The sequence below is a fragment of the Lepus europaeus genome, chromosome 5 (assembly GCF_033115175.1).
Source record: "Lepus europaeus isolate LE1 chromosome 5, mLepTim1.pri, whole genome shotgun sequence".
NCBI lineage: Eukaryota > Metazoa > Chordata > Mammalia > Lagomorpha > Leporidae > Lepus > Lepus europaeus.
This window is the reverse complement of record NC_084831.1, coordinates 114,457,772-114,529,860: the sequence shown is the minus strand read 5'-3', so window position 1 is coordinate 114,529,860 and position 72,089 is coordinate 114,457,772. Positions and strand designations below refer to the sequence as shown.

General features: G+C 42.0%; 2 protein-coding genes and 1 pseudogene across 2 annotated transcripts; 1 reads left to right on the top strand and 2 right to left on the bottom strand.

Moving 5' to 3' along the window:
- Positions 1–16,393: 16,393 nt before the first annotated feature.
- LOC133759185 (olfactory receptor 5V1-like) lies at positions 16,394–24,010 on the bottom strand. Its single transcript, XM_062190132.1, has 2 exons — positions 23,995–24,010; positions 16,394–17,325 (listed from the first exon to the last, which is right to left on the bottom strand). The coding sequence occupies exons 1-2, from the start codon at positions 24,008–24,010 to the stop codon at positions 16,394–16,396; spliced, it is 948 nt and encodes a 315-aa protein (XP_062046116.1).
- A 1,838-nt stretch (positions 24,011–25,848) lies between these two features.
- On the bottom strand, positions 25,849–58,024 carry LOC133759184 (olfactory receptor 5J3-like). Its single transcript, XM_062190130.1, is given in 6 exon segments — positions 25,849–26,744; positions 26,747–26,781; positions 29,208–29,351; positions 41,705–41,883; positions 57,512–57,642; positions 57,943–58,024. Coding segments are annotated over 6 exon segments (1,467 nt in total).
- On the top strand, positions 58,023–58,717 carry LOC133759183 (protein lin-28 homolog A-like; annotated as a pseudogene).
- The last annotated feature ends 13,372 nt before the right edge of the window (positions 58,718–72,089 follow it).

Below are 72,089 nucleotides of genomic sequence, written 5' to 3'. Positions count from 1 at the left end.
TAAATAAAGAGTTCAACAAATAGTATGAAGAAAAAAAAAAACACTGTTCCTCAACAGATGAAACATCTGTAAACAATCATCGAATCTCAAAATGTCAATTTCACTCCAAAGATTACTTTTTAGGTACTCTATTAGTTACTGCAGATCAGGGAAAAATATGGTATTTCTTTACTTGGAACTGGCTTATTTCACTAAGTATAATGGTTTTCAGTTGCATAAAACAGGATTTCATTTTTTACTGCTATATCGTATTCCATAGTATATACATACCATATTTTTTTATCTAGTCTTCAATTGATGGACACCTGAGTTGATTCCATATCTTAGCTATTGTGAATTTTATTTTTTTGTTTTTTTTTTAACTTTTATTTAATGAATATAAATTTCCAAAGTACAGCTTCTGGAGTACAATGGCTTCCCCCCCATAACTTCCCTCCCACCCGCAACCCTCCCCTTTCCTGCTCCCTCTACCCTTCCATTCACATCAAGATTCATTTTCAATTTTCTTTATATACAGAAGATCAATTTAGTATAGATTAAGTAAAGATTTCAACAGTTTGCACCCACACAGAAACACAAAGTGAAAAATACTGTTTGAGTACTAGTTATAGCATTAAATCACAATGTACAGCACATTAAGGACAGAGATCCCACATGAGGAGCAAGTGCACAGTGACTCCTGTTGTTGACCCAACAAATTGACACTCCTGTTTATGGCATCAGTAATCACCCTAGGCTCTTGTCATGAGTTGCCAAGGCTATGGAAACCTTTTGAGTTCACCGACTCCGATCATATTTAGACAAGGTTCTCTCCTCCATTCAGAGAGATGACCTTCTTTGATGACCTGTTCTTTCCACTGGGATCTCACTCGCAGAGATCTTTCATTTAGGTCATTTTTTTTTTTTGACAGAGTGTCCTGGCTTTCCATGCCTAAAATACTCTCATGGGCTTTTCAGCCATATCCGCATGCCTTAAGGGCTGATTCTGAGGACAGAGTGCTGTTTAGAACATTCGCCATTCTAGGAGTCTGCTGTGTATCTCGCTTCCCATGTGTGATCGTTCTCTCCCTTTTTTATACTATCAGTTAGTATTTGCATACACTAGTCTTGTTTATGTGATCCCTTTGACTCTTAGTCCTATCATTATGATCAATTGTGAACTGAAATTGATCACTTGGACTAGTGAGATGGCATTGGTACATGCCACCTTGATGGGATTGAATTGGAATCCCCTGGTATGTTTCTAACTCTACCGTTTGGGGCAAGTCAGCTTGAGCATGTCCCAAATTGCACATCTCTTCCCTCACTTATTCCCACTCTTATATTTAACAGGGATCACTTTTCAGTTAAGTTTCAACACTTAAGAATAACTGTGTATTATAGAATTCAACCAATAGTATTAAGTAGAACAAACAGAAAAAAATACTAAAAGGGATAAAGTATTAAGTTGTTCATCAACGGTCAGGGCAAGGGCTGAACAAGTCACCATTTCTCATAGTGTCCATTTCACTTCAACAGGTTTCTTTTTTGGTGCTCGGTTAGTTGTCACCGATCAGGGAAAACAGATATTTGTCTCTTTGGGACTGGCTTATTTCACTCAGCGTGATGTTTTCCAGATTCCTCCATCTTGTTGCAAATGACCTGATTTCATTGTTTTTGACTGCTGTATAGTATTCTATAGAGTATATGTCCCATAATTTCTTTATCCAGTCTACTGTTGATGGACATTTAGGTTGATTCCAGGTCTTAGCTATTGTGAGTTGAGCTGCAATAAACATTAACGTGCACATAGCTTTTATGTTTGCCAATTTAATTTCCCTTGGGTAAATTCCAAGGAGTGGGATGGCTGGGCTGTTTGGTAGGGTTATATTCAGGTTTCTGAGGAATGTCCAGACTGACTTCCATAGTGGCTTAACCAGTTTGCATTCCCACCAACAGTGGGTTAGTGTCCCTTTTTCCCCACATCTTCGCCAGCATCTATTGTTGGTAGATTTCTGAATGTGAGCCATTCTAACTGGGGTGAGGTGAAACTTCATTGTGGTTTTGATTTGCATTTCCCTGATTGCTAGTGATCTTGAACTTTTTTTTTCATGTGTCTGTTGGCCATTTGAATTTCCTTTTTTGAAAAATGTCGGCTGAGCTCTCTGCTGTGGCCAGGGAGTGCAGTGGAGGATGGCCCAAGTCCTTGGGCCCTGCACCCCATGGGAGACCAGGAGAAGCACCTGGCTCCTGCCATCAGATCAGTGCAGTGCGCCAGCTGCAGTGCGCCTACCGCGGCGGCCATTGGAGGGTGAACCAACAGCAAAAAGGAAGACCTTTCTCTCTGTCTCTCTCAATGTCCACTCTGCCTGTCAGAAAAGAAAAAAAGAAAAAGAAAAGAAAAAAGAAAAATATCGGCTGGCGCCGTGGCTTAACAGGCCAATCCTCCTCCTCGTGGTGCCGGCACACCGGGTTCTAGTCCCAGTCGGGGCGCCGGATTCTATCCTGGTTGCCCCTCTTCCAGGCCAGCTCTCTGCTATGGCCCGGGAAGGCAGTGGAGGATGGCCCAAGTGCTTAGGCCCTGCACCCACACGGGAGACCAGGAGAAGCACCTGGCTCCTGGCTTTGGATCATCGCAATGTGCCAGCCACAGCAGCCATTGAAGGGTGAACCAACGGCAAAAAGGAAGACCTTTCTCTCTGTCTCTTTCTCTCTCACTATCCACTTTGACTGTCAAAAAAAAATGCATTGAGGTCCTTGGCCCATCTGTTAAGTGGGTTGTTTGTTTTGTTGTTGTGGAGTTTCTTGATCTCATTGTAGATTCTGGTTATTAATCCTTTATCTGTAGCATAGTTTGCAAATATTTTTTCCTGTTATGTCAGTTGCCTCTTCACTTTCCTGACTGTTTCTTTCGCAGTACAGAAACTTCTCAATTTGGTGCAATCCCAAATGTTAATTTTTGCATTGATTGCCTGTGCCTCCAGGGTCTTTTCCAAGAAGTCTTTGCTAGTGCCGATGTCTTACAGGGTTTCTCCAATGTTCTCTAATAATCTGATGGTTTTGGGTCATAGATTTAGGTCTTTAATCCATGTTGAGTGGATTTTTGTGTAAGGTGTAAGGTAGGGGTCTTGCTTCATGCTTCTGCACGTGGAAATCCAATTTTCCCAGCACCATTTTTTGAATAGACTGTCCTTGGTCCAGGAATTGGTTTTAGATCCTTGATCAAATATAAGTTGGCTGTAGATGTTTGGATTGATTTCTGGTGTTTCTATTCTGTTCCATTGGTCTATCCATCTATTTTTGTACCAGTACCATGCTGTTTTGATTACAACTGCCCTGTAGTATGTCCTGAAATCTAGTATTGTGGTGCCTCCGGCTTTGTTTTTTTGTACAAGATTGCTTTGGCTATTCGAGGTCTTCTGTGTCTCCATATGAATTTCAGCATCATTTTTTCTAGGTCTGTGAAGAATGTCTTTGGTATCTTGATTGGTATCGCATTGAATCTATAAATTGCTTATGGGAGAATGGACATTTTGATGATGTTGATTCTTCCCATCCATGAGCATGGAAGATTTTTCCATTTTTTGGTATCCTCTTCTATTTCTTTCTTTAAGATTTTGTAATTCTCATCATAGAGATCTTTGATGTTCTTGGTTAAGTTAATCCAAGGTATTTGATTGTTTTTGTAGCTATTGTGAATGGGATTGATCTTAGCAGTTCTTTCTCAGCCGTGGTATTGCCTGTGTATGTATACAAAGGCTGTTGATTTTTATGCATTGATTTTATATTCTGCTGCTTTGCCAAACTCTTCTATGAGTTCCAGTAGTCTCTTAGTAGAGTTCTTTGGATCCCCTAAAGAAAGAATCATATCGTCTGCAAAGAGGGATAGTTTGAGTTCTTCCTTCCCAAATTGTATCCCTTTAATTTATTTTTCTTGCCTAATAGCTCTGGCTAAGACTTCCAGTACTATATTGAATAGCAGTGGTAGGCCAGCACCGCGGCTCACTAAGCTAATCCTCCACCTTGTGGCGCCGGCACACTGGTTTCTAGTCCCAGTCAGGGTGCCGGATTCTGTCCCAGTTGCCCCTCTTCCAGGACAGCTCTCTGCTGTGGCCAGGGAGTGCAGTGGAGGATGGCCCAAGTGCTTGGGCCCTGCACCCCATGGGAGACCAGGACAAGCACCTGGCTCCTGCCATCGGATCAGCACAGTGCGCCGGCCACAGCGCGCCAACCACGGCGGCCATTGGAGGGTGAACCAATGGTAAAGGAAGACCTTTCTCTCTGTTTCTCTCTCTCACTGTCCACTCTGCCTGTCAAAAAAAGAAAAAAAAAGAATAGCAGTGGTGAGAGTGGGCATCCCTGTCTGGTGCCAGATCTCAGTGGGAATGCTTCCAGCTTTTCCCCATTCAATAGGATGTTGGCCATGGGTTTTTCATAAATTGCTTTGATTGTATTGAGGAATGTTCCTTTTATACCCAATTTGCTTAGAGTATTCATCATGAAAGGGTGTTGAATTTTATCGAATGCTTTCTCTGTGTCTATTGAGAGAATCATATGGTTTTTCTTCTGCAGTCTGTTAATATGGTGTATCACATTGATTGATTTGCGAACGTTGAACCATCCCTGCATACCAGGGATAAATCCCACTTGGTCTGTGTGGATGATCTTTTTGATGTGTTTTTGCATTCTATTGGCCAGAATTTTATTGAGGATTTTTGTGTCTATATTCATCAGGGATCTTGGTCTGTAATTTTCTTTCAATGCTACATCTTTTTCAGGTTTAGGAATTAAGGTGATGCTGGCTTCATAGAAAGAATTTGGGAGGATTCCCTCTTTTTCAATTGTTCTGAATAGTTTGAGAAGAATTGGAGTTAATTCTTTAAATGTCTGGTAGAATTCAGCAGTGAATCCATCCTGTCCTGGGCTTTTCTTTGTTGGGAGGGACTTTGCTACTGTTTCAATTTCTGTCTCAGTTATGGGTCTGTTTAGGTTTTCTATGTCTTCCTGGTTCAGTTTAGGTAGGTTGTATGTGTCCAGGAATCTATCCATTTCTGATAGATTTTCCTGTTTGTTGGCATGCAATTCTTTGTAGCAATTTCTGATGACTCTTTTTATTTCTGTGGTGTCTGTTGTTACATTCCCTTTTTCATCTCTGATTTAATTGATTTGGGTCTTTTCTTTTTTAGTTAGTTGGGCCAATGGGGTGTCAATTTTGTTTATTTTTTCAAAAATCCAGCTCCTAGTTTGGCTGATTTTTTGTAATTTTTTTTATTCAATCCTGTTGATTTATTCTTTGATTTTAGTTATTTCTCTTCTCCTACTAGGTTTGGATCTGGTTTGCTGCAGTTTTTCTAGATCCTTGAGATACATTGATAGCTCCTTTATTTGGTGCCTTTCCAGTTTCTTGATGTAGGCTCCTATTGCTATAAACTTTCCTCTTAACACTGCTTTTGCTGTATCCCATAAGTTTTTATATTTTGTGTTGTTATTTTCACTTAGTTCCAGAAAGTTTTTGATTTCTCTTTTGATTTCTTCTATGACCCAGTGTTCATTTAGGAGCATGTTTTTAAGTCTCCATGTGTTTGCATATGCTCTAGGGATTCCTGAGTTGCTAATTTCCAGTTTCATACCATGGTAGTCTAAGAAGATGCTTTATACGATTTTGATTATTTTAAATTTGCTGAGACTTGCTTTATGGCCTAGTATGTGGTCAATCCTAGAGTAGGTTCCATGTACTGCTGAGAAGAATGCAAATTCTTTAAGTGTAGGATGAAAAGTTCTGTAGATATCTGTTAGATCCATTTGGGCTATAGTGTCAATTAAATCTGCTGTTTCCTTGTTGATCTTCTGTCCAGTATATCTGTCCATTGCTGAAAGTCGAATATTGAATTCCCCTAGTACTATTGTATTGGAGTCGAAGTCTCCTTTTAAGTTCGTTAACATATCTTTTAAATAAACTGGTTCCCTGTAAATAGGTGCATATACATTTATAATAGTTACATCTTCCTGTTGAATTGAACCCTTAATCATTATCTAGTGCCCTTCTTTGTCTCTCATAACAGTTTTTGTGTTAAAGTTTATTTTGTCTGATATTATGATGGCTACGCCAGCTCTTTTTTGGTTTCTGTTGGCATGGAATATCTTTTTCCAACCTTTCACTTTCAGTCTGAATAATCTTTGTTGGAAAGATGTGTTTCTTGTAAGCAACAAATAGATGTGTTTTGTTTTGTAATCCATTCAGCCAGTCTGTGTCTTTTAACTGGAGAATTGAGGCCATTAACTTTCAATGTGACTATTGATAAGTAGTGACTTTGCCCTGCCATTTTTCCAAAAATATTTTCAATATATGCTTCGAACTTCCTGTGATCTTTTACTGGGAGGTATTGATGGCCGTGTTTTTGTGTTTCTGTGTGTAACACATCTTTAAGTATCTTTTGTAGGGCTGGATGAGTGGTGACAAATTCTTTTAATTTCTGTTTGCTGTGAAAGGTCTTTATTTCACCTTCATTCACAAATGGAAGCTTTCCAGGATATAATATTCTGGGATGGCAGTTTTTTTCTCTTAGTACTTGGGCTATATTTCGCAATTCCCTCCTAGCCTGTAGGGTTTCTGATGAGAAGTCTGCTGTGAGTCTAATTGGAGATCCTCTGAGAGTAATCTGACGTTTCTCTCATGCACATTTTAGAATCTTTTCTTTATATTTAACTGTGGTGAGTTTGATTACAATGTATCATGGTGAGGATCTCTTTTGGTCATGTTTATTGAGGGTTCTGCATGCTTCCTGTACTTGGATGTCTCTTTCCTTCTCCAAACCCGGGAAGTTTTCTGTTCGTATCTCACTAAAAAGGCCTTCTAATCCTTTCTCTCTCTCCATGCCTTCAGGAACTCCTAGAACCCGAATGTTGGGTTTTTAAATAGTATCCTGTAGGTTCCCAACATTATTTTTTAGATTTCTAATTTCCTCTTCTTGTCTTTGATTTGACTGTATACTTTTCTGTGCTCTGTCTTCAAAGTCCGATATTCTCTCTTCTACCTCACTAATTCTGTTTTTAAGGCTCTCTAATGTGTTTTTCATTTTTCTATTGAATTCTTCATTTCATTTTGATTTCTCTTCAATATCTGAATTTCATGTTTACTAAATTCCTCATTTCATATTGATTTCTCCATAAGATTTCATTTTCATGAGCGCGATTTTCTGTCCTGTCCTGTATGGATTTCTATAGTTCATGCATTTGTTTTTGATAACTTCTAACTGTTCTTATCATAAATTTTTTGAAATCCGTATCTTGCATTTCTTTTTTTTTATTTTTGACAGGCAGAGTGGACAGTGAGAGAGAGAGATAGAGAGAAAGGTCTTCCTTTTTGCTGTTGGTTCACCCTCCAATGGCCGCCACAGTAGGCGCACTGCGGCCGGCGCACGGTGCTAATCCGATGGCAGGAGCCAGGTGCTTGTCCTGGTCTCCCATGGGGTGCAGGGCCCAAGCACTTGGGCCATCCTCCACTGCACTCCCTGGCCACAGCAGAGAGCTGGCCTGGAAGAGGGGCAACCGGGACAGGATCGGTGCCCTGACTGGGACTAGAACCTGGTGTGCCGCAAGGTGGAGGATTAGCCTATTGAGCCGCAGCACCAGCCCGTATCTTGCATTTCTTTTATCTAATCATCTTCATAATCATTTAGTGTCATTTTCATTTGGGGGTGTCATAATGTCTTTCTTGTTCTTGTTTCCTCATTTTTTGCGTTTGTTGTTTGGCATTGTGGAGATATTCTTTGGTTTCTTCTTCTTCTTCTTCTTCTTTTTTTTTTTTTATGGTGGTTTTCTCATTATATTATGTCTCCAGATTAAGTGGACTGTCTGCTTTTGTTGAATCTTTAGAGGCTGGTGATGGGTGTGGCCAGAGAGCTCTGTTCAGTTCTTCAGGGTTAATGGTGTGTCAAAGGTGACACACCCAGGTTTGGTGTGGGAAATCTTATCTCCTTTTTTTTATTCAGAAGGGAAATAATTACGCTCAGCTGAGCTCTTCTCCTTGATGGCAATCAGTGCCTGAGCACTAGCCCCATTGGGTATAGTATTCGTCTGCTCTGTCCCTAGGACCACACAAAGGATCTGTGCAGTCCTCAGTGTAAGGTCAAATTCCCCTTTAATGTCTCTCACCGGGTAGGCAAAGCCACTGAGTTTGTGGAGTCTCACACTGAGACTATTCACGTCTCAGCCACACCATGAGTTCTCCCACACACCTTCAGGTTTTTTTTCCCACATTACTGGTTCATAAGCGCCACATATTCACTAGGTCTTAGTCTCCTGTTATTACTCCCAGCCAGAGTCAAGTTTTTCTTTTTTTTTTTTTTTTTTTTTTTTTTTTTTTTTTTTTTTTTTTTATTTTTGACAGGCAGAGTGGACAGTGAGAGAGAGACAGAGAGAAAGGTCTTCCTTTTGCCGTTGGTTCACCCTCCAATGGCCGCCGCGGTAGCGCGCTGCGGCCAGCGCATCGCGCTGATCCGATGGCAGGAGCCAGGTGCTTCTCCTGGTCTCCCATGGGGTGCAGGGCCCAAGCACTTGGGCCATCCTCCACTGCACTCCCTGGCCACAGCAGAGAGCTGGCCTGGAAGAGGGGCAACCGGGACAGGATCGGTGCCCCGACCGGGACTAGAACCCGGTGTGCCGGCGCCGCAAGGCGGAGGATTAGCCTGTTAAGCCACGGCGCCGGCCCAGAGTCAAGTTTTTCTGTTTGGCTGAGGGTAAGTGCAGCCCTGAGCTGGTGCAGCTTTACATATGTCCAAAATGGCGCCTGCTCTATTGTCTTGCTTGCCTTTGTAAGGTGTGTGGAGAGAGAGAATCATGTCCTTACTGTCTCTTTTGTTTTTTTCTCTCCTCTAGTTATGCTGGTGTACTTTCCCTCACAGGGCTTTAAGCCTAGTTCCCTCTAGGCTCTTCCTGCCACTTTTCCGCCAGTGTCTCAGGCTGCTATGGTTTTGCCTCACCTCCATTTCCAGTGTTTGTGCAGGGGAGAAGATTCTCAGCAGCTGGGCTCCCGAGCCGTGGGCACCCATGTCCTCCATGTAGATCCACTGTGTCCCTCTAATTCTGGAAGAGTTCCCTCTGCAGTTTTTTCCCTAACTCTTCCCTGAGACTTCACTATCTCCACTTTTATTAAACTATCTTTCCTGGACTATCAGTGAGCTCCCTCTCTATTCTGCCATCTTGGAGCCACTCCTATTTCTTCTCTAATTTTAATTATTTCTTTCCTCTTACTAATTTTGAGTTCAGTTTGTTGCCATTTTTCTAGGTCTTTGAGATGCATTTATATCTCATTTATTTGGTACATTTCCAATTTCTTGGGGTATACACCATTTTCTATAAACTTCCCACTTTTTAAAATTTTGTTTAAGGAATACAACTTCATGCATTTAAAATATACAGATTTAGGAGCATGATGTTTCTTCCCCCCACCCCCCCACCCATACTCCTGCCTTTCTTTTTCCTCCCTCTTCATTTCCCATTATTATTTTTTACAGAGATCAATTTTCAGTTAACTTTTATAATCATGAGATTAACCCTACACTAAGTAGAGAGTTCACTGATTAGTATCAATTAAAAATGAAGAAAAAAACCCATCCAACCAACCAACCAAGTAAACAAGAAAACAAAATATTATTCCTCTACAGTCAAGGCAAGGGCTGTTCTAAGTCATGGCATCTCAACGTGTCAATTGTTTCACTCCTATAGATTGCATTTTAGGTACTCTATTAGTTACCACAGATAAGAGAGACCACAACGTATTTGTATTTTTGTGACTGGCTTATTTCCCTAAGTATAACGGTTTCCAGTTACATCCATTTTCTTGTAAATTACAGGATTTCATTTTTACTGCTGTATAGTATTCCATGGTGTATATATACCATAATTTCTTTATCTAGTCTTCAATTGATTGACATCTGGTTTGATTCCATATCTTAAAAATTGTAAATTGAGCTGCAATGAACATACGGGTATAGGTAACTCTTTCACATGCTGATTTCATTTCCTTTGGATAAATTTTCAGGCATGGGGTGGCTGGGTTATATGGTAGGTATATATTCATATTTCCGAGGTACCTCCATACTGTCTTCCACAGTGGCTGTACTAGTTTACATTCCCCCCAAAAGTGCATTAAGGTATCCTCCCCACATCCTCACTAGCATCTGTTGTTTGTTGACTTTGTATGAGGACCATTCTAACAGGGGTAAGGTGAAACCTCGTTGTGGTTCTGTTTTGCATTTCCCTGATGGCTAGTGATCCTGAACATTTTTTTCATGTGTCTATTGGCCATTTGAATTTCCTGTCTGTTCAAGTCCTTTGCCCATTTCTTGACTAGGTTGTTTGTTCTGTGGTTGTTTAGTTTCTAGAGTTCTTTATAGATTCTGGAAGTTAATCCTTTGTCAATTTCATAGGTTGCAAGTATTTTCTCCCATTTTGTCAATGGCCTCTTCACTTTGCTGAGTATTTCCTTTGCAGTGCAGAAACTTCTCAGTTTGATGTAATTCCATTTGTCAATTTTGACTTTGATTGCCTGTACTTCTGCGGTGTTTTCCAAGAAGTCTTTCCCTATGCTAGTGTCGTGCAGGGTTTCCCCAATGTTCTCTAGTAATTTGATGTTATTATGTCATAGATTTAGGTTTCTGATCCATTTTGAGTAGATTTTGTATAAGCTGTAAGGTAGGGGTGTTGTTTCATGCTTCTGCATGCACAGATCTAGTTTTCCCAGCACCATTTGTTAAAGAGAGTGTCTTGGCTCCAGGGGTTGATGTTTGCTCCTTTGTCAAAGATAAGTTTGTTGTAGATATGTGGATTGACTTTTGTACTTTCTATTCTACTCTATTAGTCTACAATCTGTTTTTGTGCCAGTTCCAGGCTGTTTTGATTGTAACTGCCCTGTATAATGTCTTGAGGTCAGTATTGTTATACCTCCAACATTGTTTTTATTGTTTAAGATTGCATTAGATATTTGGGGTCTTTTGTGTTTCCATATGAATTTTAGCATCATATTTCTATATCTGAGAAGAATGTTGTTGGTATTTTGATTGGGATTGAACTGAATCTATAAATTGCTTTTAGTAGTATGGAAGATGCTGATTCCACCAATCCATGAACATGGAAGATTTTTCCATTTTTAATGTTGTCTTCTTTCTTTAATGTTTTATAACTTTCATCATAGAGATTTTTTACTTCCTTGGTTAAGTTTATTCCCAGATATTTAAATTTCATTGTAGCTGTTGTGAATGGGATTGATCTTAGAAGTTCTTTCTCGGCTATGGCATTGTCTGTGTATACAAAAGCTATTGAATTTTGTGTGTTGATTTTATATCCTGCTACTTTACCAAACTCTTCTAAGAGTTCAAATTGTCTCTTTTTGGAGCATTTTGGATTCCCTACATATAGAATCATGTCATCAGCAAATAGGAATTGTTTGACTTCTTCCTTCCCTATGATTTCTTTTTCTTGCCTGATGACTCTGGCTAAAATTCCAGGACTATATTAAATATCAATGGTGAGAGGGGTATCCTTGTCTGGTTCCAGATCTTAATGGGAATGCCTCTAGTTTTTCCCATTCATGAAGATGCTGGCTATGGGCTTTTATAAATTGCTTTGGTTATGTTGAGAAATGTTCCTTCTATACCAAGTTTGCTTAAGGTTTACATCATAAAAGGATGTTGAATTTTGTCAAATGCTTTCTTTTCATCTATTGAGAAAATCTAATTGTTTTTGGTCTTCAGTTTGTTAATGTGTTTTATCATATTTATTAATTTTTGGATTTTGAACCATTCCTGCAAACCAGGGATAAATCCTGCTTGGTCTAAGTGAACGATCTTTTTGACGTGTTGCTGGATTCTGTTGGCTAGTATTTTGTTGAGGATCTTTGCATCTATGTTCATCAGGGGAATTCATCTATAGTTCTCTTTCTCTGTCCTATCTTTTTCTAGCCTAGGAATTAAGGTGATGCAGACTTCATAGAAGGAGTTTGAGAGGATTTCCTCCATTTTAATCATTTCAAATAGCTTGAAAAGAATTGGGATTAGTTCTTCTTTAAATGTCTGGTAGAATTCAGCAGTGAAACTGTTGGGACAGGACTTTTCTTTGTTGGAAGGGTCTTTATTACTGATTCAATCTCCATCTTGGTTATTGGTCTCTTTAGGTGTTTTGTGTCTTCATGATTCAATTTAGGTAGGTTGTATGTGTCTAGGAATCTATCTCTATCTTCTAGGTTTCCTGATTTGTTGGCATACAGTTCTTTATAATAATTCCTGATGATTCTTTTGATTGCTGTGGTGTCTGTTATGTTTCATTTTCCATCTCGATTTTGTTGATTTGGGTCTTCTCCCTCTTTTTTTGGTTAGTTGGGCCAATTGTGTGTCTATTTTGTTTATTTTTTCAAAAAACCAGCTCTCTTTTCATTGATCTTTTGTATTTTTATTTCAATTTTGTTTATTTCTTCCTTAATTTTAATTGTCTCTTTCCTCCTACTAAATTGGGCTTTGGTTTTTTGTTTTTCTAGAGCCTTAAGATGCATTGACAGCTCATTTATTTGGTGGCTTTCCAGTTTCTTGATGTAGGAACTAAACACTATAAATTTCCCTCTTAAACTCCACTTTTGCCTTTTCCTGTAAGTTTTGATATGTTGTATTATTGTATTCATCGTTTCCAGAAATTTTTTTTGACAGGTAGAGTTAGACAGTGAGAGAGAGAGACATAGAGAAAGGTCTTCCTTCCATTGGTTCACCCCCCAAGTGGCTACTATGGCCGGCGCACTGTGCCAATCTGAAGCCAGGAACCAGGTGCTTCTCCTGGTCTCCCATGCGGGTGCAGGGCCCAAGCACTTGGGCCATCCTCCACTGCCTTCCCGGGCCATAGCAGAGAGCAGGACTGGAAGAGGAGCAACTGGGACAGAACCAGTGCCCCAACCAGGACTAGAACCTGGAGTGCCGGTGCCGCAGGCAGAGGATTAGCCTAGAGAGCCACGGCGCCAGCCTCCAGAAATATTTTTTAAAGACTTATTATATTTATTTGAAGGAGTTACAGAGAGAGAGGTAGAGACAAATACACAGAGAAAGAAGTCTTCCATTCACTGGTTCACTCCCCAGTTGGCCACAATGGCCAGAGCTGAGCTGATCTGAAGCTAAGAGCCAGGAGATTCTTCTGGGTCTCCCACAAGGGTGCAGGGCCCCAAGGACTTGGACCATCCTCTGCTGCTTTCCCAGATGCATTAGCAGGGAGCTGATGGGAAGCAGAGCTTCTGGAACTCAAACTGGTGCCCATATAGGATGCCAGCCCTGCAGGCTGGGACTTTAACCTGATGCACCACAGGGCTGACACCTCCAGAAATTTTTTTATTTCTCTTGATTTTTTCTATATCCCACTGTTCATTCAGGAGCATGTTGTTCAGTCTCCATGTGTTTTCATATGGTCTAGGGATTATTGAGGTGTTAGTTTCCAGCTTCATACCATTGTGGTCAGAGAAAATGCATGGTATGATTTTGATTTTTTTGAATTTGCTGAGACTTGCTTTATGGCCTGGCATATGGTCTATCCTAGAGAAAGTTCCATGCACTGATGAGAAGAATGTGTATTCTGGAACTGTGGGGTGAAAAGTTCTGTAGATATCTGTTAGGTTCATTTGGTCCATAGTGTTGATTAGCTCTGTTGTTTCTTTGTTGATTTTCTGTCTAGTTGATCAGTCCATTGATAAAAGTGTGGTGCTGAAGTCCCCCAATACTATTGAATTATAGTCTATTTTTCCATTTAGATCCATTAGCATTTCTTCTCAGTGGGGAATGTGGATCTTTTCCTGTGATAAAAATCCCTGCATCATATGTGTGCATAATAGTCACTGGCTGTAGCCCTATTCATTTCACAATCATGTCTACTCCCGACTGATTTCTGGGCAAGTGCAAGAGTCTCTGCATCTGGTACTAATGTTGGAAATACTCCTTCCCCCCACCCATTGCTGAGTACATGCACCTGAGCTGTGGCAGGTGGCTCTGCTGACAAGATGGCGTCTGTTTCACCAGTTGCTGGGTGGGCATACAAGAACTATTGTAACTGCTACCTACTTTTGTCCAAAATGCCACTCGCCTTCTCTTAGCTGGTTGCCAGGCACCATTGTGGGAATGATGGGGAGAGAGAAATATGCCCCCCCCCATTTTTTTCTCTGGGTGAGTGGACACCCTGTTCACCTCAAAGCTCTAGACTGGACTCAAAGACAGTATAGTCCACTAGGCTCTCGCTCCAGCTGTATCACCCATGGCACAGGCCACTGCAATCTGATCTCACCTTGCTCTCCAAAGCTGGCGCTTTTTCTGGCTTAAGGCTGCCAAGATCATGTCTATATCCTTGCTCTTTGCTACATGTCTGCACAGACCCATGGCATCTATCCCCCTGCAGAATCCCCACTGCAGTTTTCCTTCCAACTCTCCCCTGAGGATGCACTTTCTCCATTTTGTATTACTATTTTCCCTACCCTGGAGCAAACTGCTGTATCCCTACTTCACCATCTTGGAATCCTCAGTTTTTATTTTATTTATTTATTTATTTATTTTTTTTTTTTGAGAGGCAGAGTTAGATAGTGAGAGGCAGAGACAGAGAAAGGTCTTCCTTCCATTGGTTCACCCCCCAGTGGCTGCTATGGCTGGTGCACCATACTGATCCGAAGGCAGGAGCCAGGTGCTTCTCCTGGTCTCCCGTGTGGGTGCAGGGCCCAAGAACCTGGGCCATCCTCCACTTCCTTCCCGGGCCACAGCAGAGAGCTGGACTGGAAGAGGAGAAACAGGGACAGAGTGCAGCGCCCCAACCGGGACTAAAACCCAGTGTGCCAGCACCGCAAGGCGGAGGATTAGCCTAGTGAGCTGTGGTGCTGGCCATCAATTTTTATTTTTGAAGTTATGGTTGCCTAAAGCCTTGAGACTGGCCTCCCTTTCCCATTAGGGAGAGACGGGCTAAGGGTGGGTGAGTACTTATATGGTTGAATTTCACACAGCATGAGGAGTTTCCCTTCAACTCGTGGACTCCACAAGTTGCATGCACTGCCAGTGGAACCCCAGCACTAACAGCATAGCTTCCACTTTAACTTGCAGCCACTCCTGGTTAGTGCTGCTCACCCAGAGGAGGTGCTTCCTTCTTTCCCCACCAGTACCCTTTGTCCTTCATCCCTTCTGGTTTCTAGTCCTGTCATTGCTCATCACCTCATGATGACACTGCTTACTGTAGAGTTAAAAGGAAAAAAAGCAACGCCATTGAATAGCTCTATAGGGCACAAATGGAGAGAAGGCTGTAAAATCATGCAGTATTTTACTCCATTAAAATTAAGATAGAAACATTAGAGAGTATCAACAGTTAAGTGTTTAAAGCTCATAATATCCATTAGCAACATAGGCTTTTCTGTATATGAAAGAGACACACAGAAATAGTGTTTATTAAAGAACTCAGGATCATTATCCCTCATGGAAATCTGGATGAAAATCACATTTAATATAGCACCACATACATACTAGGATAGCCACGACAAAAAGGACAGGCAGTAGTAAGTATTGGTGAGAATATGGAGAAATTAGAAATCATATTCACTGCTCATAGAAATGTAAAATGGTGCTACCACTTTGAAAACAGTCTGCTAGTTCTTCAAGCAAATTTTTCCATGTGATCCAACACTGCCACTCCTAGCTATGAACCCAAGATAAGCAAAATGTCATCCATCACTAATTAGCACAGGGATGTTCATAGAAACATTATTAATTGTAGTAAAAAGTAAAAATGACCAAAATGTCATTGGTGATAATTAGGTCGTATACATGTAAAAAAGAAAATTATTCAGCAGTAAGAAGGAATGATGGACTGGTATTTGCTGTAATATGGATGAATCTTGCAACATTGTGTGAAGTGAAAGCAAGCAAGCACAAGAGGCACATATTGAATTATTTCATTTCTATGAACTATTCAGAAAAAGGATAGCTATAGATAGAAATCAGACACAAGTTTTTCTCTAGTATATGAGAAGCACATAAATGGTGCTTATTTTTGACCTGGCAGTCATTAACCAGGAAATTCAGATCAATATTGCACTTCATGCCTCACATTACATATGCTGTGATAGAGTGGTTGTCTACAGCTGAAAAGTGGAGGGAGGTTGGATGAGACAGCTACAGCTACACAGTTTTTATGGTACAAGGTGACAAAAATGTTCTGAATTATCAGGACTGGAGAACTCTGGGCATGTGAAATCACCATGTGTGAAACGCTCAGCATAGGCGTAACCTTGGCCCTAGTGGGATGGGGCACAACACTTTTCAAGAGATGCTATAATTGCAGCTGGGATATTCTTGTTTTCCTCAAATTAAGGAATTTTCCAAATTGAAAAATACTATCTGTTTCTGATCTCACCAAATTATCCAATTAGCTTCCTCAGGGCACCCTTGACCTCCTTGTTCCTCAGGCTGTAGATGATGGGGTTCAACATGGGGGTCACAACACAGAAGAGCACAGAGACCAGGATGTCCATGTCCAGGGAGGAGCCTTCGCTGGGTTTGTCATAGTTGAAGTTGGCTGTTCCAAAGAAGACCACCACCACAGTGAGGTGGGATGCGCAGGTCGAGAAGGCCTTGCTCCTGCCCTGAGCAGAGGGAATCTGAAGGATGGCTGAGACGATGAGGATGTAGGACAGCGCCGTGAAGAGGCAGGGGCTCAGGCCGATGGTGGCGCTGGCCACGTGCAGCACAGACTCGTTGACAGAGGTGTCTGAGCAGGAGAGCTTCAGGAGCAAGGGGATGTCACAGAGGAAGTGGCTGATGTGGTTGGGCCCACACAGAGTGAGTGAGGCTGTCAGCACGGTGTGCGTCACAGAGTTCACCAGCCCACACATCCAGGATGCAGTCACCAAGCAAACACAGACCTTCGCATTCATGAGAACTGGGTATTGGAGAGGGCGGCAAATGGCCACGTAGCGGTCATAAGCCATAGCAGCCAACAGGACACCTTCGGTGCCAGCACATGTCACAAGGAAGAACATCTGGGAAAGGCAGCCCTCGTAGGAGATGGTCTTCTCTTCCTGGAAGAAGTTCACCAGCATGACTGGAACGGTGGTAGAAGTGTAGCACATGTCCAAGAAGCTCAAGTTGCTGAGGAAATAATACATTGGAGTATGGAGAGCAGGACTGAGCCTGGTGGCCATTATTATGAGCACATTCCCCAGGAGCGTTGTCAGGTACATGACCAGGAAGACCAGGAAGAATAGGCCCTGTAGATCAGAGTGGTTGGAAAATCCCAAGAAGATGAACTCGGTGACATATGTTTGATTGTTCATTTCAAATGGTGTCACAGCTATGAAACAAACCAGACAAAAAGGAAACTGTAATGAGAACATACTGAGGACACCCCCAGATGAGGTGATAAATCAATGTGAAATAATATTGGACAGAAAGTAGCCTTGGCAGCAGTGACCTGCAGGGCTGACTTCAAGGAGATCATGACTCCTCACTTAACAGACCTAGCCAGCTGAGGCCCAGCCAACTCCCTCAAGTTTGCATAGCTGCTGATGTGTGAGAATAAACAGAGACTTGCTTAAAGCCAACAACGAGCCACTAACCCTTGCACTGCTGCAAGTTCATTTTTCTCTATCTCAGTAATAATTCCCACTCAAATATTCATCCTCCCCTCCTATTTTGGGTAAGTATCTAAATTTTTTATTGCAAAACAATAAAAAAGTGTAAAAGACTACAAAGAACTAAATATCTGCAGAATTAGAGCCAGTGCTCCTTTTAGTTTATTCATTATAGGTTTCTTATTTTATATAAATCTTGATACCCATTTATATCTGTAAAGCAGTAGAAGCACTGTTTAACAAATTGGAAAGGAAGATGCTAAATTTTTAAAAAGATTTTATTTATTTGAGAGGTACAGTTACAGAGAATAGGAGCGACAAAGAGAAAGGCCTTCGATCTGCTGGTTCACTCCTTAAATGATCGCAATGGCCGGAGCTGGGCCAATTCGAAGCCAGGAGCCAAGAGCTTCTTCTGGGTCTCCCACCTAGATAGCAGGGGCCCAAGCACTTGGACTACCTTGTGCTATTTTCCCAGGCCTTAGCAGAGAGCTGGATCAGAAGAGGAGTAGCCAGGACACGAATCAGCGCTCATATGGGATGTTGGCACCACCTACTACACCACAGCACTGGCCCCAAGAAGAGGCTAAGTTATCTTTATTCAGACATAACATAATCCTATGTCTAGAAAACACCAAATTATCTGTAAAAACGTTATTAAAGCTAATAAAAAATTCAGCCAAATTTCTCAAAAATCAATTGTTTCTATGCACTAGCAACAGTGACCCCAAACGTTAAGAAATAAATTCCATTTATAGTACATTAAAGAAGTAAGCATTTAAAATTAATCTTACTAAGGCAGTGAAAAACATATGCACTGAAAACTACAGAACATGACTGAAAGAAATGAAAGAAAACCTAAATAAATGGAAAATATCCTGTGTTCTTTGTGAGAAATACCGACATTGTTAGGATATCAATACCAAGAAAAAGCAGCTACAGATTCAGTTCAATCCCTAATATCTCCAGCAGCATTTTCACAAAACAATGGAAAAGCCTATCCTCAAATCCATACGGAATTCCAAGGTATCCCAACGAGTCAAAACAGTCTTCAAAAAGAATAGAGTTGGAGTACTAGCCCTTCCTGACTTTGAAAGTTACTCTAAAGCATCGGTATTTAAAGGAGCACTAGAGGAATAGGCATTTGATGCAGTTGTTAAGTTACTGTTGGGATGCCCACATCCCATGGTGGAGTGCTTGCCTCTGTTTTCCAGCTTTCTGCTGATGTGTGCTCTGTGAGGTAGTGAGTGATGGCTCAGTAGCTGGGCTTCTGCCTCCCACTGGGAGACCTAGACAGTGTTCCCAGCTCCTGGCTCCAGCCATTGTGGACATTTAGGGGAGTGAATCAGCAGATAGGAGCTCACTTGCACTTGTTTGCTCCCTCCCCTCCCCTCCTGTACTAACGATTAACACTATCTCTGCTTCCTATTTTTCCTATTTTTGAGCACATCCTAATTGCCAGGCACTCTCTATGGATTAGCCCATTCATTCTCAAAGCAGTGTGTAAGTAAGTGCTTTGACCAGTCCTGTTTTGCCAGTAAGGAAGCTGAGGCTTCCAGGCTTATTCTGGCAGTCTGAATTCAGAGCCTCCTCCCTCTCCATTACACTGTGTGAGTGCTCACTGCTACTTATTTGCTTCATTCCAAGTATTTCTTGGTAATTTATTTGGCCAATTTGTCAAATTCACCTTGAAATAAAATCTTAACCATGGGCATAATGGGCCTGATATACACTCTTCCATGATGGCTTTGCAACTTCTGTTTCACTAACTGAATTTAAGCTGGATAAATAAGAGTTTTGCAGTCATGTGCCACATATGTTTTGGTCTATAGCAGGCCTCATATGCTACAAAAGTCCATGATATTATAACAGAGCTGAAAAATTCCTATCACCCAGTGACATCGAAGTCACGGTAATCTCATAGCCCAGGGCATTCTCATGTGCTTGTGGGGATGCTGCTGTACCTACTGTATTGCCAACTGTAGAAATGTGTAGCATTACATCAATTGTGAACTGAAATTGATCACTTGGACTAGTGAGATGGCATTGGTACATGCCACCTTGATGGGATTGTATTGGAATCCCCTGGCACATTTCTAACTCCACCATTTGGGGCAAGTCCGATTGAGCATGTCCTAAATTGTACACCTCCTTCCTCTCTTTTTCCACTTTTATATTTAACAGGGATCACTTTTCAGTTAAAATTTAAACACCTAAGAATAATTGTGTGTTAATTACAGAGTTCAACCACTAGTACTAGAACCACAATAACAACAACAACAACAAATACTAAAAAGGATAAAGAATTACATTGTACATCTAGAGTCAGGACAAAAGCTGATTAGGTCATTGTTTCTTATAGTGTCCATTTCACTTCAACAGGTTTCCCCTTTGGTGCTCAGTTGTCACCGATCAGGGAAAACAAATGATATTTGTCTCTTTGGGACTGGCTTAATTCACTCAGCATGATGTTTTCCAGATTCCTCCATCTTGTTGCAAATGACCGGGTTTCATTGTTTCTTACTGCTGTATAGTATTCTATGGAGTACATGTCCCATAATTTCTTTATCCAGTCTACTGTTGATGGGCATTTGGGTTGGTTCCAGGTCTTAGCTATTGTGAAATCACATAATACATAAAACTGGATAATGAACAGCTATGATACAGGTTTGAGTATTTATTATTTTTAATCATTTTTTGTGCTCTCCTTTTCAAAACGTTTTGCTGTAAAGCATATGCTGTTTATGCAAAGAGGTGATACATCTTGTGTTTACTGCATCTCTTGATTGCATCAAGAAGCCACATCGAGAGATTGACCTAAACCATCTAGGTTTATGTAAGGACACGCTATGATGCCTCCATGAAAAAAAATTACCTGACGCCTAATGAGGTACTTCTCAGTATATAGCCCCATTGTTAAGCAACCCACGAGATCCCGTCACTGGAGATGCTCAAACAAGGTTAGGTCTCTGACCCAAATCTCATGTGACTATCATTTGAATTAGTGCCTAGAGTTTCTTTCAGCCCTAAGATTCTGTTGTTCTGTCAAAGTCATTACACGGGAGAAATCAGCATTATTAAGACTGTGGAAGTGTCTTGTAAACATGGTATAAGACGGAAAAGCTTCTTTGGTGGCATATTTTGTCAGAGACAGAGAGCTATGTTCCATATTTTACTTGTTAACCTTTTACATTTTAGTAAAATTTTTATTTTGAAATGCTTGCAGATTCATAGGAAGTTACAAAGAAATGTACAAGGAGTTCTCATTATTCTTAAATATTTTATGAGATTTTAAACTTAAAAATAGCACATGCTCACTGAAAAATTTAAGTGAGTCAAAGGCATGTCAAATGAGAATGAAGTATCCTCACCTTCATACCACAGTTCAGCCCAACACCACTGGCACTGCGTGATAGGAACTTTTCAGCTCCATTATAATCTCAGTTACATATGTGGCCTGCTGTAGACCAAAACATTTTGCATTGCTTGACTGCAAAATGCTTGCTTATCCAGCTTAAATTCAGTCAGTGAAACAAGAAGTTGCAAGGCTATCAACAAAGGAACAGTTTGGTGTGTGTCCTGATTTGCAATTTATTTATATGCATTTATGATTGACAAATAAAAGGCAGCTTAAAAACATCCCAATCCTTTCCATCGCTTCAAAGACCTCTCCAGAAGGCCTGTGGTTTTTGATAATAGTAGCCCTCATATAACACTTGGCTGTTTATTGAGTACTGTAATCATGATATCCCAGACACTATGCAAGGTGTTTGAGCATAGACTAACTATCATGAACCTGTTACAGTTTATACAGTTTATTGGGATTTGCAAACAAGGAAACTGATACTCAAGGTTGCACAACTACTATTACCAGTTGCTGGAATTTAATCCAGGACATTGACTTGAAGGCCACAGCCTTTCTGTGTCAGTCTCCTGCAAAGAACAACCTGTGGATACTAAATAGATGAAAAGAAATGGCCAAGAAGGGAAAATATCTAATTTTTAAACAATTTTGAAATTCAATCAACTCAGCATAAAGAATTCGACAAAGCCAAAAATGTTACTGGTAACATCAGTCCAGCCAGTTTCATGGATTTATAATTTTAAAGCACAGTTAAATGATTGACCATTTGACTTTTCCACCCATTGTCCCTACCTGTGAGCAGCACCCACAGCAAAACATCTAGCATTCGCCTCTGCCTCAAACATGACCACGTTTGAGAAGTGAGGGGGTCTGTAGGGACTTCACAGAGCATTGCATGCCTTCCCCAGCCTATGCCATGGGCAGCTGGGAGCCGCTGTCAAACACTGGTCCCCCTCTCAGAACATGCATGTCAGAGTGGAGAAGGACTGGCCTCCCATGACCCCTCCATGAGAGGGCGCCTCAGGTCATGATGCTGCATCACGGAGCCTGATAGCCCACGGGCAGCCCATCTCCCTGCCCATGGAGGTAAACGGGGAACCAAGGCTTGGACCACATACACTGCTCACTAGCAGTACGGGTTGAAGTCATAGAACAGGAAATACACAAAATGCAGTGCTTCATTCCGAACCGCAGAGAAGGGAAAGTTTGAGAAGGGACATCTCGGCTAACCTCTGGGGACATTTCTGTTCAGCAGTTTAGATGCAAACACCTTACAGACCTGAGAAGAGGAACAGTTAGTAAAGGCACGAGTGGGGCGCCCTGGCCCCTTGGCCTGTGGGGCACTCGGTGTATATATACCTCCCTCATAATAGAGTGGTTCCAAAGGAAACTGCCAGCATTGGCTCAGTTCCCAACCTGGGAACGGTAGCTCTACTTCTGTCTTTAGTATCAGTAAATCATCTCAAAAGGAGAATGAGAATGAAATGATTTACGAATAACCTCAAATCTGCATCACTTCTTTTTAAAAATATTTATTCTTATTTATTGGAAAGAGAGAGTGACAGGAGAGGGACCTGCCATCTGCTGACTCACTCCCCCAATGTCTGCAACAGCGGGGGCAACACCAGGCAAAAGCCAGGAACCTGGAACTCAATATGGATCTCCCACGTGGGTGTCAGGGACTCAAGTAGTTGAGACATTACCTGCTGCCTCCCCAGTTGTGTTAGTGAGAAGCTGGATCAGAAGCAGAGGGGCCAGGACCCAAATTGGCAATCCTATGTGGGAGGTGGGCTGCAAATGGCAGCTTACCCTGCAGTACCACAACACTCTTGCACCTCTATGGTATTTCTTCAAAAAGGGACCAAGGGAAGTCAGTCACTTACAAGCTTCAAAGCTTTGTTAGGGTTGACAAGTTGCTTGCAACAGACTTATAAAGATGAGAACTTCTAGCTGGGTGAACATAAAAGTTTCCAAATACAAGTGTTTTGCAAATTTAATTACCTTTTATTTAAGCAAATTTTTTGTGTGCCCCTACTGTCATTCTATAAAGTTTAAAGAAGAAATGTGATTATATGTATTCCCTTTGAAAATTATTGCTGCTGTCCTGCTTGTCCAAATTAGGAATAATACTTGTAGTGCATACTATTTATCTTGAACATATTCTCCCCTCCTGTTATCTCACTTCAAGAATTCAGGCACCCTTCAGGCTTTCAAGAAGATAATCTGTAAGGCCATTTCCATTCTGGTTTTATGATTACTATTTTAGGAATTGATATGCATAAAATTGTAATGAAAGTCTATGTCATGAAAATGGTAAAGAAAAATTTAACCATGTTTTTTTTTTAATACACTTTTAATGGGTAGGTATATCCTGTTACTGGGCAGAGATTTTTTCAGTTGTGAGGGTAAATGAGCTACTTACCATAGACTCCCACTGAAAGCCTTGGACTTCTGGCTTTGGGGGTGGAGCTTGCTGCTCTCCACACTAGCAGCTGAGCTATGGTGAAACTGGCTGTTGAGCTCCATGTGTCATATGGGGGACCTGCCTTCCCCATGACTGTCTGTGCTCTACGCACTTTTGCAGGAGGCAAAAATCCTCTTTGATCTCTCCACACCTCACTTTCCTAGGATGGCCATTTATAAATGCCTGTGGGCCAACCTTTTGGGAGTATCTATGTACTCTCTCTCTCTCTAAGCTGCTGTTCTGGGACTCCCCAGACTCAAACACAACTCACAGGCAACAGCCTGAATAGAAATTGGAAATGATGAGCAATTAATTCTCTCTTGGATTCATTAGGGTTGTCGCACTCCTATTTTCCCAGCATGCACTGAGGAGGTCAGCTTCCTGTCTCTTTTGGGACATTTATGAGTAAAGTTCATTACTGGATTTGTTGTTAAGAATTGTGGCTAGAGCCTGAAAGCTTTCTCTCTCCTCGCCATTAAGGAGGGAAGGGGTCTGTTCAAATGTAGGCTTATTTAGTTGGAGTCAACAACATATGAGGGCATTTTCCCCATTTGTTCTGCTCACCGTGGCCGTGGGCCATGGACCTAGACTATGCAGTTTGTACCTGGAACCACAGAACTGACCGCGAATCTGCTATCATAGCTTTAAGCCCCTGCTCCTTAGTACTGCTGCCCTGGATGTAATGCTACCTTCCTTCCTCAGTAGCACTCCCTATGCTTCCATGCCCCCTGATCTCTGGTTCTGAATTGCTCTTGACCTGGTGATGCCACTGCTTACTGTAGAGTTCAAAGGAGGAAAAGGACAGAGCCATCCGATAGCTCTGTGGCAGACAGATGGAAAGAAGGCTATAAGTTTGAAAACCTTGCAGTATTTTACTGTGCTAAAATTAAGATTAAAAACTTAAGTCTTGAAACCTCAAAAATCATTTTTGCAGGATGAAGTTTTACATATGTGAAGGAGAAGCACAGAAATGTTGCTTATTAAAGACTTTAGGGGCTGGCGCTGTGGCTCACTTGGTTAATCCTCCGCCTGCGGCGCTGGCATCCCATATGAGCGCCAGGTTCTAGTCCCGGTTGCTCCTCTTCCAGTCCAGCTCTCTGCTGTGGCCTGGGAAGGCAGTGGAGGATGGCCCAAGTGTTTGGGCTCCTGCACCCGCATGGGAGACCAGGAAGAAGAACCTGGCTCCTGGCTTCGGATCAGCACAGTGCCAGCCGTAGCAGCCATTTGGGGGGTGAACCAATGGAAGGAAGACCTTTCTCTCTGTCTTTCTCTCTCACTGTCTACAACTCTACCTGTCAAATAAAAAAAATAAAGACCTTAGGAGAATACAAATCAAAAACAATAAGATACACGTTACATTCTAGGATGACTTCATCCAAAAGTGGATAACAAGCATAGTGAGGATGTGGAGAAACAGGAAACCCCATTCACTGCCGGTAGTAATGTAAAATTATGCACTTGGAAACAATATGGCACTTCTTCAAAAGACCAAGCACAGAGTTACCATATGATCCAACCATTCCATTCCTATGTAAACACCCAAGAGAAGAAAATACAACTTCACCAAAAAGCATGTACAGATATTATTAGCAACATTATTTATAATAGCTAACAGTGGCAATAACTCATATGTTTATTAGCTGTGAAGAGACAATATGTGATACACTCATATAAGGGATTATTATTTATCATAAAAGGTGTAAAATACTGATACATGCTAAATATGTGTAAAGCAGGAAAACTTCATGGGGAAAAGCAAGACAGAACAGAAAAGACCACAAAGTATCTATTTCCACTGATGTTAAATGCCAAAGATTGACAATTTCTGAGGTAGAAAATAGATTAATAATTGCTTAGAGGGGCTGGCACTGTGGTGCAGCGAGTTAAAGCCCTGGCCTGAAGTGCTGGCATCCCATATGAGCGCTGGTTCGAGACCTGACTACTCCACTTCCGATCCAGCTCTCTGCTATGGCCTGGGATAGCAGTAGAAGATGACCCAAGTCCCTGGGCCCCTGCACCCACGTGGCTCCTGGCTGCAGATTGGCGCAGCTCCGGCTGTCGTGGCCATCTGGGGAGTGAACCAGTGGATGCAAGGCCTCTCTCTCTCTCTCTGTCTCTACCTCTCTCTGTAACTCTGTCTTTCAAATAAATAAAATAAATCTTTAAAAAAATAATTGCCTAGAGTTGAAGGCATTCATAAGAATGATAAGTGATTGCTCAGTGGATGTGTGTCTTCATGTTTGGGTGATGAAAATGTTCTAAATAATTGGCTCAGTGAAAAGAACACAATGCATGTGAGATTCCGATATGTGAAATGCTCAGCACAGGCATTGATCAGACTAGGGACCACACTTGTCAAAAGATACTATACAGAGAGTGAGCTCTGTTATAACTGCAGCTGGGATGTTCTTGTTTTCCTCAAATTAAGGAATTTTCCAGAACACTAAACATTATCCAGTTGCTGACCTCACTAGAGAACCCCTGTTTTCCAGTAAGCTTCCTCAGGGCACCCTTGACCTCCTTGTTCCTTAGGCTGTAGATGATGGGGTTCAACATCGGGGTCACAACACAGAAGAGCACAGAGACCAGGATGTCCATGTCCAGGGAGGAGCCTTCACGGGGCCTGGCATAGTTGAAGTTGGCTGTTCCAAAGAAGACCACCACCACAGTGAGGTGGGACGTGCAGGTCGAGAAGGCCTTGCTCCTGCCCTGAGCAGAGGGAATCTGAAGGATGGCTGAGACGATGCGGATGTAGGACAGCGCCGTGAAGAGGCAGGGGCTCAGGCCGATGGTGGCGCTGGCCACGTGCAGCACAGACTCGTTGACAGAGGTGTCTGAGCAGGAGAGCTTCAGGAGCAAGGGGATGTCACAGAGGAAGTGGCTGATGTGGTTGGGCCCACACAGAGTGAGTGAGGCTGTCAGCACGGTGTGCGTCACAGAGTTCACCAGCCCACACATCCAGGATGCAGTCACCAAGCAAACACAGACCTTCGCACTCATGAGAACTGGGTATTGGAGAGGGCGGCAAATGGCCACGTAGCGGTCATAAGCCATAGCAGCCAACAAGACACCTTCGGTGCCAGCACATGTCACAAGGAAGAACATCTGGGAAAGGCAGCCCTCGTAGGAGATGGTCTTCTCTTCCCGGAAGAAGTTCACCAGCATGACTGGAACGGTGGTAGAAGTGTAGCACATGTCCAAGAAGCTCAAGTTGCTAAGGAAATAATACATTGGAGTATGGAAAGTAGGACTGACCCTGGTCGAATTTCCCAGAAAAGTTATTAGATAAATGACCAAGAATACCAGGAAGAATGGCCTTTGTAATCACAATGGTTGGGAAAGCTAAGAAAATTAATTTAGTGGTGACCACAATTTGACTTTCCATTTCCTTGAATTCTTTCCAACTATAATGAAAGTTGAGAAATAAATAAAAGAAGTAGATAAGTGGAAAAACCTGGGAATAAGTGACTAACTCTTGCCCATGCTTTGTTTCTTGGATTAGGAGACAAATCTTCTAGGTAGTTACTCTTACCTCTATCTTGTGATGAAGATGCAGGACTATTCATGAGCTAGAAGGAGAATTCTGGGAATAAGGTGAGGGTTTCCTGGAACAGCACTGTCCCCTCTCTTCTTTCCCAATAAGGCTCTTTCCAGTCTGTCATGGTGATGTTGGAGGTGGGTCACAGCTAAAACTGCAGTGCTAATGTTATAATATGCCTAGAGTTAATTAAGGTAACAGTGTGGCTGACGAAATGGCTGCCTCTTCTGGGATACTTACCTAACCTGTAGTTTCTGAGTTGTTAATGATATGGAAAGTCCTTGAGACTTCAGGGTTCTGCTCACATCTAGCTGTCTGCTTACTCTAACATTCGCCCTGAAGGAATCTGGACCCTTAAATATTATAAGAGGAAGCAGAATGAGGGAGAGCCTTCTGTAACTTCCTTAGGCTGAGATGGAATGTAGGCCCTTCCTTTCCAAGGAGTCAAGATTGCCTTGCTGTCTGTTGAGCCAAGAGTCCCTTTCTGCTCAGGTGAGCGTTGGATTTGAATGAATGATAGGAGTCCTGGATCTAAGTCCCACAGGCAGATAGATACTGCCATCAGGCTATTTATTGATGATCATTGTGTGGTATCACCTCAGGGTCATCATATTGGTATGGATCTGTTGAAGCTTCTGTTATACTTATGTAGCCACTCAGCCTCCTTGTAAATGGCTTGAGTATTTACTTCAGCTTGACCTGAGGTATTAAACCAAGTGTAACAGGATGAGTTGATAACTACATAAACTCCTTGCTCAGCTAATAAAAAGCTTAGAGTTCTCCAATTATTCCATATTGGCTAAGGAATCCAAAAGATCTGAATTTTATCAGGGCCATTGACCATATTATGTGCAATGACTTCAGCAATTTTGTTAGCAAGTTTTAGGTGTGTTTGTGATATGTAAATCCTTCGCATGGTTCGAAGCTGCAGTAGTTTCAGTAGCCTTGGCCATCATGAATCCAAAGACTCTTTTTACTCTGGGGGAGAGGGAGTCTTGGTATCATTGAAAAGTGTGGTTTCTCTTGGAAAAAGTTATCCCAGTGTGCAATCACCCATAAAGTGGACATTGTCTATACACTGGTAAGCAAGAACCAATTCAGAGAAGAACATTGGTAAGGTAGAAGACCTTTTGCAGAGGGTTTATACAGAGCCAAGGGTGGCCTGAGGGAGTACAGAGAGCGGTTGGCTGAGACTTGTCATAGGTGGCTAAGATTCTAGAGGGAATGGAGTGCAGTTGCATTCGTGGGCCCCAATTCTGTGAGGGGGGTGCTTACATGTCTGGCTGGTGGTCTTCAAGATATAGATGGCTTTTCCTGAAAGGGATGTCCTCCTTTCTATCCTCTGTGGGAGTTTTTCTAGTTTCTCTCTGTTGTGGCTTCTTTTGGGGTCCTTTGACAAGTCTGGAAATGCATGAGTCAAATTGGGTTGACAATTAGAGAGCTGGAACAATGGTGGGTTATTATACTGCTTCAATAAGAAACTTGCAAAGTCTTCCATGTAGGGGATTGGTATTTGTAGAGAGGTCTGTGAAGGCCTGGAAAGAACCTATTTTTTCTGTATGGGTCTCATTTTAGCAAGGAGGGTATCCAAGATCATTACATGGGAGACTGGTGGTAGATTTATGGAAAGATTCTCTTTCTGGAGTGTTAAGTCTAAAACATAACCAGGAGCTTACAAAGGTTGGGCTTCCTAAATCTTAATTTAAATCAGGGTTTCATTTAAGGTCTTTGTTGTTTTATGTGAGTTGAGAGTGTATTCCAATAAGCTATCTACCCTGGATTGGATTTTTGGGTCTAGGATGGTTTATCCAGCAGGTGGTGAGGTTCTCCCTGTGTGCTATAGTACAGAAGACATTGACTGAAAGATTAAATCTCCATTAGTCTCCTTGTGCATAAATCAGGATCCCAAAATGTAGACTGTAAAGAGGAGCCCCATGGTGAGTTTTTCTTTAAAGTAAGCTGTTTAGGAAATATAAGAAGGGGGAAGTAAGTAGGAATGGGTATAGCTTTAAAGAAATCAAGTTAGGAGGGGCTTTCCTCTGGGAAAACAAATCAACACTAGGGCAAGAATTATGAGGGTTCCTACTAAGAGACAAACACCTAGAATGGGAGAAGCAATGATGCCGAAGGTGATGCTTAGTTAATCTGTTGTATTAACGTCTAGATTACAAATAGGCTAAATAAACAGCAGGGTGCAATAGCAATGTGATAGGGAGGCTAAATAAATGAGAGCTAAAGCATCACTTCTGTTAAGGAGTTGTTACTTATCTCGAAGTCTTTTTGAACAGAATCTTTAGTCCTTCCAATGGAGTCGAGGTGTGTGGACTTCTCTATGAAGTCCAATGGCTTTTCTTCAGGAAGGTCAGGGGAACCAAGCTTTACCCTGAAAAGGCGTACCCAGCCCGGGACTCCTTGGAGCTCAACTGCTCCCATCTTGTGTTCAGTTAGTCAGAAAATGATCCTTCCTGCCAGGTGTTAAGCAAAATTCTACAGAAACTGCTTGAGGTAGGGCCTCATGGGTATGTATTGGGATGATAAGATCTGATTCTAATAATCACATAGGCTTTCTGGACCTGCCCTCAATTAATAATACACTGGAGACAGTTATGGGTCTCAGAACCAGATAGAAAGTCCAAGGTGAGGGAAGGTTTTCCATAGGTCACTTCATCAGGCCCGAGTTATAATTTGTCCTTTGGGGGTGATTTTTGTTCTAAGGAAAGTTATAAGTAATAGTATTAACCAAGTTTCTGAGGTCTCTTGACAAAGTTTAGCTAGAGTCCTCTTATGATTGATTTGCCCTTTCAAACTTTCCTGAAGACCGAGGTATCCAAGCAGATGGGAGGGGATAAGTGATTCCCACTGCAAGGGCAACCTGTTGAGTGTACTTTGCTGTAAAGGATGGCCCATTATTACTTTATAAGGAAGTAGGAAGTCTAATATGAGGAATGATTTCCTTTAGAAGGGCTTTTGTTAGTTCCTGTGTCAGCTCAGTTCCAGTATAGAAGGCTGTTCTCCACCCATTAAAGGTATCTATAAAAACTATGAAGCACTTAAACGCATGTGAACAGTGTATTTGAGTAAGTCAGTTTGCTAGTCTTCCACTGGATGTGTTCCTCTTCTCTGAATTTGTTGATTTGTTGGAGTGAGGCAAGGGTCTAAGGTCTATCGCCAAGTTTTTTTTTTTCTTTTTGTTACAGAGGCCACATGCCCTGACTTGTTTGATAGCGTATTTTAGGACCTTTCCTTTATTTTTTTACATTATTATTTTAATTTATTTAATTCTTATGATAATCTTTAAAATTTTTTAAGGTATACAAATTTAATATATTTCCAATGTAAATATAGATTCAGGAGCATAGTGACATTTCTCACCCTACCCTCATGCTTCCACCCTTCTTCCTCCTCCCTCTCCTATCTCCATTCTTTTTTTTTTGTCTTTTTAAAAATTTTATTTATTGTTTTATTTGCTTGTATTTTTTAAAATTTATTTAAAAGACAGAATTACAGAGAGAGAGGTAGAAACAGAGAGAGAGGTCTTTCATCCACTGGTTCACTCCCCAGATGGCGATGGCTCAAGCTGCGCCAATCTGGAGCCAGGAGCCAGGAGCTTCCTCTGGGTCTCCCACGTGGGTGCAGGGACCCAAGGACTTGGGCCATTTTCCACTGCTTTCCCAGGCCATAGCAGAGAGCTGGATTGGAAGAGGAGCAGCCGGAACTAGAACTGGCACCCATATGGGGTGCTAGTGCTTCAGGCCAGGGGTTTAACCCACTGTGCCACAGTGCCAGCCCCTGCATGTATTTTGTAAATGCAACTTTAGGAACATATTAATTCCTGCCATGGTACCCACCCACCTCCTCTTCCCTCTCCTGTTCCCAGTTTTTACAAGCATCTATTTTCATTTAACTTTATACACAGAAGATTAAGTCTATTCTAAGTAAAGAGTTCAACACTTTGTATGAGAAAGAAAAAGAAGGACAAAAAGACAAAAAAATTAACAAAGAAAAAACTGTTCCTCAATAGTTTCCACAATGGCTGTTCAAAGTCATTGCATCTCAAAGGTGATTTTGCCTTTTTTTTTTTTAGCAACTTAATTATCTCCAAAGAAATAATAAAAGATGATGCATCTTAGACTTAATTATCACTTATAGGACATTAGAGTATCCTCCATTTAATACATTAAAATGAAGTAATTATTTGAGAACAAGTTCTACTTTTAAGTCTCATAATACAACTCTTTGAGGAAAGATGTCCTGCATGGGAAGTTGGTGCACAGTGATTCCTGTTGTTAATTTAACAATCAACACTCTTATATATGACATCAATGATCACCCATCGCTCTTGAAATGAGCTGCCTAGGCTAGGGAAGCCTTTTGGATCCACAAACTCCATCAGTATTTCGACAAGGCCTTAAGCAAAGTGGAAGTTCTCTCCTCCCCCCTCCTTTGATGACCACTTCTTTCCACTGGGGTCTCACCCACAGAGGTCCTTTATATAGGACACTTTTTTGCACAGTGTCTTAGTTTTCCATGCCTGAAATGCTCTCCTGAATGCCTTAAGGGCTGATGCAGAGGTAAGAGTGTTACTTAAGATGATTGTCATTCTGTGAGTCTGCTGTATGAACTGCTTCCCATGTTGGAGCATTCACTCCTTTCTAATCCTATCCATTATTATTACTGAATATTTGGTTCTATTTATATGATCACTTTAATACTTGATCCTATCTATATGATCACTTTAACAATTAATCCTATCCACATGATCTCCATAATACTGAAAATGCTATTTTTACTACCTAGCTTAATGGGATTTAGGGTCCCATGGCAGGTTTCCAAACTGTACCCTTAGAAGTAGGTCCATAGGAATGTATGCAGAACTGTACTGCTTTATGGTTATAAACTTCATACATTTCACAGTTACAACTTTAGGATCATAGTAATTCTTCCCACCATGCCTGCCCTCCTTCCAACACTCTCACCCCCTTCCTCTTACATCTCTTATTCACACTCTTTTTACTAAGATCTATTTTCATTTAACTTTAATATACATGTGGTTAATTATATGTTAGGAATTCATTGATTAGTATGAAAGAAAAAAAAAAGAAAAGTAAAATAAGATAAAAGAAAAGAAAAAAAACCTGTTCCTCAACAGTCAAGACCAGGGCTGTTCTAAGTCATTGCTTCTCAAAGTGACAATTTCACTTCTACAGGTTCTCTTTTAGATGCTCTATTAGTTATCACAGATCCCCATTCTTAATTTGTACAAAAGTCTATTGCCAGTTTACTTTGCACTCATAAGATTAAACCTACACTAAGAGTTCAACAAATAGCATGAATGAAAAAAGCACTGTTTGCCAGCACCACAGCTCACTAGGCTAATCCTCTGCCTTGCAGCGCTGGCACATCGGGTTCTAGTCCCAGTCGGGGCATCAGATTCTGTCCCGGTTGCCCCTCTTCCAGGCTAGCTCTCTGCTGTGGCCAGGGAGTGCAGTGGAGGATGGCCCAAGTGCTTGGGCCCTGCACCCCATGGGAGACGAGGAGAAGCACCTGGCTCCTGCCATCGGATCAGCGTGTTGTACCAGACGCAGCGCGCCTACCGCGGCGGCCATTGGAGGGTGAACCAATGGCAAAGGAAGACCTTTCTCTCTGTCTCTCTCTCTCTCTCACTATCCACTCTGCCTGTCAAAAAAAGAAAGAAAGAAAAAGAAAAAAGAAAAAAGCACCGTTACTCAACAGACAGGACAGCTACAAACAATCATTGAGTCTCAAAATGTCAATTTCACTCCTATAAATTACTCTATTAGTTACCACAGATCAGGGAAAATGTATGGTATTTGTCTTTTTGTGACTGGCTTATTTCATTAAGTATAATGGTTTCCAGTTGCATCCATTTTGTTGCAAAAGACAGGATTGCATTTTTTAAACATTTGGTAGTATTCCATAATGTATATACCCCATAATTTCTTTATTCAGTCTTCAGTTGATGGACTCTGGGTTGATTCCATATCTTAGCTATTGTGAATTGAGCTGCAATGAACGTGGGGGTACAGATCACTCTTTCATATGTTGATCTCATTTCATTTGGGTAAATTCCCAAAAGTGGAATAGTTGGCTCATATGGTAGGTCTATATTCAGATTTCTGAGGTATCTCCATACTGTCTTCAACAGTGATTGCACAAGTGTACATTCCCACCAACCATTGATAAGGATATCTTTCCCCCACATCTTTGCCAGCATTTATTGTTTGTTTACTTCAGTATGAGAGCCATTCTAACTGGGTGAAGTGAAACCTCATTGTGTTTTCGATTTGCATTTCCCTGATGACTAGTGATCCTGAGCACATTTTTCATGTGTCTATTGGCCATTTGAATTTCCTCTTTTGCAAAATGCCTGTTTAAGCCCTTTGCCTGTTTCTAATCTGGGTTGTTTGCTTGCTTGTTGTTGATTTTCTTAAGCTGTTTATAGACTCTGGATATTAATCCTTTATCAGTTGCATAGTTTGCAAATATCTTCTCCCATTCTGTCTGTTGCCTCTTCACTTTGCTGAGTGTTTCCTTTGCAGTGCAGAAGTCTTTCAGCTGGATTTGTCATTTTTGTCAATTTTGACTTTGATTGCCTGTGCTTCTGGGGTCTTTTCCAAGAAGTCTTTGCCTATGACAATGTCTTGCAGAATTTCCCAAAATTTTTCTAGTAATTTGATGGTATCTGATCATAGATTTAGGTCTTTGATCCACTTTGAGTGGGTTTTTGTGTAAGGTATAAGGTAGGGGTCTTGTTTCATACTTCTGCATGTGGAGATTTAGTTTTCCCAGTATCATTTGTTGAAGAGACTGCTTTGCTCCAGGGATTGATTTTAGATCCTTTGTCAAAGATTAGTTGGTTGCAGATGTGTGGGTTTCTTTCTGAAGTTTCTATTCTGTTCCATTGGTCTGCGCATCTGTTTTTGTGCCAGTACCAAGCTGTTTTGATTATAACTGCCCTGCAGTTGTATCTTGAAATCTTGCTTTGTTTTTGTTGTTTAATATTTCTTTAGCTATTCAGAGTCCCTTTGTTTCCATATGAATTTTAGCATTGATTTCTCTAGATCTGAAAAGAATGTCATTGATATTTTGATTGAGATATCATTGAATCTATAAATTGCTTTCAATAGTATGGGCATTTTGATGATATTAATTCTCCCAATGCACAGACATGGAAGACTTTTCCATATTTTTGGTGTCTTCTTCTATTTATTCTTTAACGTTTTTTAATTTTCATCATAGAGATATTTGATTTCTTCAGTTAGATTTATTCCAAGGTATTTAATTTGTTTTGTAGCTATGGTGAATGATATTGATCTTAGACATTCTTTCTTGCACTTGTCATTGTTTATGTATACAAGGGCTGTTGACTTTTGTGTGTTGATTTATATACTATTACTTTACTAAGCTTTTTTATGAGTTCCAATAGTCTTAGTGGAGTCTTTTGCTTCCCCTATATGTAGAATCATGTCATCTGCAAATAGAGATTATTTGACATCCTCCTTTTCAATTTGTAATTTTTTGATTTCTTTTTCTGGCCTAATGGCTCTGGCTCAAACTTCTAGGACTATATTAAATTGCAGTGGTGAGAGTGGGCATCATTTCCTGGTTCCAGATCTTAGTGTAATGCTTCTAACTATTCCCCATTCAATAAGGTGCTGTGTGTTTTTCATAAATTGCCTTGATTGTGTTGAGGAATGTTCCTTCTGTACACAATTTGATTAAGGTTTCCATCAGGAAATATGTGTAATTTGTCAAATGCTTTCTCTGCATCTATTGAGATAATCTTACTTTTTCTTCAGTTCCTTTATGTGATGTATCACATTTATTGGTTTGTGAATGTTGAACCATCTCTGCATACCAGGGATAAATCCCATTTGGTCCAGGCAAACAATCTTTCTGATGTGTTATTGGATTCAATTGCTTAATATTTTGTTGAGGATTTTTGGATCTATGTTCATTGGGGATATTGATCTATAGTTCTCTTTCTCTATTGTACCTTTTTTCTTGCTTAGGAATCAAGGTGATGCAGGCTTCATAAAAAGAGTTTTGGAGGCTTCCATCCTTTTCAATTGTTTTGAATCACTTAAGAAGAATTGGAATTAGTTTTTCTTTAAATGTCTGGTTGAATTCAGCTCTGAAGCCATTTGGTCCTGGGCTTTTCTTTGTTGGGATGGTTTTTATTAGTGGTTCAATTTCTGTCTTGGTTGTTGGTCTTTTTAGATTTTCTATGTCTTCATGACTCAATGTTGGTAGATTGTATCCCATAAATCTCCAGCACTGGTTTTAAGTTTTCTGTTTTCTTCTTGTGGTTTTTGGTCTTACTGTAGTATTTTCAAAGATTTATCTTCTAATTCAGATATTGTTTCTTCTGCCTTGTCAAGTCTGCTGTTAAGGCTCTCCACTGCATTTTTTATTTGATTTATTAATTTCATTATTTCTAATATTTCATTTTTATTTCTCTTCAAAATCTCAATTTCATGGGAAAATTTTTCATTCATGTCACATATGGTTTCCTTTAGTTTGTAGATTTGCTTCTGATTGCTTTTGAGTATTCCTATCATTTATTTTTTGAATTATATTTCTGAAATTTCATTGATCTCTTCATCTTCACATTCTAATATTAAAATGCTGTTGTGTCCTTTGGGGGAGGTTATGATGTCTTCCTTATTGTTGTTTCTTGAATTTCTGCTTTTATTTTTAAGCATTTGTGGAGTTAATTATTGTTTTTTCCCTCTGATGGTTTTTATCTTTGAGCTGTGCCTCTGTAGCTTAGTAGAATACCTGTGCTTTCAGTAAATACCAAGAGGTATATGGGGGTATGTTCAGTGAGCTCTAGTCAGTGCTCCAGGGTAGAGTGAGTATCCAGGGTAGCATCCAAGTTGGAGGTGGTGGCTTTCCTCATGAACAGAAAGGGAAGATGGTCATGTCTGTTGGTGTGATCACTCCATCACCTCCTCTTCTTCAAGCTGAGCTAGGCCCAGGTGTTAGACCCCAGTGCATTCAATGCTCATCTGTGCACATGATCTGCGCAGTCCTCCCTTTGAGCATGGTTCCAGCTGCTATGCGCTGCCCTGGTAACCAAGGTGTTCCAAGAGCATGGCTCTGCACCCAGAGCTTGCCCAGAACCCCAGCTATACCCTGTCCCCTCTAATGCAGTCACAGTGTTTTCACAGTTGCAGCACCCAGGTCTCCCATGGTTAAGGGGTGCAAGAGAGTCCACTCTCTCCCACTAGCCTGTCCTTTCCACAGATACTGAGGAGTTCCCAGAGCCACTGCCCTGTGTGTTTTGCCTGGCCAGGTGGAGTTCAGCTCCCCCAGCTAGACTCAGACTCAGTGGGGAACACAGATCATCCCCTTGGTGAAATTCCTGTGTCACACACATGCACTATACCCACCGGCTACAGCCCTACCCCTCTCACAATTGCACTGGGCAGGTACAAGAGACCCTGCGGCCTGTACTTTCCTTTGGTGGGGCTGGCTCTCCCTCCCTGCCTTTTGCTGTGTGGGCTAAGTGGAGCTGGTGTTTTTGCCCCGATCACTAGGTGGGGGCAGACCCCACAAGTTGTCTCAAACTGCTATGGTTTCCCCTGCTGACAGTCCCCTTTAGCTGCTGTGTGTGCATGGAAGAGCCGGAGCAGCTGCTCCTGTTTGTGTCCAAAATGGCTCCCACCTTTTCACAGCTAGCCACAGGGCACTGGTATGGAGGGAGAGATGTAGAGAGAGAGAGACATGCTGTTCCCTCTCCTCCCCACTCCCAGTCAGCTGTTGCCTAGCTTCCTTGAGGGTCCGGGATGGACTCAAACAAGGTGCAGTCTACTAGGCTCTCCTTCCAGCTATATCAACAGTAGTGAGGGCCAGTGAAATCTGACCTCCCCTCCCTAGCCAGTGGGAGCTGATGAGTTCTTTGTTGTGTTCGTTCTCTGTGCTCTATGCTCATTGCTGCATGTCTGTGCCTTCCCCTTAGCTCCAGGCCATTTCCACTGCTTTCATAAGACCTCCCAGTACAGTTTCCCCGGCAATTTTTCCCTGAGAGTGTACCTTCTCTACTTTTTTTCCTGCTAAGTTCACGGAGCCTAGAGCAGACCTCCCTGTCACTATTTCGCCATCTTGCTTCCCCCTCCTCCAACTCTGTTTTATTTTTAACTTTTATTTTTTTTTTTTTTTGACAGGCAGAGTGGATAGTGAGAGAGAGAGACAGAGAGAAAGGTCTTCCTTTTTGCCGTTGGTTCACCCTCCAATGGCCGCTGCGCCGATCCTAAGCCAGGAGCCAGGTGCTTCTCCTGGTCTCCCATGCGGATGCAGGGCCCAGGGACTTGGGCCATCCTCCACTGCCTTCCCAGGCCATAGCAGAGAGCTGGCCTGGAAGAGGAGCAACCGGGATAGAATCCGGCGCCCCAACCGGGGCTAAAACCCGGTGTGCCAGCGCCGCAAGGCAGAGGATTAGCCTGTTAAGCCACGGTGCCGGCCTTAACTTTTATTTAATGAATATAAATTTCCAAAGTATAGCTTATGGATTACAATGGCTTCCCCCCCATAACTTCCCTCCCACCCGCAACTCTCCCCTTTCCCACTCCCTCTCCCCTTCCATTCACATCAAGATTCATTTTCAATTCTCTTTATATACAGAAGATCAGTTTAGTATATATTAAGTAAAGATTTCAACAGTTTGCCCCCACATAGCAACACAAAGTGAAAAAAATACTGTTGGAGTACTAGTTATAGCATTAAATAACAGTGAACAGCACATTAAAGACAGAGATCCTACATGATATTTTTTAAAAATTAATTTTCTATGCAATTTCCAATGTAATACCAGGGTTTTTTTTTTCCATTTTCAATTATCTTTATATACAGAAGATCTAATTTCCTCGCCTTTTTTTTTTTTTTTTGGTCTGAATAAAAAATTCCAGTGATTTGTCTTCTAGCTCAAATATCCTTTTTTCTGACTCACCAAGTCTGTTGTTACAGCTTTCAGCTGCATTTTTTATTTGACCTATTGAATTCTTCATTTCTAATTTTTCATTTTGATTTCTTTTAAAATTTCAATTTCATGGGAAAATTTTTCATTCATGTCATATATGGATTTTTTTATTCATGAATATGCTTCTCATTGCTTCTGAGTAATCCTATGATTAATCTTGTGAATTCCATTTCAAGCATTTCATCAATCTCTTCATCTTCACATTCTAATATTGAAATATTGTTGTGTTCCTTTGGAGGGGATCATATTGTCTTCTTTACTCTTGTTACTTAAATTTCTTCATTTATTTTTAGACATTTGTGGAGATACTTGTTGGTTTTTCCCTCTGGCGGCTTTTATCTTTGAACTATGCATCTGTGGCTTAGTATAGTGTCTACTCTTTCAGTGAATATCCAGAGATGTGTGCTGGGTGTGGCCAGGGAACTTTGGTCAGTGCTCCAGGGTGGGGTGAGTATCCAGGGTGACACCCAAGTTGGGGGTGGTAGATATTCTGTTGTTAAAAGGAAGGGTGGGAGTATGGTCACCTCTGTTGGCATAACCACTCCCTTGCCTCCTGTCTTCCCAGGTTATCAATGCCTGGGTGTTAGCCCTCAGTGAATACAATACTGTGCAGTCCTCAGTGTGAGCATGGACCTTGCTACAGTGACTCACCCCAGGCAGTCAGGGAGCTCTGAGCATGTCAAGCCACACACACTGATTGCCCAGAGACTCAGCTACATCCTGAACCTCACAAGAAGTCACAGAGTTCCCAGTCTCATCACACAGGGCTCCCACAGTCATGGGGTGCAGAGGATCCTCTCTGCCCCACTGGACTATTCCATCCATGGAGAGGCTGAGATGTTTCCAGAGCCAACTGCCTGCAAGTACTCTGCCTAGGCAGTTTGAGCCCTGGAGCCTGTGAATGTTAACAGACTGGGGGCACCTCACAGTTCTACATGGGTGCCCACCCACCTATCAATCATACCAACCAGGCTCAGTCAGCGGCACAATAGCTGCCAGCCACAGCCCTACTTATTTCACAATCACGCCTTCTCCTCACTGTTTGCCAGGTGGGTATGTATAAGAGTCTCTGCAGCTGGCACTGATATTGGAATGGCTCCTCCTCCCTGCCCACTGCTGGGTGTGTGCACCCAACTTGCTGCAGGTGCCTCTGCTGAGAAGATGGCGTCTTATCTCTGCCAGTTGTTGGGCATGTGCACAAGAGCTGCTGCACCTGTTACCTACTTATATCCAAAATGGCATCTGCCTTCTCTCAGCTGGCTGCCAGACACTGTTGTAGGGGGATGTGGAGAGCGAAATGTGCCCATTTAGTTCCGCTGTGGTTCACAGGCACCCTGTTCCCTTCAGGGCTACAGACTGGACTCAGAGATAGTGAAGTCTTCTAGTCTTTCCCTGCAGCTCTATCACCAGTGGCATGGGCTGCTACAGTCTGACTCACCTTGCTCTCCGAAGCTGCACTTTCTGTGGCTCTAGGCTGCTGGGGTCGTGTGTTGTATCCATGCTCATTGCCACACGTCTGCACCTTCCACACAGATCTGCAGCATCTCTCCTCCTTCCGCAGGATCTCCACTACAGTTTCCTCTCCAAATGACCCGAGAATACACTTTTTAAAAAAAATTTTTTCCCCTATCCTGAAACAATCCACCCTTTCCTTATTCCACCATCTTGGAATCTCCAAGCCTTTTCTTTAGAAACCTTGGTTGTAAAAGAGGTCAAGGCCCCATCCCCCAGTAGGGTGAAACATGAATCCCTTGACGACTTTCCATCGGCAGTCCTGGAGGAGTGACGTCTGATCATTTAGTCACCATCTCCCATACTTTAATAGGAATCCTCTTGTTCTGGCTCATAACTGTTTCTTTGTAGTGTAGTGTGATGTGGTGTCTGATTAGAAATATCTAACTAAGGCAGAAATGCCCTTGGAAGGGGAATTTTTAAGGCTACCTTTTTGCCACCCTGTTGACAACATTTTTTACTTTGATGATGTATAATTCTCCTTTTTGGTGTGGCTGGCAATGGACCACAGCAACATCTATGGGTACCTAGATAACTTGCAAGATACTTGAAATCTCTGAGTCATGTCATATAGGGGAGTTTTGGGCCATCAGTAGTGCCCTTTCTTTCCAACTGGCTGCGTAGACGTGCAAAAACATGAAAGTACATGGAGTCAGTATAGGCAGTGATCTGTTTTCTTTTACCTAAAAGAGGGGCTCAAGTTAAAGCAATTCATGCAGCCTTTAGAGTTGAAGGGTAAAGGGGCAGGAATTGAGCCTCAGTTATCTGTTGGATGCTCACTATTGGGTATCAGCTATTTTGACACCTTCTTTGATAAAACTATTGCCATCAGTAAATCAGACTTCCTTGGAGTTTTTAAAGGGGGACTCTATTAAATCTGCTCTGCTGTTCTGTCAACACATAAGTGAATCAATTTATTCTCCTCCTTATTTGGCATGAGGGTTGCTGGATTCAGGATTTGGCAGACTTTTAAAGGTTACTCCTGGGGAAACTAGAGGGAGGGCTTGATATTTGGCCTGTTATCTTCCATCAGCCATCAGTGATCTTTTATCTCTAGAACTACTTACAGGTGGTGAGGTGTTTGGACCTCCATAGGTTAGCCTAGAGTAAGCTTAGAAGCTGCTTCTACCAGCAAGGCAGTAGCTGCTACTGTTCAGTGATGTTTTTGACAGCTGGCAGTGAGAGAATCCAGTTGTTTAGAGAAAGAGGCCACAGGTCAGGAAAGCTCTCCTAGTTTTGGGGTCAGTACCCAAAACCAACTCTTTGTCTTTCTGCCACATAGAGTGTGAAGGGATTTTCTAGATTAGGAAGGTATAATGTAGTTGTAGTTAAAGCTGGTTTGATTGTGTTCCAGTGCACTGCAACAGCTCAATGTCAGGCCCTTTATAACCTCACATAGGGGTTTTGCCAGGATTCCAAATCCTAAAATACAGAATCTACAAAAACTGGCCATTTGAAGGAGATCCTAAGCGGTTTCCTGGTGGCCAATCACTCATTTAAAATAGCCTCCCAAAAACGAGTATAGCTTCCCAGGATTAGAATATCTCCTAAACATTTGATCTCTTGTTGAGTGGTTTGGGACTTTGATGAAGAGACTCAATACTGTCTTCCAAGAAGTTTAATACCTGAATGGCATTTTTGAAGCCCTTTTGAAGGGAACCACAGCTAAGGCTGTCAGCAACATATTGTAGGATGGCTCCAGTCTGGAATTTAAGTTCTCTTAGCAACTTAGCAAGAGCATTTCCATAAAGATGAGGACAGTCTCTAAATCCTTGAGGAAAGGCTATTAAAATATATTCTTGTGTTATATTGGTGGATGGGTTTGTTCATTCAAAAGCAAATTGGTATTGGGAGTCTGGGTAAAGGGGAATGCAGAAGAAAGCATAGAAAGCATCCTTTAAGTCTAAGACCAAAGCAGGTGGTATCCTCAGGTATCCGGGCTAGGATAGTATAAGTGTTTGGAACAGTGGGGTAAAAGGGAATTAAAGCCTAATTTTGGACACAAGATTTTGACCGTATGATATTCTCCATTTGTTTTTAGGCAGAAAGAATGAGAATGTTACAAGGGATGGACTTGGTAGCAAAATCCCATTAGCAAGGAATTTATCATGTAGGGGTCAAATTCCCCATTTGGCCTTAGGTTTTAAGGGATATTGGCATTGATGGGGAAATTAGTGACATCTTTCAAAGGGATCTTGTTAGGGATAGCATGGGTGACTCACTCAGGAATGTCCTGATCCCAGACCTGAGTTTTTACTTCACACTGAACCTCCACAGGGAGGTTTTTGAGGCAAGGTGCTGTCTTGGCTAAAGGATTAGAAAATAACGAATTTCTGCCAAGCAGAGATGTCAGACATTCTGGCATCATCAGAAACTGGTGAGAGTCCAAAACATTTTCTATCTGACAGGCAAGATGAAATATCAGGAACAAGGCTTACCACAGATTCTCATCATGGTGGAACTTTCAGAGAACAAAGGTCCTGTGTGGGAAATCAAAACAGAAAAAGTGGCTGCCTCCCAGTGAAGAAATCAGTATTCTTACCTGCAGCATCCAAGGTCAGCCAGGGCTCCAGAGTGAGATAGTTATATGAGCCACCTAAGTTCCTAAGCCCCTTCAGCCCTCAGACAGGGACACAAGGGAACCAAGAGTCTTCTCTCTCCTTTGGAGTTGAAGGCAATTCTGTTTCCAGTGTCCCTCTTGTCATTGAGGACATGGGTGGGGTGACCCTTTTAAGTGAGAACATTCTTTGCACCAATGTCCTAGCTTCCCACATCTGAAACATCCTCCCTGGGTTTTCTTACCCACGTTGAAATGCCCTTCAGGGTGGCCGTGGGGTTTCAGGGCGCTGGTTACAGCAATTGCTATTGTGGGAGCATGTTGCTTGAACTGTTACTTCCTGCAGCCCCTTTCCCTTCATCTTGCCTCTGTTATTAAATACTCCCCAAAGCTATATCTCATATCTGTGCATGGGAGTTTAGGGTCAAACTACTTACTTTTGAAGTTTTCTCCAAATGTCTGGACTGACTGATGAAATAGGTACTGAGCAAGACCTGTCCCTCAGGAGTGCTGGGGTCCGTTAGTATGTTTCTTTAAGTCCACTCACTATGAGTTGTCCCTGTAATAGTGCTAGATTTTCTTCATTATAATGGGTCCACTTGCCAAATTTTGTCACAATTTATAGATTTGATAATATGTTTTTTCATGCCAGCCACCAGGCAGGGGACCGCATGTTGTCAACATCCTGAGTCATAATGACCTCTTTGATAGTTCCAGGTAAGGTCTGTTGTTGGAAACACTGTAGCTCCCACAGCATATTCGTCAAATTGCTGAGCTGCCAAGAATTCAGCATTGGCTTCAGCCTCAGCCCAGATTTACTATTTCTCCTCTGGGGTGCAACAGGAGGATACAACAATATGTAAGTCAGCCCAAGTTAGAATAAAAGCTGAAGTCAAGGTCTGAAATTCTTCATTTAAATGGGATCCTCTGAGTATCTCCCCAGCTTTTGTTCTCATTGGTTTAAATCAGTAATGGAGCAAAGGACTTGTACTCTTATTATCTTGGTGTCTTCATGGACTACTTCCTGCAAAGTGCAGAGTCTGTTTACATCTGTATGAGAGCAGGTGCCACTGAATGACCCCAGATGGACTGTTCTTTGGCAGATAATAGACTGAATTATTGGATGGAAGTTGGGGGCTGATGAGGTTGAACGAGAATAAGAACTTGAGAGAGCAGATTTATCATTCCCTATTGGAAATCCTGGCAACAAGGCAGGTTGAAGCTGAGGTGGTTGGACACTTGGTGGTGGAAGGTCACTTAATAACATGTCATTTATAAAATCCACTTATTGGGCCAGCGCCGTGGCTCAACAGGCTAATCCTCTGCCTTGCGGAACCGGCACACCGGGTTCTAGTCCCGGTTGGGGCGCCAAATTCTATCCCGGTTGCCCCTCTTCCAGGCCAGCTCTCTGCTATGGCCCGGGAAGGCAATGGAGGATGGCCCAAGTGCTTGGGCCCTGCACCCGCATGGGAGACCAGGAGAAGCACCTGGCTCCTGGCTTAGGATCAGCGCGATGCGCCGGCCGCAGCAGCCATTGGAGGGTGAACCAACGGCAAAGGAAGACCTTTCTCTCTGTCTCTCTCTCTCTCACTATCCACTTTGCCTGTCAAAAAAAAAAATCCACTTATTGTTCCTTGGAACCTGGTATCTCTAGAGGAGTGTGAACATAATAGAGCTAACAATGTCCCTTTGAGGGTTGGTTTTGGAAGAAAGCCATGAAGATATGCACATAGGGATTTTTGACTAGTTCTTCTATCTTTTACAGGGTCCCATTTATTGGCCAGGTTTCCCCATATTCTAATTTATGTTAAGGCTAAGAGATGTAAGAAAGAAAAGATAAGCTTTTTCTTTTGGAGGCTATCTGGGTCAAGAGTCCTACTTAGACAAAATGTAACCTAGGTTGGAATCTTTGAGGGTGAACAGGAATTCCCATATCAGGGTATTCAAAGAAAATCTTCTCACCCTGTAAAAAGAAACAGAGGAGGACTAAACCCTTGATTACTTCCCTCATGTAGGGTAGAAATAGCTATCAAATGGGTGTTCTCATTCAGGACACCCTCCCTGAGAGTGGCCAGTTCCTTGACATCCCAAAGGAAATGCTGCTTTCAATCCACATTATTGCACTCTGGGGGCCCTGGGGGTCTGTTATGCTGAGAGACCTGATAGGCACAATAACAGATTAATAAATCTGGAATGTCATGGTAGATCCCTCAGGACATGGCATCCATGTGGTTTCAGGCTCAGATTTGATCACATCTTATGGGTTCCCTACGACTCCTCAGAAGAGGGTCACTAAGGTGGGATCAATCTTTGAGATAAAAAAGATCTCTAAGTTAGATACTTTGGATTATCACCTCTAATTTTTTTTTCGAAGAAACCTTTTGTTTAAGGGATACAAATTTCTTAAGTACAACTTTAGGAATATAGTGATTCTTCCCACCATCTCTGCCCTCTTACCCACACTCACACCCTTTATCCTCCTCCCTCTCCCAATCCCAGTCCCATTCTCCATTAAGATTCATTTTTAATTAACTTTATACATAGATGACCAACTCTATACTAAGCAAAGATTTCAACAGTTTGTGCACACACACACACACAGTTTGAGAACAAATTTAGCAGTTAACTCTCATAATACAACTGATTGAAGACAGAGGTCCTGCATGGGAAGTTAGTGCACAGTGACTTCTGTTGTTAATTTAACAATTAACACTCTTATGGGTGATGTCAGTGATCAGCTGAGACTCTTGACATGAGCTGCCTAGGTTGCGGAAGCCTTTTGAATCCACAAACTCCGTCAGTATTTAGAGAAGGCCATAAGCAAAGTGGAAGTTCTCTCCTCCTTTCATAGAAAAGTACATCAATCTTTGATGGCCACTTTTTTTTTTTTGGACAGGCAGAGTGGACAGTGAGAGAGAGAGAGAGACAGAGAGAAAGGTCTTCCTTTGCCGTTGGTTCACCCCACAATGGCCGCAGTGGTCGGTGCATTGCAGCTGGCATACCGCGCTGATCCGAAGCACGGAGCCAGGTGCTTCTCCTGGTCTCCCATGCGGGTGCAGGGCCCAAGGACCTGGGCCATCCTCCACTGCACTCCCGGGTCACAGCAGAGAGCTGGACTAGAAGAGCAACTGGGACAGAATCCAGTGCCCCAATCAGGACTAGAACCCGGTGTGCCGGGGCTGCAGGCAGAGGATTAGCCTATTGAGCTGCGACTCCAACCACCACTTCTTTCTACTGGGGTCTCACAGAGATCCTTCATGTAGAACATTTTTTGGCATAGTTTCTTGGATTTCCATGACAAATGTTCTCTTGGTCTTTTCAGTCAGACCAGGAAGCCTTAAGAGCTGACTCTAAGGTCAGAGTGCTATTTAAAGTTATGGCCAGCTGGCGCCACGGCTCACTAGGCTAATCCTCCGCCTTGTGGCGCCGGCACACGGGGTTCTAGTCCCGGTTGGGGCGCCAGATTCTGTCCCGGTTGCCCCTCTTCCAGGCCAGCTCTCTGCTGTGGCCAGGGAGTGCAGTGGAGGATGGCCCAAATGCTTGGGCCCTGCACCCCATGGGAGACCAGGAGAAGTACCTGGCTCCTGCCATCGGAACAGCGTGAAGCGCAGGCTGCAGTGCGCCAGCCACGGCGGCCATTGGAGGGTGAACCAATGGCAAAGGAAGACCTTTCTCTCTGTCTCTCTCTCTCACTGTCCACTCTGCCTGTCAAAAAATTAAAAAAAAAAAGTTATGGCCATTCTATGAGTCTGTTGTGAGGAATGCATCCCATATTGAAACATTTTCTACTTTTTAATTCTGTTTACGATTATTACTAGACACTTGATCCTATTTATATGATCCATTTAACACTTAATCCTATCTATATGTTCACTTTAACACTTAATATGATCACTTTTACACTTAGATGTTAGATGGCATTTTTACTGCTCAGTTTAATGGGATTTGGGGGTCCCATTGCAAGTTTTAAAACTGTACCCTTAGAAGTAAGTCTGTAGGAATGTATGCAGAACTATATAGCTTTATAATTACAACTTCCTCCTCCATCTCTTATTCCCAACTCTTTTTTTTTTTACTGAGATCTATTTTCAATTGACTTTATACACAAGGTTAACTCAATGTTAAGAATTCGACAAATAGTATGAAGAGAAAAAATCTTCCTCAACAGTCAAGATGAGGGCTATTCAAGTCATTGCTTCTCAAAGTGTCAATTTCACTTCTGTACATTTCCTTTTAGGTGCTATATTAGTTATCACAGATCAGGGAGAACATATGGTATATGTCCCTTTGAGACTGGCTTATTTCACTAAGTATGATTTCCAGATTCACCCATTTTATTGCAAATTATCAGATTTCATTTTTTTACTGCTGTGTAGTATTCCATGGTATACATATCCCATAATTTCTTTATCCAATCTTTGGTTGATGGGCATTAAAGTTGATTCCATGTCTTAGCTATTGTGAATTAAGCTGCAATAAACATGCAGGTGAAGATAACTCTTTTGTTTACTGATTTCATTTCCCTTGGGTAAATTCCCAGGAGTGGGATGGCTGGGTCGTATGGTAGGTCTATATTCATATTTTTGAGGTATCTCCATACTGTCTTCCATAGTGGCTTTACCAGCTTCCATTGCCACCAACAGTGGATTAGATTATCTTTTGCCCATATCCTTGCCAGCATTTGTTGTTTGTTGATTTCTATATGAAAGCCATTCTAACTGGGGTGTGGTGAAACTTCACTGTGGTTTTGATTTGCATTACCTTGATGGCTAATGATCCTAAACATTTTTTCATGTGTCTGTTGGCCATTTAGATTTCCTCTTTTGAAAAATGTCTGTTTATGGGGCCAGCACTGTGGCGTAGAGAGTAAAGCTGCTGCCTACAGTGCTGGCATCCCATATGGGCACCGGTTCTAGTCCCGGCTGCTCCACTTCCAATTCAGCTCTCTGCTATGGCCTGGGAAAACAGTAGAAGATGGCCCAACTCCTTGGGCCTCTGCACCCACGTGGGAGACCCAGAAGAAGCTCCTGGCTCCTGGCTTTGGAGTGGCGCAGCTCCAGCTGTTGCAGCCAACTGGAGAGTGAACCAGTGGTTGGAAGACCTTTCTCTCTCTCTCTCTCTCTCTCTCTCTCTCTCTCTCTCTCTGTAACTCTGACTTTCAAATGCATAATTCTTTAAAAAAAAAAAGAAAAATGTCTGTTTAAGTACTTTGCCCATTTATTCACTGGGTTGGTTGTTTTGTTATTGTGGAGTTACTTGATCTCTTTATATATTCTGGTTATTAATCCTTTATCAGTTGCATAGTTTGCAAATAATTTTTCCCATTCTGTTGGTTGTCTCTTCACTTTCCTGAATGTTTCTTTTGCAGTACGGAAACTTCTCAATCTGATATAATCCCATTTGTCAAATTTGACTTTGATTGCCTGTGCCTCTGGAGTCTTTTTCAAGAACTCTTTGCCTGTGCCAATGTCTTGCAATATTTCCCCAATGTTCTCTAATAATTTGATGGTATCAGGTCATAGATTTTGGTCTTTAATCCATGTTGAGTGGATTTTTGTGTAAGTTGTAAGGTAGGTTCTTGCTTCATACTTCTGCATGTGGAAATCCAGTCCCAAGACTATACTGAATAGCAGTGGTGAGTGTGGGCACACTTGTCTGGGTCCAAATATCAATAAGGCGATGCTGGCTTCATTGAAAGAATTTGGGAGGAATCCCTCTCTTTGATTGTTTTGAATAACTTGAGAAGGATTGGAGTTAGTTGTACTTTAAATGTCTGGTAGAATTCAGCAGTGAAGTCCTGGGCTTTACTTCGTTGGGAGGGACTTTATTACTGACTCAATTTCTGTCTTGGTTATGGGTCTGTTTAGGTTTTCTATGATTTCCTGGTTCAATTTAGGTTGGTCATACGTGTCAAGGAATCTATCCATTTCTTCTAGGTTTCCCATTTTGGTGGTGTGCATCTTTTATAGTAATTTTGATGATTCATTTTGTTGCTGTGGTGTCTTGTTACATTTTCTGTTCCATCTCTGATTTTATTAATTTGGATCTTCTATATCCATTTTTAGTTAGTTGGGCCAGTTGTGTGTCAATTTTATTTTTTTCAAAAAACCAGCTCTTTGGTTTGCTGATCTTTTGTATTATTTTGGTTTCAACTTTGTTGATTTCTTCCCTAATTGTAATTATTTCTCTTCTCCTACTAGTTTTGGGTTTGGTTTGCTGTTGTTTTTCTAGATCCTTGAGATTCATGGATAACTTATTCATTTGGTGCCTTTTGATGTAGGCTCCAATTGCTATAAACTTTCCTCTTAACACTGCTTTTGCTGTATCCCATAAGTTTTGATATGTTGTATTGTCATCTTCATTTGTTTCCAGAAATTTTTTTATTTCTTCAATGACCCACTGTTCATTCAGGGGCATGTTGTTCATGTGTTTGCATATGTTCTGGGGATTCCTGAGTTGTTGATTACCAGTTTCACTCCATTGTGGTCCAAGAAGATACATGATATGATTTTGATTTTTTGGAATTTGCTGACTTGCTTTATGGCCCAATATTTGATGAATCTTAGAGAAAGTTCCATGCACTGGGGAGAAGAATGTGTATCCTGCAACTGTAGGATGAAAAGTTCTGTAGATATCCATTAGGTCCATTGGTCTATAGTGTCAATTAACTCTGCTGTTTCCTTGCTGAATTTCTGTCTGATTGATCTCTTCATTGCTGAAGGAAATATTAAAGTCCCCTATTACTAGTGTATTTGTATATGAGCCCATGTCTCCCTTTAGATCCCTCAGAATTTCTTTTTTTTTTTTTTTGATAGGCAGAGTGGACAGTGAGAGAGAAAGACAGAGAGAAAGGTCTTCCTTCTCCATTGGTTCACCCCCCAATGGCCACTGCGGCCAGCGCACAGCGTTGATCCAAAGCCAGGAGTCAGGTGCTTCTCCTGGTCTCCCATGGGGTGCAGGGCCCAAGCACTTGGGCCATCTTCCACTGCATTCCTGGGCCACAGCAGAGAACTGGACTGGAAGAGGAGCAACCGGGACAGAATCCAGCATCCAGCGCCTGGACCAGGACTAGAACCCAGTGTACCAGAGCCACAGGCGGAGGATTTGCCTATTGAGCCACGGTGCTGGCCCCTCAGAATTTCTTTAGAGATTTATTTTATTTATTTAAAAGTCAGAGTTACACAGAGAAGGAGAGGTTGACAGAAAAACAGAGGCCTTCCACCTGCTGGTTCACTCCCCAATTGGCTACAATGGCCGGAGCTGCACCGATCTGAAGCCAGGAGCTTCTTCCAGGTCTCCCACATGGGTGCAGTGACCCAAGGACTTGGGCCATCTTCCACTGCTTTCCCAGGCCTTAGAAAAGAGCTCTATCACATGTGGAGCAGCCGGGGCTCGAACTGGTGCCCATATGGGATGCTGGCACTATACCACAGCACCAGCCCCTCTCAGCATTTCTTTTAAATAGCCAAATGCCCTGTAATTTGGTGCATATATGTTTATAATAGTTACATCTTCCTGTTGAATTGATCCCTTAATCATTACACAGTGCCCTTCTTTGTCTCCTTTAACAGTTTTTGTGTTAGTGCCTATTATGTCTGATATTATGATGGCTACCCCAGCTCGTTTTTGGTTTTTGCTAGCATGGAGTATCTTTTTCCACCCTTTCATTTTCATTCCATGTGCCTTTTTGTTGGTGGGATGTGTTTTTGTAGGCAGCAAATGAATGGATTTTTAAAAATTCATTCAGGTTGTCTGTGTCTTTTAACTGGAGAATTGGTAAGTAATGAGTTCACTCTGACATTTTTCCATAAATATTCCTGTTTTTTACTTTGGATTTCCTTTGTACTTTTACTCTGCAATTTTCTCTCTTTGCCATCTTTCATAGTGATGTTCCTGTTTCTATGTTTCTGTGTATAGCACATCCCTGAGCATCTTTTGTAGGGCTGAGTGAGAAGTTTCAAATTCTTTTAATTTCTATTTGTTATGGAAAATCTTTATTTCACCTTCATTCATAAATGAGAGCTTTTCAGGCTACAGTTTTCTGGGTTGACTGTTGTTTTCTTAGAACTTGGAAAGTACCTCGCTATTCTCTCCTTGCCTTTAGGGTTTCTGATGAGAAGTCTACAGTGAGTCTAGTTGGGGTTCCTTTCAATGTGGTTTGGTGTTTCTCTCATGCACATTTTAGAATCTTTTCTTTATGTTTTACTGTGGAGAGCTTTACTACAATGTGTTGTATTGAAGATTTTTCTGGTCTTGTCTATTGGGAGTTCTGGATGTCTTTTTCTTTCTCCAAATTAGGGAAATTTTCTGTTATTATTTCATTAAGAAGGCCTTCTAATCCTTTCTCTTTTTCCATGCCTTCAGGAACTCCTAGGACATATATGTTGGATTGTTTGATCTTGTAGATCTCTAATAGTGTTTTTTAATTTTCTAATTTCTTCTTTTTTTCTTTGGTCTGAGTATAAAATTTCCATAAGTTTGTCTTCTAGTTCTGATATTCTTTCTTCTGTCTCACATATTCTGTTGTTAAGGCTGTCCACTGCATTTTTTGTTTGATCTATTGAATTCTTCATTTCTAATATTTCATTCTGACTTCACAATTTCATGGGAAAACTTCATTTAGTTCATGGATTTGCTTCTGATTGCTTGTAAATATTTTGGTGATTAATTTTCTGAATTCCACTTCTGGCATATCATCTATCTCTTCTTCATCTTCTCCTTCTACTATTGAAATGTTATAGTGTTCCCTTGGGGGACTCATTGTGTCTTCTTTGTTCTTATTTAGCATTCTTTCCTTGCCTTCTGGCATTTATGTATTTTTTTGTCTGGTTGCTTTTCTGTGGTGACTTTCCTGTGGGTACAGTGTCCTCTGTTAGGAGCTTTGCATTGCAAGCACTGGTGCAGAGCCCTGCCTGTTGGAGCCCAGCTCACTTCTTAGTGCTGGTGTGGGTGGGTATGAGCTCAGGTGCACTGATCCCCACCTACTGGTTTCCAGCTCACTTCTCAGTCATAGTGTGGGTGGGTAGATGCTTGGATGGAGCCTCGCTTACTGGTGCCCAGCTCACTTATCAGTGTTGGTGGGGGCAGTTTTGAGCATCCAATAGATAGGGCTTCCCCTGGCTGCTCAGCCTGCAAGATGGGGGAGGAAATTCTTCTGGGTTGTTGTGGCCCACATTCTTGGGTGGAGGATGAGATGGAGTGACCCCCACAATTGATAGGCATGTGCACAGAGGCAAGGGTGGCAGGCCCCTACTTGTGTAAACAAACAACGGGGCAAGATGGCTTCTCCCACCAGCTGCAAGTCCATGTAGGGGGAGGAGAGAAGTGGGCAGGGCATTGCCCAACCTCTCCACCTGTTCAATATTTACCCCCTCCTTTTTCCCATGTGGAACTTCGAAAACAGATTGCCAAGCTCTCCCCATTACTATCCAAAGCTCCATGGACCCACAAATTCCTGTCTCACCTGATCCAAGTGGCAGGAAAGTAAACAAAGGTTATGACCCCATTTCCAAGTGAGAGGAGTTGAAAAATATTGATTTTGACAGAAAGTGTATGCTAGATATGGTGAACCCTTACACGAATGGAGGGAGAGGGGGAGCGGGAGGGGGGAGGGTTGCGGGCGGGAGGGAAGTTATGCGAGGGGGGAAGCCATTGTAACCCATAAACTATACTTTGGAAATTTATATTCATTAAATAAAAGTTTAATAAAAAAAAAAAAAAAAAAAAAAAATTAAAGTAAACTTTATTAACTTCCTACATTGCACAGGTTGTAAATTCTGCCGGTTCCTCAGAGACAACCATCATCTTGAAATTGGAACCACTTGAATCTGTACAAGTGAGAGGACGCATCACATCACCCCGAGAATGGGGGAACCATGAACCATGGTACTCAATCTGGAGCAACATTGCAGCCTTCCAAGAAGATAGACAACAGAGGTTAAGGTGCCTGGCAGAGAAGCTGCTCCAACACAAGAGAGGTGAGAGGCTATCACTTCCTGGCTCTCCAGTTCCTAGCTGGTTCTCCAAGAAAGCTGTTACCCTGAAGTGTGTCCATGTTCTTAACACTGCTGCAAAAAAGTATTCTATGACACATCAGGGCTGAATTGGGCAAGCAAGCAGACTTTCTTATAAATCAAAGTACCCTCATAAGATAGGGAGAGTCCCTTGGGTAGGAAAGAGAATCTGCCCAGAGGAACTTTTCTGTTCTCTGTACCTTGTACTGATGGGGCAGGAATATCTACAAGATGGGGAGGAGAGTTCTGAGAACAATGCAAGATTTTCCTGGAATAGAGATACTGCCTGTTTTCTTTCCAATAAGGTCCTTTTGGATCTGTTATGGTTGTTTGGGAGGTAAATTGTAACTGAAACCACAACGCTAATGATAAAATGAGCCTAGGGTTAATTAAGGTAATGATGTATCTGACAATATGGCTGCCTTTTCTGTGACATTTTCCATTCCTGTAATTTCTGCATTATTGATGTGCAAAATCCTTGATGTTTTCTGGGACATCTGGGCCACATTCAAGTCTAGCTGTCTGTCTACACTAACAGTGTTATTTGCATTAACATGTTACATTACATAGCAGAGGGGAATTTCCAGATGTAATTAAGGTTATTAATCACATGACTTTAAAATATAGAGATTATCCCAGATTATTTTAGTGAGGCTAATGCAATCATCCAAGCCCTGAAAAGATTGAAGATAAAGTCAGAGATAAAATTGCAAATAGGATTCAACATGTCATTGTTGGCTGGAAGATGAAGGGAACACATGTTAAGGGAAAGGTAATCTTGATCTTAAAATCACAAGAAACAACTTTGCCAACAACAACTTGCATAAACTTGGAAGTGGAATCTTTTCTTTCTTTCTTTTTTTTTTTTTTTTTTGGACAGGCAGAATGGACAGTGAGAGAGAGAGAGAGAGAGAGAGAGAAAGGTCTTCCTTTTCCGTTGGTTCACCCTCCAATGGCCACTGCAGCCAGTGCGCTACGGCCGATGCACCACGCTGATCCGAAGCCAGGAGCCAGGTGCCTCCTCCTGGTCTCCCATGTGGGTGCAGGGCCCAAGCACTTGTGCCATTCTCCACTGTACTTCCGGGCCACAGCAGAGAGCTGGACTGGAAGAGGAGCAACCAGGACAGAATCCGGCACCCTGACCAGGACTAGAACCTGGTGTGCTGGCACCGCAGGTGGAGGATTAGCCTATTGAGCCACGGCACCAGCCGGTGTAATCTTCTCCAGAGTCTCTAGATCAAAACTCAGCCCACATGGCACCTTGTTTTCAGCAGAGGGCCCAGCTGAGTCTTGTTGCACCCAGATTTCTGATCCACAGTATTATGAGATTAAAAAAAAATGAGTGTTCATACTCTAAATCTCAGATAATCTGTTATTCCAATAGAAAATGAATTCAGCAAGCATCCCATTTGATACAGGAAACTGCTGATTATTTGGTACTAGTTATGATGGACTACCAATCTAGAAGTCTCAGAAATTTTATTGTTGTTTTTTAATTATTATTAGAACAGATTTCATGTAGTTCATAGATAAAATTCTAAGAACATAAAAAAAGAACACAGTGACATCCTGTATCTTCTTAAATCTGTGACCACCCCTCTGCATTTTGGCATTTTCCTTCATGCTGCTTGAGGTCAAGTACTTCCCAGATAAAGAAAATACAAAATAAAAGGTCAAATTAATGTTATTCAGTTTTATATCCATTATCTTTAGTAAAACGTAGAGAGAAAGGCAGAATTTGGAGCTGTTGGGTAGTGTGATGTTTCTGGATTATTTTAAGATTTTTAATTAGTTGCTTCCATTCTGCTTTCCCATAAACAACAAATGTGTGCTAGGCTGCAACATTGCAATCACAAAATCTAGGAACTGTGAGAGCTCATTAGTTTAGATCTGAAAGTGTTTTCTTTAGAGATTGTCCTCAAATAAGGCTTTGCATGTTTTGGCTTCCCCATTTACTGTAAAAACTTTTAAGTGTCCCATCTCTTTTGTGTAAGTCAGTGGTCAGCAGCCAAATCCAGCACACCACCTATTTTTATAGAGTTTTATTGTATCACAGCCTCACCGATTAATTTCTGTGTAGTGTATGACTGTCCCCTTGCTGCAGTGGCAATACTGAGTAGTTGGCAGAGGGTCTATGTTGATTCCAAAGGCTAAACTATATGTTTTCTGGTCCTTGTTAACCTTGACCTGGGACACTCAGCTTCTATAATCCTCAGTTTGCTCATGTGTAACATAGGATAATACTTGGATTATTGAGTTTTTATTTTTATAAAGATTAAATTAAGCAATGATTAATAGAGCAGTGAACATAGACCAAAACATAGTAAGTCTCTCTGTTAGGCCACTGACCCCACTTCTCTTTAAATATATTGCTTCCCCCCATATTTCCCGAGCTTGACTCAAATGCTGTTTTCGATCCATCATCTCTACTAGCTCTACTTGTAAGCAACAGGCATGTAATTAAATACATGTATTTCTCTCACATAAAACAAATACTTATGATCCATCTTTACAATCGTATCTTTTACAGTCATATCTGCTTTTTTGATATATAACTATACTTCCTGAACATATTTTCATAAGAAAATGAAAATATATTTCATTATCAATAATTTCAGATAGGAAGGTATCTTCTCACACTAGCCAAATATCTTATGAGACTGCAAATAACATGACAAGTAGTTGATAAAATTAGACCTCTGCCTTTAAACGTCCATCTTACAATGCTCCTTTACTCCCTTTGGAAACCCGGGCCTTCTCGTCTTTCATCCCCTGCCTCTATATAATTCTTCAGCAAATTCTGATGGGTCTCTCTCAAGAGTATTTCAAACTTCTGTGTTTATTTCCATCTCCATGACCAAACACGTTTAACACTCTCTCTGTTCTCTCTCGTCCTTTGGTCTCAGCTTGAGTATCACTTCTCAGAGAAGACCTCTGACCACAAATCCAGCACAGTCTTTCAAAAAAACTTCTCGTAGCATCCTATTATTTTCCTTCAAGAATTTATAATGATATTTAGATTTGTTTATTCATTGACAATTAGTTTCTCCCCAGTGAATAACCTCTGTGTGAGCAAGAACATGTCTCTTTTGTTCACTTCTCTATATATTCCCTGGCTCATAATTGACACTCAATAAACATTCATCTTGGGAGTGAATTAAAGACCAGACTTATTTAAATCAAGAATGAAATGTGATTACATGCTGCTTTATCGCCTTAAAATAAAAATTCACTCAAGGTGGTAGAACTTGCAAATCAGTCAAGTAGAAAAGTATCATGTTGGAAAAAGTAGTGATATAACACACAAGTCTCAGATTCACAATTACCATAATTAAATTATTCAGTTAACTGAATCGACTCAATCAAAAGAAGGGGCCTATGTGTTGATGCAGCCTTGACTTATGGAATATTAATATGATACTGATAACAGTAACAACAATTAATATTTTCTGCACCTGCTAAATTCCACATACAGTATATACCAAATGTTTTACATAAATTTGCTTCCTTTAATTCTCACAATACCTTTAAATATTATATTTCCATTTTGATATGAGTAAGCTGAAGCTTAGAAAGAGTTAAACAAATGCCCAGAGACATATAATAAATTAAAAATTAGGCAGGGGCTGGCATCGTGGTACGGCTGGATAATCTTCGGCCTATGATGCCAGCATCCTCCACGAGAACCTGATGAAGTCCTGGCTGCCCCACTTCCAATCCAGCTCCCGCTAATCTGCCTGAGAAAGCAAGGGAGGATGGCCCAAGGGGTTGGGCCCCTGCCACCCACACGGGAGAGCCAGATGGAGTTCCAGGCACCTGGCTTTGGCCAGCACAGCCTTGGCTATTGAAGCCATTTGGGGAGTGAACCAGCAGATAGAAGATCTATTTCTCTCTGTGTAACTCTGCATTCTAATTAAAATAAAGCTTTAAATAAATAAATAATTGGGAAAAGATCAGGGGACCCACAGCAAATGTTCAGCTCTGTTATCTAGTCAAAGCAGCTTCCTATACCAGGACATTAGTTTTCCCATCTGCAAAGTAGTGCCAGACTAGGTGCTAACACCCCTTCACCTCTGGTATTTTGAGACGGTGTTTGGCATCCGCTTATTTCTCAGTTCCCAAGGCGAAGCCACCTAACAAAGCAGGGGTGAGAAAGTTAAAGTTCTCAGGGGCAGAAACAGTTGCTTATTCATCTGTCTTCAGGCATGAAGGTCAAGGATGGGGTGGGGATTTGAGTCTGCACACTGGTGTGGGAGACTAAATAATGTACTCTCCTCCATCCCCAGAAAGAGACCCGTACCCTGCTACCTGGATCCTGAGAATATGTTACGTTACATATTTGGCAAAGGAACTTTGCCAAAGTACTTCAGACTATAAACCTTGCATAGGTTACTGTCTGGGTCAGCCAGATCTAATCACTGGAGCCCTTAAAAGCAGAACGCCCCAGCTGGCATGAGAAGAGATAAGGTAGAAGGAACAGAGAGATTCAGAACACGAGATGCTCAATCTACTGTAGCTGTCTTTAAAGGGGACAGAAGCAAGGGAGCACAAAATCCTTTAGAAACTGAGAATGAGCCCTGGCTGACAGCCAGACAGGAAATGAGGTCTATGTTCCTAACAAACAGAACCGAGTCCTTCCAACAACAGGAATGCGCCTCAAAAAGGGATTCTCCTGTAGAAGCTTCAGAAATGAATACAGCCCAGGTGCCACTATGATTTGATTCTGATCTATGGAGATGCTGTCAACAAACCAACCAAGCCAAGCTGAGCTTGGATTTATGACCTACTGAGTCATGAGATAATAAACTTCTGTTGTTCTAAGCTTCTAAGTTTCTGGTAATTCATAATTCCCCAGTTGGGGTACTCAGTACAGACTTAGCCTTTGTCATACACCTGTAGTCACAGACATGAGTTTGAGTTCTAACCACACTCCTACTGTTGGAATTTCTGAACATTGTATCCAGATGGAGGATTGATAATTCAATTCTCTTTTAATTTAAGTGCACAAGCAAAATTCCTGGCAGCTCTTTACTTTCTTGTCAAACCTCTTGACTACCAGTCTCGGTGACCACCTGTGCATGTTAAGCCTCTGGCTTTTAGATTTCTGCTTCCAAAATATAAGCAACCAGATTTGTCATCATGCCATCCTATATAAAAGATTGAAAAAGAAGCAAGAAAAAAGTAGTTTCAGATATTAAGCAATACGTGGGATAGGACAGGGATCGCCAAGAGAAGGGAACCAAGTGAAATAACACTATGAATGCCCCAGATCACTGCGTGGAAGGGTTTCAAGGCCGGAGCACAGGAAGCAGTACACTAGCAGAGCCCAGTGGTCTCCCGTTATTGAAGAGACAACATTCAGAGTTTGGGGAGACCAAGTCAGCTAGAATTTGTGTGCCAGGGTCCTGGAGAGGACAGACTCATAAACAGAGAACATCACAGATCCACAAAGGTCCCACCTTCTTCAGCAGAAGGCGACTCAGAGCATAGGGCCCTGGCGACCTCACTGGAGGCGACCAAGGAGAATAATCTCCGGAGCTCACAGAGCTGGAGCGATTAGAGTTGTCACCAATCAGAGCACAAAGAACGCCTAACACAGAGAAAGCAGGCTCATCGGGTTGGCATTGCCTTGGTAGAGAGGCAAAATTAACAAAATTAAAATTTAAAAAGGCAGTTCTGGACCTACCCAATAAAGCTTACCTTACCTTTGAAAGTCAAAATATTTCTGAGTAACTTAACTGTGTTCAAGAGCAAAGACCAAAAAATACTTATGAATATTAAAAAAAAAAAACTCATCAGTCATCCACTGTAAAATTCACAATCTCTGGCACCGATTAAAAAGTTATCAGACACAGGTGCGGGGAAAGATGTAGCTGCCTCTTTTCCGAACCTCCCCCTTTGCCTCTGGACTTCTCTGGGGAGAAGCAGCCGCCTGACTCGGGCCCGAGGCCACGGGCTCTGCTGGCGAGCATGGGCTCCGTGTCCGACCAGCAGTAAGCGGTTGGCTGCACCAAGGCGGCGGAGGAGGCGCTGGAGGACACAGCCCGGGACAGTGGACGAGCCGCAGCTGCTGCATGGTGCTGGATCTGACAGCGGTTCAGCGCGCACCAGGGGTTCGGCTTCTTGTCCATGACCACCTGCGCTGGAGTCTCTCTCGAAGCCCCCACACCCACCCCTTCCCGCAATGGTGGAAGTCTTTGTGCACTAGAGGAAGCTGCACACGGAGGGCTTCCGGAGCCTGAAGGAGGGTGAAGCAGTGGCGTTCACCCTAAGAAGTCCGCCAGAGGCCTCGAGTCCATGCGTGTCCCCGGGCCTGGTGGGGGCTCTGTACTGGGAACCAGAGGTGGCTAAAGGGGAGGAACACGCAGTAGCGCAGCTCTAAAGGAAACAGGTGCTACAACTGTGGCGCTCTAGCCCATCGTGCCAAGGAGTGCAAGCTGCCTCCCCCACCCACTTCTGCCAGAGCACCAGCCCTATGGGGGCCTCGTGCCCCGAAGGCCTGGCAGGCCCCCAGCTCCCAGGGGAAGCCAGCCTACTTCCCGGTGGATGAAGAAGAGGTCCACAGCCCTCCCTTGCTCCCTGCGGCCCAGAGTGGAGTGGCTGGGGACTGTTCTAGTGCTATCAGGAAGTTTCAAGGAGCAGGAATCAACTGCAGAGTGGAGTAAGTGGGGACAGGGGAGTAAGTGGGCTGGGGGGAGCTGGCACTGCCGCGTGTCTCAGTTTGGGGTTCACAGCATCACCCCTTTAACCCTCTTGCTGGGAGGAAGGAGTGAGGCAAGGAATTCCAGCCATGCTGCATCCAAATGCAAATAAGGGGTTGTGGGGCATCACCCTGTATCCTGCATGCTTTGTCTGAGCCCCTGTATGCAAAATCTCCAGCTTTAGGAGGTCCCTGGATGGGGAAGTTGTTTTCCTTTCAAGGAAGGACATGGAATAATATTTCCCTCACCAGATGAAAAGATGGGCCGTGGGACCAGATTACTGGACCCAACCCCCAAACCACTACATCCTGTGGGAGGGACTCTCTCAGGAGTAGGAAGGGTTTTCCACATCTTGTGTTCTCAAAACTCCATCCAGGGACAGGGTGCTGGGAACTGTCCCAACTGCCGCTTTTGCTTCATATAGCAGATCCATTCTTCACCAGATTAGGCCAGGCCCACTATGCACAACTCTGTGTGTGTGTGTGTGTGTGTGTGAAAAATGTGAGCTGGTAAGGATGCGTTTGAAGACCAATACCCCTGAACCCGTTCTGTGCTGCCCAGGAATAGAAACATGAAGCAAGGACTAAAATCCTTAACCTTTCCACATTCTTGGCTTTTAGGGAGAGCTTGGTGGTGTCTGGAGCCAGTGTCCCACCCTGTGATGAGCAGTGATCACTAGTGTGGTAATTAAAGGAGAAAAAGGGGGTTTCAATTACATGCTGAGAGGTCACCGCAAACCTACCTCCCTGTGTTGATAAGGGACAAACGCAGTAGAATGCACTGGGTGATGTGTGTCTGGTCCTGGGTTCCTGTCTCCCCCAAATGCTGCCCCCCTTTGGTTACTGTATTTGTCTCGGCTTTGTAGGACTTCTCTGAGTCTCTGAGTTGGTGATTGCTAAGTGGCCCAGTTTGTGTAAATATAACATGTGGGTCTTTCTCCATGTTCTTTTGTGGTTTTATTGTTCACAAACTTCTTTGTGTTTTGAGAGAAAAATAGCTGAAACACCTTGGGCAGAAGATTCTGCACCAGGCAAAAGGCTCTGAAACATGAGTTTTGGGGAGCCCACTTCTTGAATGGGGATCTTAAACCATCTTTTCTTTTGTGTTCCCCTTCCTCTATCCTATTTTGAACCTTCTGTCCTTAAAATTTGACTCCTACCCTATCTGTTCTCCATCCCTCCATCCACAAAAGTAAACCCACACATGAACGTCTAATTCTTGGAGTCTCCACACATCTAAAGAATTCATGCAAAAATCCTGAAGAAAATAGGAAACCTCCATCCCTCGTTCCCAACCTCCTGAGTCAAGACCACTTCCTGTTTTGATTCATGCCAAAGACTTATGACACTGATGTATTGGATGGATCAATCCCCCTCAATTGTATTCTAAAGAAGAGACGCTACTGGGGAAACTTCTGTGTGGAAAGTGGGGTGTGGAGACCAAGGAGTAGATGATGAATGTGCATCCAAGTCACGCAGGAGCTTTTATGCAGGTGCGAGAAACTTCTGTCAAAGAGACTACAAGACTATTTGATAGGAGACGGGTGACTGTCACTCCCTTTACTGCTAGAAACCAAAGCTGTGTGTGGAATCTTGAGTTCATGAGGTGGGGGTGGGGGTGGGGAGGGCTGTGTGTCTGTTCTTTCCCTGACCCCTTCCCCTCATTGCCAAACTGCAGGATACTAAGCTCCTTGGGCTTTGGAGACCCCATTACTGGGGTGTGTTTATTTGAAGGTTCATTTTTGCTGTATTGGGTATTTCCTTTCCCACTGTATAGTCACTTTGTAATACATATGCTGACTCTCCCCATACTTTCTCCTTTGCCTTGGAAAATATAATGTATAAGTCCAGATTTATTGGTACTGAAAAAAATTATCAGACATAAGAAAAAGCAGGAAATACAACCCATATTAAAAAGAAAAAAAAGCAGTAATTAAAAACAGATTCAGTAACTATGCAGATTTTAGATGTCTTATACAAGGACATTAAAACAGATATTTTAAATACGTGTTTATGGACAAAAAGATGGAAGGGAGTTGGCATTGTGGTGTAGCTGGTACAGCTGGCATTTTTAATGCTGGCATCCCATATGTGTACAACTTCAGGTTCCTGCTGGCCACTTGTTCTCCAGCTTCCTGCTAGTGGACTAGGAAAAGCAGCAGAAGATAGCTCAAGTGTTTGGGTCCCTGCCACACATGTGACAGACCTGGATGAAGCTCCTGGCTCCTGGCTTTGGCCTGGCCCAACTCTGGCCATAGCAGCCATTTAGGGAGTGAACCAGTGGATGGAAGACTCTCTCTCTCTGTCTCTCTCTAATTCTGCCTTTCAAATAAAACTTTAAACAAATTCAAAAAGAAGGGCTTCATCCTATTTTATGGCTGAATAATATTCCATTGTGCATATGTACCACATTTTATTTATCCATCTGTCAGTGGATGCACACTTAGGTTGTTTCCATTCTTAGCTATTGCAATAAACATAGGGGTGCAGTTGTCTCGTCGATAAACTGATTTCATTTCCTAATTGCTGGATCATGCGGTAGTTCTACTTTTTAGTTTTTTGGGGAACTGCCACCATGTTTTCCACAGTTGCCATATTAATTTACACTCCAACCAGTAGTGTGCAAGGGTTCCCTTTTCTCTGCATCATCACAATATTTGTTAACTTTTGTCCTTTTGATGAGAGCCATTCTAACTGGGGTGAGACAGTAATTCACTGTGGTTTTGATTTGCATTTCCCTAATGGATAGTGATGCTGAGTGTCCTTTCACATACCTGCTGGCCATTTGTGTGTCTTCCTTTGGGAAATGTCTGTGTAAATCTGCTAACCACTTTAAAATTATTTACTTATTGCTATTGAGGTGTTTAAGATGTATTCTGGTTATTAACTCTTTGCCAGATGTAAAAATTGTAAATATTTTCTCAAACTCTGCAGGCTGTCTCTTTGTCGATTGCTTCCTTTGCACTGTGAGGCACTTTACTTTGATAATATCCCATTTGTCTGTTTTTGCTTTTGTTTCCTTGCCTTTGGGGTCTGGTGCTAGAAATCCTTACCCGTGCCAATGTCTTGAAGCATCTTCCCTATGTTTTCTTCTATTAGTTTCAACATTCCAGGTCTTACATTTAGGTTTTTAATCCATTTTGAGTTGCAAGTCAAGTATTTTAAAGTTATGGAAATTAACTAAAGGTAAAAAACATATTGGAAACCATTCATTCAAGAAAAATCATTGAATTTCGTAAGGAGAGTGGGGATCCATGGTGTTTTAACTCAGAGCTCTTCCCACCCACACACCGCAGCAGGACCAGCGTCCAGCTGTGAAGAGCTGGAAGCCGCCGAAGGGGGCTGACCTGTTTGAAGCTTTGTGAGAAGCCTCACTCTCCAAGCACTGTCAATATTTTGACACTGTTTGCTTGGCTTGAAGATCACTGTCTTCTCTGTGTCTTTGCATTGTCTCCCCCGTGGGCATGTCCCTCACAGATTTCCTTTTCTTAGAAGAGGAGCAATCATGTCGGATTAGGGCCAGCTAGGATGACTGTGTTTCTATTTAGTTACCTCTTCAGAGCCTGTTTCCAAATACAGTCACAGTAGGAGTATTAGGAGGGGTTAGCATGTCACCATATGACTTTTATTTGGAGGGGATGCAGAGATAGAATTTAGCCTATAACCAAGACCCTGGTCAAAAGCCTGAAAGGAAACTTTGGAGAAAGAAATTATGACCACAGGGAGCTGTAAGCTCTGACATGTTCCTGGTGATCTAGAAGGCTGCACATACTACACAGGGCCAGGGAAAACCAGAGGGGGCCCCAGTCATTCATAATTGGTAACCTTTCAGCCCTGTGCAGTAAGATGTGAACGCTAAGGCAGAGACTGCCGCAGATTTGAAGATGTGCCTTCACACAAATCACCGTGGCAAAAGGCAGATGACATAGTGCGTCAAGACACTAAGGCAGTCTTTTTTAAAAAAAAAGATTTATTTATTTATATGAAAGGCAGAGTTACAGAGAAGCAGAGGCTGAGAGAGAGAGAGAGAGAGAGAGAGAAAGAGAGCAAGCGAGCGAGCTTCCATTCGCTTGTTCACTCCCCAGATGATCACAATGTCCAGAGCTGTGGGAGCTGAGCCGATCCGAAGCCAGGAGCCAGGAGCTTCTTCTGGGTCTCCCACGTGGGTTCAGGGGCCCAAGCACTTCGATCATCTTCTACTGCTTTCCCAGGCCACAGCAGAGGCTGGATTGGGAGTGAAGCAGCGAGGACTCGAACCAGCGCCCATACAGGATGCCAGCACTGCAGGCAGCGGTTTTATCTGCTGTGCCAGAGCGCTGGCCCTACCCCCTTTTTTAAAAATCAGTGTCTGATCACTAGACTATGCTGACCAAGGACTGGTCCCTAAGAAGATAATCATGATAATAAAGACAAGAATTTTTTAAAAGTGATGAGAACTCAGATGCTGCACAAGTTAGTAAATACAGAATATACCGAACTTGTCCAGAAACATCATGAAACAAATAGCAAACATAAGGATTTTTGTAAAGTTAGCTTGATCAAGTGATTCTGCAATGCACACATATTTCAAAACATCATATTTACATGTTAAATACGCAGTTTTATTTGTCAGATTTAAACCAAAACCAATGCCTGGTTTTGAGTCCCAGTTCTGCTTCTGATTCCAGTTTCCTGTAGTGCACACTCTGGGGGGCAGAGATGGTGGCTCAAATGCTTGGGTCCCAACCACCCACATGGGAGACCCAGATTGGGTTCTGGGCTTCTGGCTTTGGCCTGGCCCAGCCCTGGCTGCTGTGGGCATTTAGGGAGTAAATCAGCAGCCAGAAGGTATATGTCTGTCTCTCTGTCTTGTTCTGTCTCACTGTCTTTCAAAGAAATTTAAAATAAATACATTTTTAAAATAAAAGATGCTATGTTAATTTGTCAAAGAAAAGTATAGAAACTATTTCTCATTGAATAGAAATGATTGTAAATGGAAACAAATTTTAAAAGCACCAAATAGTGTTCATTGTAGCATAATTCACAATAGCTAAGATATAGAATCAACCCAGATGTCCATCAACTGTTGACTGGATAAAGAAACTATGGTATACATACACTACGGAGTACTAGAAACTTTAAAAAAAAATAAAGAAATGAATCCTGTCTTTTGCAAGATGGACACAACTGGAAAACATTATACTTAGTGAAATAAGCCAGTCCCCAAAACACAGATATCATATGTTTTCCCTGATTCAATGTAACAGAGCACCTGAAATGTAATGTACTGGAGTGAAATAGATATTTTTGAGATTCAGTGGTTGTTTATAGCCCTCATCTCTCCTGTTGAGGAACAATGTTTTATTTTTTTTTCTCTTCATACTATTTGTTGAACTCTTTTACTTAGAGTAGGGTTAACTACATATGATCACTAAGTATATTGAAAGCAGGTTTTTATGGCCGGCGCCACGGCTCACTAGGTTAATCCTCTGCCTGCAGTGCCGGCACCCCGGATTCTAGTCCCGGTTGCTCCTCTTCCAGTCCAGCTCTCTGCTATGGCCCGGAAGTGCAGTGGAGGATGGCCCAAGTGCTTGGGCCCTGCACCCTCATGGGAGACCAGGAGAAGCACCTGGTTCCTGGCTTTGGATCAGTGCGGTATGCCAGCTGCAATGCGCTGGCCGCAGCGGCCATTGGGTGGTGAACCAATGGAAAAATGGAAGACCTTTCTCTCTGTCTCTCTCACTGTCCACTCTGCCTGCCCCCCCCCCAAAAAAAAAAAAACCACACACACACACACATACACACAAAAAGAAAGCAGGTTTTTATAAAAATTGGGGGGCAGGGCAGCACCATGGCGCAGTAGGTTAATTCTCTGCCTGCAGTGCTGGCATCCCATATGGGTGCTGGTTCTAGCCCTGGCTGCCCCTCTTCCAATCCAGCTCTCTGCTGTGGCCTGGGAAAGCAATAGAAGATGGCCCAAGTGCTTGGGCCCCTGCACCTGCATGGGAGACCGGGACGAAGCTCCTAGCTCCTGGCTTCAGATCAGTGCAGCTCCGGCTGTTGCAGCCATCTGGGGAGTGAAGCAATGGAAGGAAGACCTCTCTCTGTGTCTCTACCTCTCACTGTCTGTAACTCTACCTCTCAAATAAGTAAATAAAATCTTTTTTAAAAAATTGAGTGGAATGTGAGAGGGAGAAGGAGGAATAGTTGGAGCGTGAGTGGGAGGGAGGGTAAATGGAGCATTGTCACTATGTTCCTAATCTGTATATATGAAATATATGAAACGTATAATTTAAATAAATTTTTAAAAAGCACCAAATAAAATTTTTAGAATTGAAAAGTACAATAAAAATTCACCATATGAATTAAACAGTAGTTTTAGCTGAGAGAAGAAAGAATCAGGAAACATGAAGATAGGTCAGTGGTGATTATGAGTCTGAGGAACAAACACAATAAAGAATGAGGAAAGGGGCCAGTGCTGTGGCACAGTAGGTTAATCCTCTGCCTGTGGCACCGGCATCCCATTTGGGCACTGGTTCGATTCCTGGCTGCTCCTTTTCTGATCCAACTCTCTGCTATGGCTTGGGAAAGCAGCAGAAGATGGTCCAAGTGCTTGGGCCCCTGAACCCACGTGGGAGACCCGGAAGAAGTTCCTGGCTTCTTGCTTCAGATTGGATCAGCTCCCACAGCTCCAGCCCTTGCAGCCTCTGGTTAGTGAACCAGCAGATGGAAGACCTCTCTCTCTGTCTGTACCTCTCTCTGTAACTCTGCCTTTCAAATAAATAAAATACATCTTTTAAAAAAATTTCTAAATGAAGCACCAATGACTGTGGTGAGACGAACTTCATAATATGACACAAAAGTATGAGCTATAAAAGAAAATATTCATACTTATATATTTGCCTTTATCAAAATTTAAAAGTACGTTCTTCAAAAAGTCACTTAAAGGAGAAATTGTCTCAACCATATATCCAAAAAAGGACTTATATCTAGAATATAAAAGGTGTTTAAAATTTAACTATAAGACAACCAATTTTTTAAATAAAGAAAAATATGAACAGACGTTTCCTCAAAGAAACTTACAGAGAGCAAAGCAGAGCATGAAATATGCTTACCATCATTTGTCTTTAAGATAACACAATTAAAATGAAGATGAGACACACCAATATAACTCCACTAGGGTGGTTAAAATTTAAAAGACCAAACCAAGTGCTGACAAGGATGTGGAGCAACTGGAGCACCCATACATTGTTGTTAGGAATGTAAAAAGCAATCTCTGTAGAAAACCCCATGACTCAGTAAGACTATTTGTGGATATTTACCCAAGAAAAAGTATACGTCCACCTAAAGACTAGCACATGACTATTTCTAGCATCTTCATGTGTAAAACCCAAAAATCATACACAGCTCAGATGTTGATCAACAGGTTAATGGTTAAACAAGTCAAGGTATATTCATATGAGGATACTTTAAAGATTTTAGCGGGGAGGTGGCGCTGTGGCGCAGTGGGTCAAAGCCCTGGCCTGAAGCGCCAGCATCCGATATGGGCGCCGGTTCTAGTCCTGGCTGCTCCACTTCCAATCCAGCTCTCTGCTATGGCCTGGGAAAACAGTAGAAGGTGGCCCAAGTCCTTGGACCCCTGCACCCACGTGGGAGACCCGGAAGAAGCTCCTGGCTCCTGGCTTCGGATCGGCGCAGCTCCGGCCGTTGCGGCCATCTGGGGAGTGAACCAGCAGTTAGAAGACCTCTCTCTGTCTCTACCTCTCTCTGTAACTCTGTCTTTCAAATAAATAAAACAAATCTTAAAAAAAAGATTTTAGGAAATGAAATTATACGATGTTTTATTTTGATGCAAAAATTTGAAAGCCATACATATTTTTTCATAAAACACATTTCCATGAACTTTTTTTGAAACCACACATATACATGGATTTCTAAGTTTTTTATACCAAAACAACTTCTCTTTTAATTCTATTTCCATGTGCTCTTTGAAGTACACTCCTACAACAGAACGCTATTATAAAAAAGAAAGAGAAAAAGGAAAGTACGCACTATATATGCAACAACATGGCTGAATCTCAAAATAATTTTTGTTGAGCACCAGATTTCCAAAAAAAAAATAAAGTGGTACATGATTCTGTTTATTTAACATTCTAAAAGAAGAAAAATACTAATTTATTGTTGCAGAAAGATCGGGGTAGGCATTGTGGTGCAGTGGGTTCAGCCACTGCTGGGGAAGCTCAGGTTGCACATGTTAGGGAGCCTGGGATCAAATTTCACCTCTGCTGCTGCTCGGCTGCCTGCAGCTGGCCTGGGAGGAAGGGAGATGAAGGTCTAATTGTTGGGTACCAGCCATTGGAAGATCCAAATGGAGCTCCTGGTATCTGGCTTCAGCCTGGTCTATCCCTGGTGTTGCAGGCATTGGTGAATGAACCAACAGACAAAAGAGCTCAGTCTTTGTCCCCTCTCTCTCTGTCACTCTGCCTTTTAGATAGATAGATAGACAGATAGCTACATAGATACATAGATATATAGATATAGATAGATAGATACATATAAGAAAAAGGAGATTTGTGGTTGCCTATGGATTGAGGAGAATGATGGGGGCACAAGGAATCTTTCAGGGATGCTGAAAATATCCACTATCTCATTGCAATGATGACTTCATTGGTCTATACATATTTTAAAATTCAGTTGTTCATTTAAATGCATGCAGCTTATTGTATATCAGTTTTCTTCAATACAGCTATTAAATAAAGTTCCTTACTTTTACTTGAAAGCCAACTTGAAAAGACTAGTGTAGTGGGCTGGTGCCGCGGCTCACTAGGCTAATCCTCCGCCTGTGGCACTGGCACCCCAGGTTCTAGTCCCGGTTGGGGCGCTGGATTCTGTCCTGGTTGCTCCTCTTCCAGTCCAGCTCTCTGCTGTGGCTGCTGTGGCCTGAGAGGGCAGTGGAGGATGGCCCAGGTTCTTGGGCCCCTGCACCCATATGGGAGACCAGGAGGAAGCACGCGGCTCCTGGCTTCTGATCAGTGCAGCTCTGGCCGTTGCGGCCATTTGGGGAGTGAAGCAATGAAAGGAAGACCTTTCTCTCTGTCTCTACCTCTCACTGTCTATAACTCTACCTGTCAAATAAATAAAAAATAAAATAAAATAAATAAAGTTTATTTCAGGAAAGGTGCTGTGGAGATACTCACAGTGCCTAGGAACTTGAATCTCTTTAACATTTTTTTTCTTTTTATTTTTTTAAAGAATTTTTTATGGGAAAAAGGGACACTAACCCACTGTTGATGGGAATGCAAACTGGTAAAGCCACTATGGAAGTCAGTTTGGAGATTCCTCAGAAACCTAAATATAACCCTACCATAAAACCCAGCCATACCACTCCTTGGAATTTACCCAAAGGAAATTAAATTGGCACACAAAAAAAGCTGTGTGCACATTAATGCTTATTGCAGCTCAATTCACAATAGCTAAGACCTGGAATCAACCCAAATGCCCATCAGCAGTAGACTGGATAAAGAAATTATGGGACATGTACTCTATAGAATACTATACAGCAGTCAAAAACAATGAAATCCAGTCATTTGCAACAAAATGGAGGAATCTGGAAAACATCATGCTGAGTGAATTAAGGCAGTCCCAAAGGGACAAATACCATATGTTCTCCCTGATTGGTGACAACTAACCAACCACAAAAAAAGGAAACCTTTTAAAGTGAAAGGGACACTATGAGAAACAGTGACTTGATCAGTCCTTGTCCTGAGTGTTGATGTACAATTTAATACTTTATCCCTTTTAGTATTTTTTTGTTCTACTTAATACTATTGGTTGAACTCTGTAATTAACACACAATTATTCTTAGGTGTGATCCCTGTTAAATATAAGAGTGGGAATAAGAGAGGGAGGAGATGTACAATTTGGGACATGCTCAATTGGACTTGCCCCAAATGGTGGAGTTAGAAATGTGCCAGGGGATTCCAATACAATCCCATCAAGGTGGCATGCACCAATGCCATCTCACTAGTCCAAGTGATCAATTTCAGTTCACAATTGATCACACTGATAGGTCTAAGAGTCAAAGGGATCACACAAACAAGACTAGTGTCTGCTAATACTAACTGATAGAATAAAAAAGGGAGAGAACGATCTAACATGGGAAGTGGGATACACAGCAGACTCATAGAATGGCAGATGTCCTAAACAACACTCTGGCCTCAGAATCAGCCCTTAAGGCATTCGGATCTGGCTGAAGAGCCCATGAGAGTATTTTAGACATGGAAAGCCAAGACACTCTGGCAAAAAAAAAAAAAATTAAATGAAAGATCTCCACAAGTGAGATTCCAGTAGAAAGAACGGGCCATCAAAGAAGGAGGTACCCTTCTCTGAAGGGAGAAGAGAACTTCCACTTTGACTATGACCTTGTCTAAATAAGATCGAAGTCAGCAAACTCAAGAGGCTTCCATAGACTTGGAAACTCATGACTAGAGCCTAGGTGAGATTTTCTTAATCCATAAACAAGAGTGTCAAATTGTTAAGTCAACAACAGGAGTCACTGTGCACTTACTCCTCATGTGGGATCTCTGTCCTTAATGTGTTGTCCAATGTGAATTAATGCTATAACTAGTACTGAAACAGTATTTTACACTTTATGTTCTGTGTGGGTGCAAACTGATGAAATCTTTACTTAATACATACTAAATCAATCTTCTGTATATAAAGAGAATTGAAAATGAATCTTGATGTGAATGGAATGGGAGAGGGAGTGGGAGATGAGAGGGGTGCAGGTGGGAGGGTAGTTACGGGGGGGGGGGAGCCATTGTAATCCATAAACTGTACTTTGGAAATTATATTTACTAAATAAAAGTTTAAAAAAAAGAAAAGAAAAATGTTTCTCTTTGAAATAAAAAAAGAATTGTTTTATTTATTCAAAAGACAGAGTTACAGAGAGAAAGAGATCTTCCATCCAGCAGTTCACTCCATAAATGGCTGCAATGGCTGGAACTGGGCCAGAACAAATCCAGGAGTCAGGAGCTTCTTCCAGGTCTCCCACATGGGTGCAGGGGCTAAGCACTTGGGTCATCCTCCACTGCTTTCCCAGGCACATTAGCAGGGAGCTTGGTCAGAAGTGAGCAGTCGGGACAGGAACCAGTGCCCATATGGGATGTCAGCAAGTAGACGGTGTCTTAACTTGCTGCATCACAGTGCTGGTCCCCTTTAGCCTTTCTTACAACCTTTATTTTATCAACTGTGCCAATGTCACCTCAAGAATTCCAGTAAGCAGTCAGGAATTAAGTATACTATGGAAAATTAACAAAAGAAGTTCATGGTAAACTTCCAACCTGGATGTGCTATGGAATGTGCAGTAGGGGAACTTCTAGCCCACTTCTGTGATTTGTTGTCTTAAACAGCATGTTAGGAGTCTAGAAAATTGTACCTATAATTTGCACTTACAAGACGAATGCTAGTGAGAACTCTACATGCTTTAGGTTGTTGTATTTGCAGAACAAAACCATGTCTTACTAATTTATTATTTTCTGGATAAGGAATGAGAAAAGCTGATGAGATGCAATTAAAACTATAAAAACTACTCAATTCTAAAAATACCTTAGAAAATTTTCATGTCAAAGGTGATTAAAAATTGAACTACTTTGGAACTACTGGTGCTTTGACATTGGCCAGGAATACATAAAGGAACACTTCTCCAGAACAATTTTTTTATTGTTCATTTATTTTGAAAGTCAGATGTATAGTGAGAGGGAGACACACACACACACAAGCACACACACACAGAGAGAGAGAGAGAGAGAGAGAGAGACAGAGAGACAGAGAGAGAGAGAGGGAGAGAATCTTCTATCTACTGTTTCTTTCCCCAGATGGCTGCAATATCCAGAGCAGGGCCAGGCTGAAGCCAAGAGCCAGATGACAGGGTCCCAAGAACTTGGGCCATCTTCTGCTTTTTCCAGGCCATTAGCAGGGAACTGGATGGGAAGTGGAGCAGCTGGGACACAAACGGGCACCCATTTGGGGTGTTGGCACCACAGACAGTGGCTTTACCTGCTAGGTCACAATGCCAGCTAGGCCTGGGGGAAGTTTTGATTGAGGAAATGCCACGGGCTCTTATTTGGGCTAATCTCATTTAATATCTAGTTATTCTACAGCACAATAAATGTGCATAATTAAGTGTCTAAATCTGAGTATGCCTTGTACTCTATCAGGAGGAGAATCATTCAAGTCATTGAGACACATCCAGAAACATCTCACAGGTCAGTGTGTAGGTGAGTCAGCAACCCATCACCTTTCATTGAAAGGGTCCCTAATATTAAGCATGGTCCAAAAAAGTTCATAAGAGTAATTCAAAGTTATTCTCTAAAGACACATTCCATGTACAATTTTGATTTTTTTTAAAGAAATAAACAAAATGTTGGTCATCAATAAAAAGAAGAACTCAAGTGTACTCATTAGCCCCTGGAACAATGTGTGAAGTTCTGATTGCTGATCCTAAATAATGAGAAATGCAATAAGTAGAAGAAAAATGAGCAGAGGCATGAAGAGGCAAACAAAAAACTGCACGAGATTAAAGAAGAGACATGAGTGAAAGCCACCAAATGTAATAGGTAATCACATAGATTCCCTGACATTTGTCATCTACAGAAGTCCTGTAAAGAAGACAGGCCAAGCCTCACTAGCCCCAGTTTACAAATAAGAACACTAGGGCTTAGAGAAACTAAATTAACAGCATCAAGTGCCAGAGCTGTATCTTCTGGCACAGTTCACCTCATGTGCTACTGCTCAACCTCTGTGACTTGGAGCAGCAAATTACACACACATTACTTCTACAAGGCAATGCTTAAAGGAAGTGTAGGTAGATGGAACAAAAATGGTTGGACAAATCGATGACAAAACTGAACAATAAATATTTCCTTGCAATTAGCAAGCAAAATAACTGAATAAGGTAGAAATGAAATAGAAGAAAAAAAGCAAAGTCTAATTTAACAGGACCCCTGAGTTGAGTACCAGAGAATAAATGACGAATGCCATCAAAACAGAAGAGAGTCAAAGAAGGAAGACTGGCACCAAAGATACACTTTTGCTGTTTTACACAGAGCTGATCATCCACTGCAAAAGATGTAGCAGGCTCCTTAGGAAGCTACACACAAGTTACCACAGTGCTCAAACTCAGTCTGGAGTTTCTATTTTCAAAACTTTTTAGAGACTACAGCACTCTCTGTGAAATGCTGGGAAAATTGATTCTCTGTAAATGGATGATTTCAGAGAGCATCCCAAAGTTATTTGAAATATATTGTTTCTGGAACAATTCAGCAAAGCACATGAGCAATAAAGTTGGGTGACACCAT